General features: G+C 39.3%; 1 protein-coding gene across 2 annotated transcripts; it reads left to right on the top strand.

Moving 5' to 3' along the window:
* The first annotated feature begins 12918 nt into the window (after positions 1–12918).
* On the top strand, positions 12919–68784 carry LOC136867732 (selenoprotein S A). Of its 2 annotated transcripts, XM_067144725.2 has the most exons (6): positions 12924–13166; positions 13252–13395; positions 14065–14171; positions 30517–30655; positions 46548–46653; positions 68526–68784. In XM_067144725.2, exons 1-5 carry the CDS (start codon positions 13067–13069, stop codon positions 46628–46630), a joined length of 573 nt encoding a protein of 190 aa, XP_067000826.2. In that variant the 5' UTR covers positions 12924–13066; the 3' UTR covers positions 46631–46653; positions 68526–68784. The 2 variants fall into 2 exon arrangements, with proteins under 2 accessions (XP_067000827.1, XP_067000826.2); XM_067144726.2 differs by lacking the exon at positions 46548–46653 and having other exon boundaries at positions 12919–13166.
* The last annotated feature ends 3305 nt before the right edge of the window (positions 68785–72089 follow it).

Below are 72089 nucleotides of genomic sequence, written 5' to 3'. Positions count from 1 at the left end.
GGGACCTCTCATACCATAAAGATTGAAACTGGCGTGTTTGCATTATGTTAAGCTTCATAATATTTAATTTTGGAGCAAGCCGTTTCACCTTCAACTCACATCGTTCTTCTAAAGTGTAATTTGATAGAGGGTTCGACCGTAAGATGTTTAATAAGTCTAATGTTTCAGGTATGTCACTCATTGTTATGAAATATAAGTACTCGGTACGTAAGGCTATACACTAAAAAGCAAATATCCTCGCCCTATCGCTGCCAACTTGACTAGTTACATATTGAAATCACGAGGCATCATCAACAAACTAACCTCAATATGTATCAGTAATAGAGGTAAATAATCAATTAAGATATTCATAATTAAGTCGATTTTCGAGCTCAGTGAGAAATTAAAGAAATATGTCTGTCTGTTAGGTCATCAGCCCAGAGGCTGGTTGGATCCTCAAATAGCACCACCAAAAGTTATGCGGTTATAAGGAAACCGCAAAAACCAATGGCAGCATCAAAATGAGGCGTACCGGTACTAGGCAAGATCAGGAGTCAGGTAGTTTGCCATTGCTTTCCTCACTGGGTCAGAAAGTGCTATTGCAGCACGACTGACCCTATGAGCAACACCTTTCATAACACTCAGACATTAGTTGTGCCCCAAATGTCATTACTCAGCACCACCCATACCCCAGCAACTTCCATATTGTCACAGCCATGGATGAGACTGGGACTTCGGTGAAAGCTACACTTTACTCTGGCCTGTGCCAAGAATGGATACAAAAGTACTGTATTCATCAGGAAATGGCAGCAGGCAATAAAGAAATATAATGTTATATATTTCTTGCCTTTATTTTGACGTACGCATTGATATAACTGTATTTCTCTGGTGTTAGCCTTGTGTCCCTTCTTGAAATTTGCTATTACTTGTAGGACTGAAATGAAACCACCCTGTAATAATACAGGCAAGCAAATACTGTATATTGCATGTACATACGCCGTAAGTCAATAGGAATACACAAAGTCGTTACAAGGTTAGGTTAGCTTGATAACGAAATGTCCTTCCATTTCAACTGAACTGATCCTTATAAAGGTGGTATCGTTGCTCTCCTTTTCGGAGGAGTTCTTGCATATTTTTCTTGCTTCTTATACATCCTAGTTGAATTCTATACATACGAAATGGACGAAATCAGACCGTATTAATAAAACGCTGCGTTTGTCATTTAGGCCTAACACAAATTACGTTATTAAATACATTATTCGAACATGCCACAATTGTACTTACCTAATCTTACCCAAACAGATGTACAATCCCACAGAAAAAGAAAATGTGCTTTACTTACTCCCGCAAATATCACATTTGTGATTTTCACAATACGGCTGTGGCAGTACGTATCGGTAGGCCTACGTATAACCTCTCAAGTCACGAAAAAAATCATGACTACATAGTGCCTAACCGCAGGATTAACAGTAACTGTAAGACTTCATATCGTCAAGTAGGGGCCCCAAACTGTATGGTTAGCGACACTGAATCGAACCCAAAAATTAGAAAATAACTACACTGACTGACAGAGCAAATGCAACACCAAGAAGGAGTGGTCAGAACTTTGTGCCAATTGCAGGGTAGACTGACGTCACTGAGGTATGCTCATGATGTGAAATGCGCCGCTGTGCTGCGCACGTAGCGAACGATAAATGGGACACGGCGTTGGCGAATGGCCCACTTCGTACCGTGATTTCTCAGCCGACAGTCATTGTAGAACGTGTTGTCGTGTGCCACAGGACACGTGTATAGCTAAGAATGCCAGGCCGCCGTCAACGGACGCATTTCCAGCAGACAGACGACTTTACGAGGGGTATGGTGATCGGGCTGAGAAGGGCAGGTTGGTCGCTTCGTCAAATCGCAGCTGATACCCATAGGGATGTGTCCACGGTGCAGCGCCTGTGGCGAAGATGGTTGGCGCAGGGACATGTGGCACGTGCGAGGGGTCCAGGCGCAGCCCGAGTGACATCAGCACGCGAGGATCGGCGCATCCGCCGCCAAGCGGTGGCAGCCCCGCACGCCACGTCAACCGCCATTCTTCAGCATGTGCAAGACACCCTGGCTGTTCCAATATCGACCAGAACAATTTCCCGTCGATTGGTTGAAGTAGGCCTGCACTCCCGGCGTCTGCTCAGAAGACTACCATTGACTTCACAGCATAGACGTGCACGCCTGGCATGGTGCCGGGCTAGAGCGACTTGAATGAGGGAATGGCGGAACGTCGTGTTCTCCGATGAGTCACGCTTCTGTTCTGTCAGTGATAGTCACCGCAGACGAGTGTGGCGTCGGCGTGGAGAAAGGTCAAATCCGGCAGTAACTGTGGAGCGCCCTACCGCTAGACAACGCGGCATCATGGTTTGGGGCGCTATTGCGTATGATTCCTCGTCACCTCTAGTGCGTATTCAAGGCACGTTAAATGCCCACCGCTACGTGCAGCATGTGCTGCGGCCGGTGGCACTCCCGTACCTTCAGGGGCTGCCCAATGCTCTGTTTCAGCAGGATAATGCCCGCCCACACACTGCTCGCATCTCCCAACAGGCTCTACGAGGTGTACAGATGCTTCCGTGGCCAGCGTACTCTCCGGATCTCTCACCAATCGAACACGTGTGGGATCTCATTGGACGCCGTTTGCAAACTCTGCCCCAGCCTCGTACGGACGACCAACTGTGGCAAATGGTTGACAGAGAATGGAGAACCATCCCCCAGGACACCATCCGCACTCTTATTGACTCTGTACCTCGATGTGTTTCTGCGTGCATCGCCGCTCGCGGTGGTCCTACATCCTACTGAGTCGATGCCGTGCGCATTGTGTGACCTGCATATCGGTTTGAAATAAACATCTATTATTCGTCCGTGCCGTCTCTGTTTTTTCCCCAACTTTCATCCCTTTCGAACCACTCCTTCTTGGTGTTGCATTTGCTCTGTCAGTCAGTGTATAAATCACTACCTTCAGTATTAACAGGGAAAAAAAGAGTAAGGTTGTACCCTTAGTGTAGTGTATAAACTTACATGGCAGCTACTATAAAACAATTAAATACGCTAAAACAACGGGGATGTTCAGCGTACAAGCGTCTCCTGAATCGACGCCACTGGTAAGGACTTAGACGATATTGCTTCAGTAACATTTTAATCGTGTCTACAATTGAAGTATACAGGGGTAAAACAATGGATTTCAAAAACATTGGGAGCCGTGACCTATATGTTAGGGCCCTTCAAATAATAAGCACAAATAAAAACATTGGGAAAATAAGGCGATTATGCCATCTGTAATAATTTTATAATAATGCAATAGTAGGCAGCATTTTCTGTATTGGTTTGTTATTAAGGCTATCACTGAGACCCCATCAGGGCATATTTACGAATTTTCGAAAGCACGTACGAAACCACAACCATTGAGTGTTATTTCTTATGAAAGCCAAAACATATTTTGTCGTGGACTAGATTTCTGACACCACTGTACATATTGAAACAATATGAATCAATAAACATTCATGGTATTGAAAAAGGTGGACCTTTAACATTTTCATTTTACTGCAACCACTGTACATAATAAAACGTCCTTTCTCAACAAGATCAATAACACGTTTGTTCATAGAACATGAACGTCCACGCCTTGTGCAGTACCAACTGAGTTATAATGGTGCACCTCTGACTGCAGAAATTGCTCAAAAGAAAAGCCTAAAGCTCTGTGTCTTCATCCTCATTAATTCAGCCTACCGCTGCCGGATTCTCTGTATTATGAACTCTTACCCATTATTAATGCCAGGTAGGACCTTATGTTGTTGAAAACTTCAGTGGCAATAATGCTTAAGCTTTATTTTAATCATTACCTCATTGTGGACAAGTGCAAGACGAATGAAGATGCCGGCGGGTCTATGTTTGCCGTGTTAGCCGGGCTAACACAAACTAAAACGAAAGATAAACGACTATGAATACATAATATTACGACATATAAATTGTTTATTTAATACCGTATAATGGACTATATTATAACAAAAATAAAGCCTAATTCTCTTACCCATAAATATCACTTTAAGTGACGAAAGCTTCTCATCTGTCGAATGATTAAGATATGCCGACACAAGGTTCTTAAACTAGGGGCGGAAAACTATCGATAGTGCTATCGATAATTATCGATAGCGACCAATATCGCCTGACATCGATAGTTAGTTGTCTATTATCGATAGTCAACGACAGTCTCCCCCCGCCCTCCCTATCTGGCTTATTTTTCGCGCTAACAGAAATTGTACAGCTGTTTGCAGTTAACTGGTGAGGAGTTTGTTCCAATTCATAGGTGTGCATTTAAGAATCTCTGTGTACCTACGACTTCAGTGCCTAACCTTAGTTGAGTTGATGCCAATACGGAACAAAAAATGAGATTTATAAGTTGTCAAAGATTGTATGTAGGCGAGAGAAGATAAGGCATATTTTAGGTCAAAGACTACACGAAAGCAACTGAAAACTCTCCTGCCATTTATTGAGAATGCTGTAAAACATTTTCCCGAAGATATTACAATACCCGAGACTATGTCGGGCGATCGCAAAATGAACACTGCAGCAGTACGAGAATTTCTCGGGCGGTCACGTTATGGGCAATTACGTGCAGCCCGAGATTATCTCGGACGTGCCACTGAAGAGATTTATGCGTGATTCCGATATGATTTTCAGAAATTACACAGCACGAAATAGTTGTGCTTTCTACTGATTTTTTGTGGATGGTGTTCAATAACCGTTCTACTGTATTTTCAGGCATAATGATAAAATTCGTTCCACTTTTTGAAAACTATCGATAGTAGAGCTCAAAGTATTGGAAAATATCGATGGCGATTACTATCGATAGTTTGCCGCCTCTATCTTAAACACGGCCGACTTGATGCGTCGCTATAGCTAGCTCCAGTCGGCCGTGCTTAAACAGCGCGAGCTATTGGCACTGCCTGCTCGATCTGCATCCGATGGCTGCTTAAACTGCCTGCTCATTCCATACTCAAACGGGTAACACGCCTTACAAACAATCTGCCGCTAGATGGCAGCACCAAACGTACCCATTTACCGCGTGAATACGACTAGATAAGCATACCAGCAAAATTTAAAATCTGAAAGTAAGAGAAATATTAAATAATTTTACGTTTAAAGTGGTGCTCTAGAGAGTTATAGCTTCAGCACTTTTCGAGAAAGAGGTTTCGACGAACAAGGAAACCTGGAAACTTTGTCTGTATGGTACTTCCCTACGTTACTAAGTAGAGGTTTCACGACTTTGGCCAACCACAGTGTCTGACACAAGTTCTTGGTGCTTATTGTTACTAAAACACTCTAAAAACTTACATTGGCACAAAGAAGGTAGAACATGTTTTTTTTATAATCTGGAGCAGACTTGCAGATTTCTTGCAGTACGATAGAGCCGCCTCAACAAATTTCTGAAGCCTCATAATTAGGCCAATAAATCGTTGCTAGGGCTAGCGCAGCTATCAATGGGGATGAATTAAATGAGGTAGAAACGTTATTCAAGCACGTGCTGCATTCTGTTTTTTCTTCGATTACACGCACTAAATAACCACACACTAATCCCTGGTAAGCAGTTTCCGAAGTGACACACACTGACTCAGGGGGCTCACGAAAATCTTCCAGTAAATCAAGTACATACTCAGGGAATAATAATAATAGACGAACTATTAGGCGACTTGCATATCTGTGAAGATGAAAGCCCTACCTAGGATGATTTCTAATGCAGAAGATGTCACACACACCCCAGCCCCCGAGCCACTGGAATTAACCAATTAACTAAATAGGCCCTACTTCCGTAAATAATAATAGTAATAAAAAGAGCAGTATATTGACACGATTTTATACTGCTGGCAAAAGACTCGTAATGGAATCTTAATCTGCTTACCCTCCAAGGTTGGCTTTTCCCTCGGACTCAGCGAAGGATCCCACCTCTACCGCCTCAAGGGCAGTGTCCTGGAGCTTCAGACTCTGGGTCGGGGGGATGCCCCTGGGGAGGATGACCAGTACCTCGCCCAGGCGGCCTCACCTGCTATGCTGAACAGGGGCCTTGGAAGGGATAGACAAGGAAGGATGAAGGAAGCTCACGGCATTTGCCTGGAGGAGAAGTGGGAAACCACGGAAAACCACTTCCAGGATGGCTGAGGTGGGAATCGAACCCACCTCTACTCAGTTGACCTCCCGAGGCTGAGTGGACCCCGTTCCAGCCCTCGCACCACTTTTCAAATTTCGTACCAGACTCGGGAATCGAACCCGGGCCTCCGGCGTTAGCAGCTAATCACACTAACCACTACACCACAGAGGCGGACAATGGAATCTATGACAGCATATTATTCTGTTTTGTACCTTCACATTAACAGTACGGTGTCCCCAGATATTATATTACTTAATATGTAATACTTCAAACCTTACGCTTACCATTTTCTGCAATGGTGTTTGAAGAGCTCTTGTTAGACGTCTCTGTGCTTGAATCCCTTCTCTTAATCATCGCTGAAATTAGCGTTTGTTTTTAAGCTGGATAATCAGGGAAAGGGCTGGGTACAGATCCTGTTTTTAATTTTCGCGTTTTGCTGGTCACTTTGAAATCGTCATTTACGAAATGTAGACTGCAAACCACGGAATAATCAGAAGGATTCCATTTACTTCCCTTGGTGTTTCCTTCCCTGGATATAATACTTAACCACTTTCGACGCAAGTGTGTACTTGAAGATATATCATGGAATGAAATATCACGGCATTCTGGTTTACCTTTCTGTGATTTGCAGAAAGGCACGCAGCAGTACACCATTTTCACTGAAAACAAGTACAGTCTATCCTATTTCCCGCTATTTCATTCCGACAGGTCTGGAGCCGGTTGGTGCTGCCACCTGCTGTGGGTATTTGTAAACGGAGTGTTTCATTTAGTGCCATGTTAAAATGTTGTAATGAGCAGGCAGTATAAGCAGCCGCGAAGCCCATTAAATTATACGATCAAGACAAGACAAGACAAGTATAAGCAGCCATCGGATGCAGATCGAGCAGGCAGTGGCTATTGGTTAACGAAATTACGTCACAGTAGGAGCAAAGCAGCCGAGCCCTGAGCCCGCGACAGGCAAATAAGTAGGAAACTCATAACAACAGCAAACAGTACTAGGGATGGGCTTAGCAGTTATTTTTTATTAACGGTTATAACTGGAGCGGTTACACAAAAATACTCGTTAACGTTAACGGTTAAAAATAACCTCTAGTGCCGAAATGAGTGGCTGAGACGTTTGAGGCTCTGGTTCGATCCTGGCTCAGTCCGGTGGTATTTGAATACGTCAGCCTCGTGTCGGTAGATTTACTAGCACGTAAAAGAACTCCTGCGGGACTAAATTCCGACACCTCGTCTTCTCTGAAAACCGTAAAAGTAGTTAGTGGGACGTAAAGTCAATAAAAGTATTGTTGTTATTATTATTATAACCTATAGTACAAGAGGGGTACCTAATATTCGCTGCACAAAGGAAATACGGTGCCAGTAGCGATTTTCAACTGCATCTGAGAGCTGCTTCGAGAGGTCCACGTGTTTATACACTTGAGAAGCTATCTGACGGTGATGACGGCCTTGGTCAAAAATGCCGAGAATAACGACCGGGAGGATTCGTTACGCTGACCACGCGTCACCTCATAATATGCAGACATGCGGGGTGAGGAGCGGTCGCTTAGTAGGCCAAATGTCCTTCAAAGCAGGAAGCATTAGGGAGATATAGTACGTGCACCAACTGCAAGGTTGACGTAAGGAGCGTAAGCTAAGTCATAATTCCCTTCTATGTAATTGCTATCGTCGCCATAAGACCTATCTGTGTCGGTGCGACGTAAAGCCCCTAGCAAAAAAATAAAATAAAAATAAAATGTAATTGCTACATACATGAAGTCGATCAGTTTAAGAATGACGAAAAATTACCTCCAAATAACAGAAAGATACAGTAAATGAATGTAAAAATACATGCTTAAGTAACTTTATAGGAAAGCCAGAAGCATGAACAAGGAACACAACAAAAATTTAATCCACCATCATTTAAGAATATTGTTAATTACAAGCTGAAATAATTTGCATAAATTCTGATTACTGTGATGGAAACTGGTACTGAGTACGGCCGCACGGCTCTGCCCATTTCATAATTCCCGTAACTCTTAAAAACACGTCTACGAGTCAGTACTGATTACTTGAGGCGGCTACTGGTAGCGTGCAGGACCGCGCGGTGCCCTCGTTAACCGAGTACACACGAGTATTGGCGAGCCGCTGTTATTTCAGTAACTGGATATTATAACACTAGTTAGTAAAAATACTAGTTACGGGAGGCAGTTACTGGTAACGACTTCGTCCGCACACTGGCCTCGTTAACTGAGTACACACGAGTATTGCCGAGCCGCTGTTATTTCAGTAACTGGATATTATAATACTAGTTAGTAAAAATACTAGTTACGGGAGGCAGTTACTGGTAACGACTTCGTCCGCACACTGGCCTCGTTAACCGAGTACACACGAGTATTGCCGAGCCGCTGTTATTTCAGTAACTGGATATTATAATACTAGTTAGTAAAAATACTAGTTACGGGAGGCAGTTACTGGTAACGACTTCGTCCGCACACTGGCCTCGTTAACCGAGTACACACGAGTATTGCCGAGTCGCTGTTATTTCAGTACAGTGTATCTCCTGTAATCGTAACAAGCTCCAATCGCGTACTGGTAAAAGATCCTTGTTAAGTTATTTACCAGCCACAATTTTCATGGTAATATCATTTCCTGTCTGTAAAGTCTGCAAGGTAGATGCAAGTAGAGTAAGTTAAGCTTCGTAATTTCATATTACGTACTATTTTGTCCGTCTCCATTGTACAACCGTCATCCACAGACAAATATATTAAGTCGTCATTTAAAAAAAGAACTAAACTGCCCAAAAAAAAAAAAAAAAGGAATCCTACTTATTAACAGAGAACTGTACTGTAAAATGAATGTAAAAGGCACGCATAAACAACTATTTAGAGAAAAACTGAGGCAAGTGCTGAACAGGAATTATAATATGTTTAACAATACGGTAATTACAATAATTAAAAATACAACAGAATATTACCCTAAATAATATAAGAGGCAAATGAATGCAAAATACAAGCTTAAGTAAATATTCAAAGAAACAATACAATTTTGCTTTAGGTCGCACCGACACAGATAGGTTTTATGGCGCCGATGGGATAGGGAAGACCTAGGAGTGGGAAGGAAACGGCCGTGGCTTTAATTAAGGTACAGCCCCAGCATTTGTCTGGTGTGAAAATGTGAAACCACGGAAAATCATCTTCAAGGCTTCCGACGTGGGGTTCGAACCCACTATTTCCCGAGTACAAGCTGCGTGGAACCAAGCCACGTGGCCACTTGCTCCGTACATATTTAGAGAAAAACCAAGGCAACTGCTAAATAGGAACTTAAATTTTTAATAATATAGTAACACAAATACAACAAATTGAACTCCACATAATAGACCTATAAGAATAATATAAATGAATGCGAAATGTAAGCTTAAATAACTACTATTTGTCCAACCACTGGCCCGTTTCTTTGCGGAGCCGGGTATGTTCCTTTACAGTTTTGCTTTACGTCGCACTGACACAGATAGGTCTTACGGCGACGAGGTAGGAAAGGGCTAAGAGCGGCAAGGAAGCGTCCGTCGCCTTAGTTAATATGCAACTCCAGCATTTGCCTGGTGTGAAAATGGGAAACCACGGAAAACAATTTTCAGGGCTGCCGACAGTGGGATTCGAACCCACTATCTTCCGGATGTTGCAAACTCACAGCTGCGCGCCCCTAACCATATGGCCAGCTCACCCCGTAGGGTCAAGTATGAAGTGAGATGAAGCTTCGTAGGAAATTTTACGACGGGATGCCCTTCCCGACGACAAACTCATCAGAGGACTTAATGAAATGATATGGCGTGTATGGCTTTTAGTATCGGGGTGCCAGGATCAGGTCTTTTGATTTGATGCCCGTAGGCGACCTGCGCGTCGTGATGAGGATGAAATGATGATGAAGATGTGAGATGAAGCTTCGTAGCAATTTTTTACGATCGGATGCTCTTCCTGGCGTCAAACTCATCGGAGGACTTAATCAGAGTTTCGATATTTACAGGTAATATCAGCAGGTAATAATGATAATATACCGAGCGAGATGGTTCTTGGTTTAGGGCACGTATTAGGTAGACTGAGAGTTCGAACCCCACTGTCGGAATTTCTGAAAATGGTTTTTCGTGCTTTCCCATTTTCACACCAAACAAATTAAGGCCACGGTCACTTCCTTCCCAGTCCTAGCCCTGCCCTATTCTATTGTCGCCATAAGACCTGTCTGTGTCGGTGCGACGTAAAACAAGTCTACTACTACTACTACTGCTACTACTACTACTACTACTACTACTACTACTACTAATAATAATAATAATAATAATAATAATAATAATAATAATAATAATAATAATAATTAACAATAATAATATAATTCTGTTCAAATCTTTTTTCAACTGTTATAGGTTTTTGAGAGACATCGGGGTTGCGGCATTTCATCGTGAAAAAAGGTTCTTCTTTAATTAACTGGCACGAGTCTCTTAAATTGGATTCCGCAACACTGGGCAAAGAGAGGCAGAGAGATACAAAACCTATAGAACACTTATGCACTTGCCGCACTTTTACCTTGCCTGCTTACATTAAAGAGTATGAACACAAAATTGGTTTACTTAAAAAATACTTATCTCGACTGCTGGCATTGCTATTTTTAATTAATTGTTGGATGAATCCTTTCCACGCGTTGTTTTAAATTTGATATGGAAAACTTATGCCTTTGATGGCGAGATATAGTGTTTACAGTGCACTATGTCTTCTGGTATGGGCTATATCAAATTTGTTACTTTCATTGACCGGTTTCAGTCTCATCCTTGGCTTTGACAATATGAAAATGACTGAGGTATGAGTGATGCTAGTAATATCACTCCTTATGCAGCCAGTCCCTGTTATGAATGGCGTAAAAATATCACTCATAGGGTCGGTTGGTGCATGTATTTCAGTGGGCTTGGCAGACTGATATGTAATAGCAACTGCTGGCTCAGTGAGGAAAGCAACGGGAAACTACCTCACTCCTCATTTCCCTAGTACGCCTCTTCAGTGACACCTAGGCTATTTATGACAGCTGTTGGCGGAGCTGCAGAGGATCAAACCAGCCTTCGGGCTGAATACCCAACATACAAACATGGAAAGCTTGTAAGAGCATTTCTTCCCGCACATAGGACGGAAAAGTATGACCACATAAAGCTCGTCTTTACCCTCTTCAAAACGTTGAGGATATAAATGCATGGTTACAACTCAATACTGGTCAGTAAATTCCGCGTTAAGAGTAAAATACTAGTTAATAGAGGCGGTTACTGCTGGGGAATACGGCCACGCGCTTCCGGTGTTAACCGAGTTCATCCGAGTATTGCCGAGCTTCTGTGAGGATAAAAATCCGCGTTAAGAGTAAAATACTAGTTAATAGAGGCGGTTACTGCTGGGGAATACGGCCACGCGCTTCCGGTGTTAACCGAGTTCATCCGAGTATTGCCGAGCTTCTGTGAGGATAAAAATCCGCGTTAAGAGTAAAATACTAGTTACTAGAGGCGGTTACTGCTGGGGAGTACGGCCACGCGCTGCCGGTGTTAACCGAGTTTACCCGAGTATTGTCGATTCGCAGTTCAGTAACTGGATATCTCCTGTAACCGTTATATGCTATAACCGTTACAAGCGCGTACTTGTTAAAAATACTCGTTACGTTATTTACCAGCCATCACTAAACAGTACAGTTTCTTCGAACTCACAGCAGATCAGACATAAAGAATGCTGCTGTTATAAGATTATAAGATGAGGGTACAGCATAGTTAGTTTTCATTATTTCTATTACGAATAAAGCGTAAATGTAAATGTAATAAGTGAATACCTGACGGTACACTGACCAACGCTTGAAATTTCTTAACATTTCCTAGTTCCTCTAAGGAACTGTAAATATAAATATTTAGAGATATAAAATGTTTTTAAAATGTTGATAGCAAAAGCTTCGGAAATGAAAGTATCGTATGTTAACGTTCCTATCCTCCCCGCTGGATTCATCCATTCCATTCCTGACTCGGTCGAATGACTGGAAACAGGCTGTAGATTTTCATTTTCACTATTTTTTGCAGAAAAAAGTGGGAAAATGCTTACAAACACCACTGCTGTAAGTCGACAAAACGTGCCTCCTCGCGCTACTGGCGGCGGAGAACATTCACGCCCTACTTGTTACCCTGTGAGTCAGCGCGAGTCGTCACACTAGTCATTTTTATTCGTCTTGTTTCACGATTTTCGGAGACGTTGCGGTTCCGAAATTTTGTACCGTAGGACCTTTTATGTGCCAGTAAATCTACCGACTCGAGGCTGGCGTGTTTGAGTACCTTCAAATACCACCGGACTGTAATATTAAAGTTCAGGCCAGGTTCGAACCCACCAACTCGAGCCCGTAAGGCTGACACTCAACTGTTTGAGATACTGGAAGGGTTTTGCACCTGTGATTGACCTAAGTAGATCGTTGGTTTTAAAAAAAAAACCTCACACAATACAAATTCTTATCTTAAATTTATACCGTATTTATGCTCAGAAAGGCAACATTTGAATGCAAATAGCCGAAGAAAAGAATTAGTAAATGATGAACATGATCTTTATGTAACGATATACGTCCTCTTGGAACTGTTTCCAGCACTTAAAATTATAGGATTGTGCCTTGTACAGATCAATCGATATGTAGTCTGTTTAAAGGTCTAACAGATACGCACAGTTGCAAACTTGATGAATGGTACGCATGGCTCATTCATTTGTTTTAGTCTCGTTACTTTTGCCTTTTTACTTACGTTCTTCGGTGTTGTCATCCTTGAGTGTTGTAATTTGATGCAATAAGGTTGCAATAACCCTGCGTGCGCAGTAGCGCAGTGTTTTATTTTAGACTTAGAATATGAGCGAGTGATGGTATTGTGAATACGTGTCTTTGCAAATGGATGCATATATTGCTACTGCAACGATGGATGAGGATATTCACCCGCCAACTTTACAGGAAACTCCACCGGAGTTCTTATCCAGTATTTTTTTTCGGAGTAAGCTTCCATGCTACCTGTTCTGTGATGTGTAATCTTGTTTGATTTTGTTTTGTGTTTTTCACTGTTCATTTCCATCTTCCAGCTGTGTCGTTTATCGAACAGAATGGATGGTATCTGCTGGGCGGAGGAGTGATACTCTTGTACATTTGGAGTAAAGTAAATGCTGTTATTACGAAATGGTTGGATGACAGAGCCGAACGAGATTTTCAAGCGAAATTACACAAAGGTAAATCAACGAGGAATTTTACGCACAAGTTTTCCTTGTTTTTATTAGAATCGTATTGAATGTCTCTGCTAAGGGTGGGTAGCTGTAGAACGTTTCCTTGACGTCTTCTGTCACCTCTATCACTCCTCTCTGAAAAATATGATTAATTTTTTCTACACCTTTGACTTCTGTGCATACTGTCGAAAGTACGCATTCTGTTGTTTCATTGTTGTATCGTGATTCATAATCATTTTTTAATAATTTGTATTTGATATCACTTTTGTATAAAAGTACAGGCATTCTAACCTAACTTGCCATGTACCAGTGTGTGAATTTTTGTTGTTATGAGACCAATCTTTCACTACCAGTAAACATTGAGATGAATGTTAATTCAGTTGAAATAAGAATAGCCTTTTATTATTTTTATTATAGATAATCTGCTTTCAATAGTTGTAAAGTATTTGTCACTTTTATGCTATTGAGTGCCAGTGAAGCAGCAGGACAGCATGTATAGCCTGGTGTGCTGAACAAGCACCAGATTGTCAGTTACTGTGATGTTGAAAATGTAATAAATGAAGCCTTGTCCACTATTTAAATAGGTCTACTATAAGCAGACCAATAATCTGTTATTCACCAGAACTTGACTGATGTAAGAGAGTTCACTTCTTTAGGAAATCTTCATTTTCACAGATCCAGATCTATTTATACTACGGCAGCAAGCACAGGAAGTTGCTCGTCTTAGGTTACAACAACAGCATGATGCCCAGGCTCGGATTGCTGAAGAGAAAAGAAAGGAGGTGAGTCTAATTTCATTGTGTCTTTGCTGTTCATATTGAAAGTTTGATCCTGTCATCAGTTAAGTATGGGACATTTATGAGGTATGTGAAGTAGGCCTATATCCTAAAAAAATGTGTTGTAGACTACATCGTATAAAAGGATAGTATGTAGCATTCTCAAGATACTACATGGCTGAATGGTTAAAAAAAAAAAAAGATTTCCTACTAGATTGCAGTGTGTGCTGGTTAGAAATTCATTGTACACGATGAATAGTAGTGTTGTCCAATAATGTTACCATTTAATGTTCGATTAGCATTTTGGGGTACGTGATGAATAGTAAAAAAGACCACTAGTGGTGTAGTGGTAAATTTAGCTGTGGGTGAATTGTGTACCAAGGAGTATGGAATAGCCTCCCAGAATAGCGGGGGTTGTAACTTTTGACAGTTGAAAACAAAATGGCAAGTTTTGATGCCTTTTGCATGCTGTTAAGTTACATTGATGTATTTAATTACTATTGTTAATATAACAGGTACGATGCGCAAAGGTATCACCGAGATATCACTATAAAATTTGTCACAAATGGAACATAGCAATTGCTTTTACACATATCAAGTGAAAAATTCCTGGCACATTAAGAAATATTTCATTTTTGGAGTAGGGCCTATATTATGTATGCGTACTTTACCACTTTACAAGTACATTTGGTGTTACGCTCACAGTGACACACGTATGTCTTTTGTCTCAAACTTTGAACAATTTCGTATGTAATGTCTTTGTTCGCTGAAGTTCTTTGATCACGACGAGTTGTGGACTTGTGCCCTAACTGATTCATTAAGTTATTTATTGGTCCAGGGATCATGCTACTTCGGCAATAGCTTAAGGTCTTGTAATTTAACAATAACCTGTTCATTTGCCTCATCGAAAAATGAATACTGTTCACCTCCATTTTGCTTTTTGAACTAGCCGCTCTACTCATAATGGACAAAGATAATGAGAATCCACAGACATAGCACTCGCATTCCTCGGTGCTAGCCCTGGACCTCAAGAAAAAAACAAAAGACGGCATCAGCAGCGGAATACGACATAAACCAGTCCTGTCTACAAGCCTTAAGTATGTTTTCATATTTCTCAAATAACGACGGTATTTCTTAATGTGCCAGGAATTTTTCACTTGATATGTGTAAAAGCAATTGTTATGTTCCATTTGTGACAAATTTTATAGTGATATCTCGGTGATACCTTTGCGCATCATACCCAATATAACATTATTTTTATTTTTAAAAGTGGTAATGAACTGAAAATCTGTTTACATTTGAAGTGATTATTAGATGAAGGGTCCAAGTTGATATTTTATCATTTTACAGCAGAGAGAAAAGTAAATCATTACCAAACACGGACACAAAAAATAATTAATTACAATTAGATTATAATAATAATAATTATTATTATTAAGGAAAGAGCACACAAACTTGCATAAAACTAGTATACACTGATCAAATAGGTACAAAATGCATTATTCTTTGCTATATTCATTTAGAGTCTTGTGTCTCTTTGCACAAATTGTAAAGTGATATCGCTCACACACTTTGTTGCATAATTTGCAAATGCAGTCTTCACTTGGGTCATGGACGTATGTTTTCATGCACAATTTATGATGAAATCCATGTACAGGTAGTCTTGTGATGGCATCTCACAAAACCTGGTTGGTCCACTCCATCTTCGGTCTAGCATGGCCTCTCTTGTGAAAAATTCCGGCCATATTTCTTCTTGTTTTTGTCTTCTTTTCCTAAGAACCTCTTCTGCTTGTGGTGTAGAGGGTAGCTGTAGGATGTACCTCAAATCTTCTATCCTTTGCAAGCATATACACTAGTCTTGACGGCTCTGTTTTTGCTATCCCCAGTATTCTTTTCAGGAATCTGGCTTTTACTCTTTCTAGGGTTCTAAGTCGGTCATAGTAAGGGTTACGTGAACGCTAGTGATCCACGAAATATCACTGTAATATTTGTCACAATGTGAAAGGTTATCATTGATTTACTCAAATAAAGTCTCAAATCCCAGGTAGATTAAGAAATAATGGAAATATTTAATTTTACACAATACATACTTTACTGTGTTACAAGTACATACAATTTCTTCTTTGTCGCACGGCTTCCGTGTTTTGTTTGTGTGTAACACAACACTTTCGTGTGTCATGTCTTTGCTCACGGAAGTTCTTTGGTATCGTGTCGCTTCAATTGTCAATTGTCTAGTAGTGCTCGAAAGTCTCTTCACGGTAGTGCTGCAAAGGAAGAAACGAAATATGCCATCATTTCCTGAATTATATCATGATATGCAGGAATTAATTGGTGATAAAAAGCTATGGCCTATGTACATAAGGAGAATTCTGTGGACTAGCGAGCTCAAGTACAGAGATTACCTCTTAGTGTTTTTTTTTGGAAATGGTTGTCCTATGGACTTTTTTATTGAATTTTTGAAAGGTTGCAGACGGAAATCTAACGTTCTAACTCCAAAGAAAGTCGCAAAGGAATTTGGAAATGGTTGGAAAAGTGTGTGGACGAAAAAAGAATGGAGATTTTGAAGAAACGAACATACTATGACATCTCGTTAGGGCGAGTTGTGGATTTGTGCCCTGATTCATGAAATGATTTATTGGTCCAATAAAGTAATATATCTATTGGTCCAGGGAACATGCTATTTTTCTTTCAACAAAGATAATTTTTGTAGTACTTACGATATTTCTGTGTAATGTGCAGCAACAAGTTGTTGAATGCGTCCTTCGTAGACTTTCCGTACAGCTCCATCCACATAAACTGGTCGATATGCTCTGGGAGCAGTTTGGAGTTCATTACTCCCATGCTTCTGGCATATCGTTTAAGTCGTGACCAGTAGCCTTCAACTTGATTGGTGCAGGCACCAGTGATGGGGTCGATGAAATTTCTACTATGGTTGACTGTTTTATGAATAAATGGTGAACCCCCCCCCCCCCCCTCCCCCAAAGTAGATAATTTAGAATAACCCCGCCAACGGTCAGTCCATAATTCAGTTCCGGGTAGAACATGTTCTAAAATTATGTCCGTTAATGTTTGTGATTTCCTGTTGTCCACATAGATAATCATTCCCCTTTTCTTCTGAGTATCGTAAAGGCCGAAAATCCACTTTTGTTTAATAACTCTCCCAACGTTATATTTCCTTTTTGTAATTACACTTTCGTCGAGCTGAACGATAATACCTACCCCACCAAACTGAAATTTGTCTTTATCCTGAAGCAATTTCCACGAGCAAATGTCACGGAAATAACGATATTGCTGAACTACAGAATGCTTCGTTATATTCATAATATTCGCACTGGCTAACACGCGACATTTCGATGCCCACAACCACATCAACATAAATATTGAAGTAATTTCAAATTTGGAATCGCTAAAAAATGTACCTTTCCTCAGGCTTCTGAATGTTCGGCACTTCTTGCATCTGAAACTGTATCCCAGAAATCCACTTTCTCTCTTTACTAAAACGCAATTTCCTCTACAGTTACTTTTGATACACCTGGGTTGCTTCGGCACGAGATTTAGGTCTTGTAATTTCCTTATTACATGGTGATTTTCGTCCTCAAAAAAAGCGATAACATCCTTAATGTTGTTCACCTCCATTTTGCTTTTTGAACTGTCCGCGCTAGACAAATGCACAAAGATAATGAGAATCCACAGACATGGCACTTCCATTCATCGGTGCCAGCCCTGGACCTCAAGAAACAAACAAAAGACGGCGCGAGCAGCGATATGCAACATGATGGACTCCTGTTTACAGCTCGTAAGTACGTATTCATATTTCTTGCTAGTAACGACGGTATTTCTTAATCTACCTGGGATTTGAGACTTTATTTGAGTAAATCAATGATAACCTTTCACATTGTGACAAATATTACAGTGATATTTCGTGGATCACTAGCGTTCACGTAACCCATTGTAAGGTGGTCCCAAATGAGATGAAAACCATAGGTGAGAGTAGGGAGAATTTTGCTGCGGAAGAGAAGCATTGCTGTATCTAGCGAGATGATGGTGGGGTTTTCTATGTCGTAGATCGCTCGTGTAGCTGCTGCTGTTTTTTCTCTGATGTGTATTCTGTACGGGGTTCCATTAGATTGAAGAGTGATGCTGAGGTATCGGAAATTACTAACTCCTTTCAAGGTCTGTCCTGAAAATGTGATTGTGTCTTGTGCCGCTACTCTTTCTCCTTTCCGAAATGTCATGTAAACAGTTTTGTCTTTATTTAACTGTAGGTCATTTTCGTCAGCCCAGATCTGTAACTTGTCCATTGCTTCCTGGAGGACCTCCCTGTTTCTGGAGCCTTGTATCATGTCATCAGCATAGGCGTATAACATGGCTGGAGATTTCTGTATTATCTTTGTTACATCTGCTGTGGCGATATTGAATGAGATTGGGCTTATTGGATCACCCTGGAGAACCCCATTTGTCTGTGTGACAGGGGACGAGGTTGTTACACCGTCTTCGATTTCAGTGAAGTTGAATACTTGCAAATTATTTATTGCAGTGACCAGAGGGTTATTTTGTCCAGTCATATGTTCTAGCATCTTTATTAACTTGGCTCTGTTTAGGAAGTCAAAGGCTTTCGTATAATCAATGAAGACAACGTGGAATTTTCCTCCTTTGCGCCTTAATGCCTCGTGTATGTTGTTTAGTAGATTTGCGATTGCGTGCTTGCACTGTAATGGCGGATAGTGTATAGTCACAAAATATGAGGCTCGTGGTTTGTGCAGCATTAGGAGGTGAATTTTAGCAGTTTGGCAGTTGTAAGTGTGATACATTATTCTAACTTGTACAGTTATTCACGTCAGAGTGTTCGTGAAATGTTCAGTGAAACCTGAAGCGAAATATCTACAAAAACAACCATGCCCCCCAAAGTTAAAGAGGGGCCAATGGAAGCCATTGTGAAGCAAGCAGTGCAGGAAGCACTGAGCAGTATGGAAGTAAGGAAACTCTCAGCACGCTTGCCAACCTCATCCAAGATCAGGTGACGAAGACAGTTGTAGAGCAACTGAAAGAAACCATAAATTTCAGTACGAGTGTGATCGAGGAACTAAAGCGTACACTGGAAGAAAGAGACACGACCCTAAGGGAATTAAAAAGGGAGCTGCAAATTAAAACAGACAGTTTAGAGCAGTATCAAAGAAGACAGTGCTTGCGTGTGTTTGGTGTGGAAGAAAATGCAGGCGAAAACACGGACAATGTTGTCATTGATATTGCTCGTGAAATTGGGGTGGAACTTTCAATGGACGAAATAGACAGATCGCATAGGGTTGGGAAAATTAAAATGGCCGTCCAAGACCCATAATTGTGAAGTTTGCTTCATACCGGAAAAGAAATGCAATGTTTGTAAACAAAAAGAAACTCAAGGGTACAAACAAAACAATTAGGACCTAACCCCAGAGAGACTGCGACTTCTGCAGGACGCTATAAGTAAGTTCAGTGTGCGGAACGTGTGGTCGAAGTATGGCATAATTTATGTTAAGCAGGGAACTCGTAAAATACCTGTGTCAAACCGCGAAGATCTTGATCGTATTCGCTAGCCCTGAGCCGACATCCTGTAAACTAAATACTGCTGTATAGAACTTTAATCAGAATTTCAACTGTAGCTATAGCCTACATTTTAATCATTAATTTCAATTTTTTCTTAATTTTATCTAGTGTAGTTTTTCCTTTTCTATCTACAGTTAAGGCAGCAACAAGCAACCAGGAAACAAATGCCTCTAGTTTCAGCCTCTCCAACCCACAGTCCCAAGCAGGTCACTACCTGTCATTGGCGGCTCGTGCTGAATAATGTTGGTGGTTCTGCTCTGTGACGCCCAGTCCATTGCAGTAAGTGTAATAGACAAATCTAATTCGCATTGCATACGGGAAGTGTCAGCTGAGCTCGTGTGAATCCGTCCTCCAACTCCGCGGAAACGCTTTACTCCATGTCCTATCAGTGTGAAGTTCTCGAAAATGTACCAAAAAAGTACAGGTAGACGTTCATCTCAATTAGTAAGACCTCGATTTCGAGGGACATCGACAATATAAATAACTGACTTGTACAAAAAACAACAATTAAAAAGTTACAAAAATTAAAGCCCCTCTTCCGCTTATCGAAAAAATGTTGATCTATCGACACATTCATATTTACAAAGGTTCCGAGACCTGCATACATCTTTGGGAGCCGGCTTGCTTATTGGAGGGGGAACATCATCTGATGGTACTGTGTAGAGATGAGAAGAATGCAAGAATGAGGAATGTGGCCTGTAAGCACGAACTTCCTGTTCTGCCCAGACAGATCGGCTCTTATCTGCTCGTATCTGCTACACGAAAACGTTGACTCACACTTTGCAGTTTGCTGGATTACAACTGACAAAAGCGATGAGCTGCCAGTAGAAGATAATATAAAGTCGCCTGGATAGTAGCACAGTTGCTATGGTAACCATCGCGTCACTGGCTCTGCTGGTGAAAACCCCTTCGCCCCGTGCCTCACCGGGCATGTGCATTCTTCCGATCTCCCAACAGTACTAACGTTTCTGTTTTCATTTTCATGACTACCTAACTCAGAAGAATTCACTACCAACATTGTCATGATTACTTGTAGGCCTAAGAACTTGCTCATTCACTTCGTACGAGAGAGAATGTTTTCGGTCGTTGGATGGATTTATGCTGAAGTCCTGGTCATTTACACAGAATATAAATATACATACCTCCAATCTTAAGGTACGTTGTTTGAAGACTTAACATGAACAGTAAATTGATTTTGTGTTACTTAATCACAACCATCCTCTTTTATAGCGCATTTATCCTGTATTTAAGCTATTTGAGCTTTCTTTCCACTGAACAGAAACATCACAACTATACTGTAGTATCTGAGAATGTTGACATATAAGAATTTTAAACCATATCAATATCCATACAGTTTTAAAAATCTCTATTTACACTGATGAGTACAGTGGAGGGAGCTTTTCCCAAACAGCTGAGATTTCAACATGCTCATCGCTGCAGCAATTCTCTCACGGACGGTGGCGCTGTCTAGTGTATTATTTACTAACTCTATGGTCACGGGAATAGGTCAGACGTACTGCAAGGCGTGCAGTTCATACAGAGTCTTATGGGCGACTCTTAGCCACCTATCGGAAGAAAGCAGTAGTTAAGTGTGCTCTCCTAATGTTCTGTCGTTCACAGATCTAAACAGGGTTGCCAGATCACCAGCAGCTGTATTGGTATCGATCTTTGGCTCGATATAGACACTCATGAAAGATGGCATCGCTAATCGCTATATATTACTGTATATCTTTCATTGTGGTGGTTCTGCAGCTCTGCAGATCGTACTATGGAGCCGCGCCTGCTACCTGTATCTCCCAGCCCCACCCTAAGTACCGCTAATCACCTTCAAAACATTCTTTTGCCTTACCCTACCTCCTTACAAATAGCTCATTTAAACACTCAGAGCATTCTCCCACATTTCCCGGAATTCTCTGAAGTATTCTCTACCTGCAACCTGCATGCCATACTATTCTCCGAATCATGGTTGCGTCAATCTATCCCTTCATCTCTTGTTAGTATGAATGGTTATTCATTAGTTAGGAATGACAGGAGTGGTAAGCTCGGTAGGGGAATCGATATGTATATACGGGATGATGTGAAGTATCAGTTAATATTAAAAACCCCTAGTGAGTTCTCCAATAGCCCTGAATTCTTGTTTGTTGAGCTCATTGTTCGCGGTACAAAGTGCTTGCTTGGTGTGGTGTATCATCCACCGAAGACTGGTAACATCACAAATGTGGAGGAAGCCCTACATGATCTAACACCCAGGTATGAGCATCTGATTTTAACGGGAAACTTTAATACAGACTTGACAAACAAATCTACCGAAACAAAACGATTGACTGAGATGTTTTCATCCATTAATTTGACAATACTACCCCTAAACCCTACACATCATGTTACCAACTCACATACGCTCTTCGATCTAATAATTACTAATAATACCAACTGAATCCTAACTTACGGACAAATGCCCATTCCCGGTCTCTTCCGGCATGACATGGTTTACGCTGAGTATTCCTTGAATACATGTAGAGATTTTAAACACTTTAATGAAGACTCATTTTTTGAAGATGCTCTTAACACACCATGGCACAACATTCAGTAAGTTCATAAATGACATTGACGGAAAAGTAAATCATTTTAACGAACTACTTCTGACTTCGTATGACAGATGTGCACCATTACGCACTTTTAGGGTAACGAGACCTTCAAACCCATGGCTTTCCCAAGAAATACGTGACCAGATGAAATTAAGAGACGCAGCCTATAATCATAACGTGAAATATCCTACATCTGACAATTTCGTAAAGTATAAAAAACTCCGAAACAGAACAACACAGTTAATTAGAAATGCTAAAATATGTCACTCTTTTTTGAACACTCAAAATTCTAGTCAGATTTGGAAATCTCTTCGCAAAATGTGATAATGTAAAAACAAGACAAATGACTACTGTAATGTACCACTAGCTGACCTAAACTCATATTTTAGCTCACGATCCTCTCAAATTGATGAACAGACCAAAGCAGCAGTAATTAACAGAGTATCCTCAAAAGCAAGACATAAGGCGAGCAGTTCTACTTTTCTCATGTGACCCCAGTAACGTTAGGGGCGTCTTCAGTGAAATAAAGTCAGGGTCCACTGGCCATGATGGAATCAACTTGTCTCTTTTAAAAAGAATCATAGACATCATACTTCCAACGGTCACGCATATAATTAATAACTCACTCATGAGTGGAGTCTTTCCTTCGAATTGGAAACATGCAATCATCCGACCTTTCCCTAAAAACAACCACCCCATTAGTCCTGAAGATTATCGTCCTGTTAGTATCCTTCCTATATTAGGAAAAATGTTGGAGAAAATAGTACATAAGCAAATGACTGAATATCTTATACAGTACAACTTACTTGACAAATATGAATCTGGATTCAGACAAAACCACAGTACTACCACGGCATTAGTTAAAGCGACAAATGACATGCAACTAGCGATAGATAAAGGACAAATGACTATACTTGTTCTCTTGGACTTAAGCAAAGCCTTCGACTGTGTAGATAGAGACATATTACTTGCTAAACTTAAAGGCGCTGAAATTTTCTTACAGCACTTTAACCTGGGTACAATCCTATCTTGGTGATCGTCAGCAGCGTGTATCAGTGGGAAACGATACATCTTTGTGGCAAACCACTAAGGTGGGCGTGGCTCACGGTGGAGTATTGTCACCACTTCTGTTCTCATTGTACATGAACGACTTATCTGAGATGCTGACCAATTGTAAATATCACCTGTTTGCAGACGATATTCAATTATATATTCACACAAAGCCTAATGACTTAAACATTTCAATCACTAAGTTAAACGAAGACCTAGCAAATGTTAATGACTGGACTAGCAGACATGGCCTGAAAGTGAACCTATCAAAATCACATACCATCATAATTGGCACGTATAAATCTCATGCTAAAATATAAAACACATCTATACCCAGTGTTACACTCAGTGGAATACCAGTAACATTTAGCGATCATGTAAAGAACCTTGGAGTAGTATTCGATAAATATTTAAGTTGGTCTGAACATTGTCACAAAAATTTGTCAAAGTGTATTCTATTCATTACATTCTGCAAAAAGGATGAGGGACTTCCTTCCAAGAAACACAAAAAAATTATTAGTTCAGAGTCTGATATTTCCAATATTTGACTACAGAGATGTAGTTTATAATAGTATGAGCAAAACACTTTCATGTCGACTCTCAGCTGTCATGGCTAAGATTGACTGAACGACGTAAATACCATGCTGTTTCCCTTCTCCACAACATTCTGCAAGCAACCAAACCAGACTATCTTAGAACAGACTATAAATCTCTCTCCCCTTCCGATAGAGCTCCCTCAAGGTCATCCACATGTTCCCTCTTGTCCATTCCCATTCACCATAGTAACTCGTACAACAACTCATTCATACCTGCTACCATACATTCCTGGAACTCAATCCCAGCTGAAATTAGAGGCATAGGCAATCCGAGGCTAATTAAAAGGAAATGTTTAATGTGGTACTCAAATATGTAAAAAGTAGATCTCACTAACGTTAAAAAGTAGTAATTAGTTCTTAATTATCAATAAGGATACAAAATTATAGAGGTTAATTAAATTAATTTTAGTGATTTTTAGAAATATGTGTAAATGATTTTATGTACATTATTCTGTAAATTGTATAAAGCTGTTGTATAATATGGTTTGGCATAATAGCAGGCTTCATAGCCTGAGCCCTGCCATATAAGAAAGGCAATAAACTACCTTTCCTGAATCCAAATTGTTCCTCTGGAATGTGGATTATAATAATAATAATAATAATAATAATAATAATAATAATAATGTTATTTGATTTACGTCCCACTAACTACTTTTACAGTTTTCAGAGACGCCGAGGTGCCGGAATTTAGTCCCGCAGGAGTTCTTTTACGTGCCAGTAGATCTACTGACACGAGGCTGATGTATTTTAGGACCTTCAAATACCACCGGACTGAGCCAGGATCGAACCTGCCAAGTTGGGGTCAGAATGCCATCGCCTCAACCGTCTGAGCCACTCAGCCCGGCTGTTAGATTATATAACGCGCATGATGATCTAAGACCGTTTTCACATTTCTGACACTTTTCAGAGTGTAGTTACTGGGCCATTTTTCTAGTATATAACTTTCCAATAAGTGAAATCCTTAGCAAAAAATCTGTTCAGAATATATTTGGAATGAAACTGATGCTTCTGGAACATCATGTAAAGAAAACTTAAATTATGGTCTTATTTAATGATAAACGGTAATGACAGGGGAAAATGGCAAGTAGCTGACCAAAGAACAATCAGTTGTCCTAATTTTGTTACGGTACACTACCCATCCACTCAGTGGCACTATTGCAATTGAGTTATACTTGGTGCCTAGCTGAGTTACGTCAATTGATATCCATCTCTGTGGCAATCATAGTCTGTCTACAGTAATCTCGTTTGAGACCTGGACACGTCATAACATGACACGACTATGAGAGGATATCGTCTTTATTCCAAAGACTGAGTAACTGTGGATAGCGGTTGACTGGGTGCATTTGTACCCTAGTCTGTTTCGACATCTTCAGTGAAGAAGTGTCACCACTAACTCGGTTGGACGGGAGAATGGCAGTAGTTAGTATGTAGGAAGAGAAGGATATCTTCCGTCAGTGTTAACCAGCGAGGGCGAAGATGAGCCGTATCCGACCGGCCCATAATAATAATTGGAATATTATTTGACCAAATATGTGGATTTTATTTATAAAAAGTTACAGTCCAATATGTTAAAGTATCGTATCCCAAGATAGTTAATACCGGATGTTGAGCAAGACTGTAAGTCGCTGGATGTTGCTTCATATTTCCGTATGACCGTGAGAAAGTAAGCGTACCCACGCGCGGGCAAGGATCGACACGTGTATTACATGCTGATCAAGCAAGATATTTCAGCCAATGGGAACTTAAGGATTTGGCAAACCTGGAGGCTACACCGCGCCAAATATTAATTCCAGGATGACCAACGTGTTGTGGATAAAGTCAGTTTCTGTAGACAATCGGTTTTCCACAGTTTCTGAAGTTAGATATATTTGGAAATGTATTATAAACATTGGTGGAAGAGATTTGCTAATGTCTGAGCTGTGTTTTACAAATATATCACAATAAGTATTGTATCATCATACATGACGAACTCTCTGATTGGTGGTTGGTTCAGATACCCGGGAACCCCAACATTATTAGCGTCACCGAAGCCTCCTCAGTAACCCAAGCTCTGGAGAGCGTCACTCTGTAGTTGAAATTTGAGCAGTACGGATGTACTAACTCGGCACTCTGTAGCAAAAGTTTGAGCAGTACGGTTGTACTAACTCTGTGACTGGTGATTGTAATTAACGTGGCGTTATTCCAGAAATAGTAACTGGTTCTCGTTGATACTTCAAATTGTGCAGTCGTAATATTTACTGTGCTTTGACAGAGTTTACTTTTAATCGATAAAGACGGTGTAGTGACCGCTGAGTAACAAGTGTGGTGGAAACGTGCTAGTGTTTCACTATTTCGCGACGGGCGCGTATTCGCGTGGAACTTCCGTACCGAACCGTGGGCTGCTTTTAAAACTATTTTTTACCCTTTTAGTGAAGTGTGTTATATATATGTGAATCAGTGTGTTAGCTGATCTGGTAAAAGAAAGGGTATTTCGGCTCGCAGCATTAAGCAGCGAAGAGATTATCAACTATAGTCTTCTGTGTTCCAGTGAATTGTTTTCCAGCAAGATGATGGATACACCTGCAGAGGAAGGAAGTGCATTCCCACATGTTAAGGATGTGATTAACATGGTGTAGATCCCAAAATTAGTGGGGATGTAAGCTGCTATCCTGGTATCCCGAGAGTCATCATAAAGTAAGATGCACGTATTATATATGGCATGATATGTAAGTTATGTTAAGGTACTAGGGCAGTGTAGATAGAATTTTTATTTTCATTTAAAGTAAGCCTGACGGCATGTATTTGTTTAATTTTGTCACTATGGTAGATTCGGATACGAGATTAATGCATGTTTATGTTATTTTCATTTTGCTTTATGATTAGATGTTTGGGAAAATGAGGGATTGATAGGATCAGTTATTGTTGTAAATATAGTACTTAGCGTAGGATATTCCGAGTTTTCCTTAAATATAGGCTAGAAGGGCTAGATCGACAGGTTCATTTCTATATTACGTCAAACACGTATCAATTCATTTTATTTCGGTTATTCAGAGAGACAGGTATAGCTATTTTTGCATGATGCATGGTTTTACAGAAGCTGCCAGAAGGAGCTGCAGAACGTCGTTGTTAAATTAAGATCTTTGAAGTTAAGTTGGATTCTGTTTGCCTGATGGTCTGCCAAGGACTCGAACAGCGTCTCGTTATGTGGAAAGGCCAGTAGGATTCATGAGGAATGATGAGATAATAATTGCATGCTTAATTATAATGTATTGGTGCAGGCCGATTGTATGCTTGACAAGATAGAGAGAAATTATGCAGATGTGTGTGTCTGCTTAGCGTCTTCTGAGTATATTGTGATCAGAATGGACAGTGTTAATTCCAGACTATTGAGTCTGATGTTGTTAAATGGCCCAAGCATGCTAAGAAGCGATTAATATACGGGAGTTTCCGTGTAGTTGATGATGGGCGTTATCTCATGGCAAGCTGATTCCTGGCCTGTGTTATCGGCATGTGTGAAAGAGACAGTATTTCCTTGCGGCGGCCACGGGAGACAAAATCCAATCTTTAGCGTAGTGGAGGTCAATATTTCTTTACAGCTCGTAATCTACCCGGAAGTACATGACGGATGACCGTGCTGTTGAGCGCTCAAACGCAGCAGAAGGAGGAAATGTTGCCCATTGCTTTCTTCATGACATCAAGGATTATTTATATGTTTTTCTCTTACAGGATGGTTTTACCTTATTATTTTGTGATTGTATACCTTGTCTCGTTGTTTTTAAAGGGAACAGCCCGAGTGCTGATGTATCGTTGGTTTATCTAGTTCTGTCTAGATCTTTTGTAGTGAACCGGGATTCACATTAGAAGCAGTGTAGCATTTAAGACTTTACTCGATATCCGATGTATATATGTTTAGTTTGATGATTTGAATTATTGTAAATATAGTGTAGGATTTGCCCCTAGTATTTTGCATACCTTACATAGCGTCCGGTGCGTCTTAATTATTTTTCTTTCCGTCGTAAATTTTCTTTTAATGTAACTTTGATTTTACGGAAATAGTTGACTCTCGGGAGTAACTTAATTTTGAAACCGTATCGTTGGGATGCGATAGTGTGAAACTCCATACCGAAACACCACATGGCAGTGTTTGCATACACTTGTTGCCATACAACATAAACATTGGACTATGAGAAGAAACTCAGTCTTGATTTTTATATATGTTCTTTATTGAACTTGTTTTTCTTTTAATGTCAAATTTGTATTATCACTCATTTAACGTTTCTGATTTCGATTTATTTTATTACTTTGAGTTCATTTTTTTACAAGTTATTATTTTTTTTATTCAATTATTTTCGTGTGATTTGATCGGGGATATTTGTTAATAAATCCATCTTACCCCCTATGATTGTTTCTCATTCGTGTTATACCTCCATTTCCTGTCATTGATGGCTATTATAGTGTAGAACTTCGACTTTTATCCTGACCCAATCGACAACCAACCCACACTCTGCCCAACCCTGAGTTAGTCGGATGTTCATACAGGAATGGAGGCATCGTCCTAGAGGGTATTTACCCCCTGGGTACGGTACAAAGGGAGCGAGAAGTCCATGGATGGAGTGTTATGCAAGACCTTTCTAGAAGCATGTAAAAAGTCTGGTGGTTTATTAAGGAGATGAAATTTGTCATGATACTTCATTTGAAGCAACTTGCAGGCATATGGCATGTAAATTGTGAACATTATTTGCAATAAAGTGTAGTTTTGGAGAACCAGGAAACGTTCCCATACTTGGGGACCAGAGTAGAGATGTAGCATATGCAAATTTTACACAGATAATCTGAAGAATGTGGTGAAATCCATTTACTTTGTGAATCTTATAGGTTACATATGAAGAAATTTTATCTGGTGTAAAGCTGCAGATGCACAATCGAGGAGCACACCCATTTGCTGTTGTACAATAGACAGAAAATTCATGAAGAAAAATGAATGGCTGTTGATGCAATTTATGAAAACCAAACATATACATTAAAACAAAAGAGTGTCTTTTTAGATGGATCAGCGGGAACAGGTAAAACTATTCTTTACTCCACATTGCTACGTACAGTCAGGCCGAAAGGGGATCAAGCCACTCTATGTGAGTGTACTGAAATAACAGCTACGCACCTGGAGAAAGGACCGCTTTGTCCATTTTCAAAATACCATTGAGTCTGAATGGTAATTCTGTCTGCAACATCAAGCCACACACATCTGAAGTAAAAGCCCTTTCATGTGGAAAATAAGTAGTGTGGAATGAAGGTCCAATGGTGGGTCTACGTACAATCTTGGTAGTAGTAGTAGTAGTACACAGACTTCAAAAGGATCTAACCAAATGTGTCAAACCTTTTGGTGGTAAAGTAATTGCACTCTGCAGGGTTTCTATTGTAACCTGCGTGTAATAACGAGAGGTTAAATTCCCTGACTGTTGCCATCTGTTCAGAGAAGCATAAGCTTAGAAATTAATTCAGTATACTGACACTCTTTTGGGGCATACATATCATGAATTCTAAGGGGGGAATTTTGAAGTAGAAGGCAAGAAAAATGACTATTAAAAAACCTTTAAAATGCTACTACATTTAACATGTGTGTTCTACAGAGTGGAAAGCTTTTAAGTTAAATCTTCAAAGGGAATAAGAAGACAAAAGTAAGTCTCTTCTAGGAAAATATATTGCCTACATAGGGACATATTTGTTATTTCTTAACCATACAATACCCATTGTGTAGATATTCTGTGTGGGATATGCTAATTATTATTCCCATGTTTATTCTTTCTCAGAACTATTTTTTATTGCAACAAATACAACTTTACATCAGACATCAGAAAATGTTCAGCTAATGTACATGTTATCAAGAATTCTGGAATTAGAAAAGATCAACATTTACAATATATGTCACCATTTGTACACATCGCATACAGAATCTATTTTCTTACCAACTTAGTTTGGATCATCTTTTCTTTTCTCCCTACTTCTAATTCTGAAGGAGAGAATGTAATATGTCGTCGCTGCTGGGATAAAACCTCCTATGCGAAATACTTTAGATTACAACTTTGGCCGGTAACGTTCTGTCTTCTAAGGTGCAAAATTGTGTGCATATTTTCAAGGCATTCTCGCTCCTCATAATGTATGTGCTGCGGGTCAGTATATCTCCAAAACTATTATCACATAGGAGGTTTTGTTCTGGCAACGATGATGTATTTAGTAACATAAAACATTACTGTGTTCCTGTTCAGATGACTTTATTTCCGTGTTACTGTATTTAAACTCTTTTGAAGACTTACCATATAATAAGACTGCCAAGTTGTATTGTGTGTATTTGTGTGTAAGGGAACATTTAAGCTAATTCAGATATCTTTCAGTTTTAATTATTGATATTCATTAGACATTTTTTTCAAGGAATGTCTCTTCCAGTGGTATATGAGGTTTATTGGATATTTAGAATACAGTAATACAAAATATTGAACCTGTAATATGAATTATGTATATTTTGATGTTTAGCCTAATGTGCTCATTGATCTTATGCTGCAGAGAGAAAGGAAAAAGCAAGAAGAATGGTTAGCTCGACATGGGGGTAATGCAGCCGGAGCTGGCCATCGACTTTCAGATAGCAGTACATCAACTCAGAATAATGAAACTACTAATGCTAAGAAGGCTGGGTGGCGACCAGGTTGGTTAATTATAATTGCTCTTTATGCAGTTTATCTGATGTTATTTTAAAAGTTGATTAGTTTATTTCTCTTTATCGATCTCCTCCTAGTCCTATATAATGGTTACCTTGATTTTCATCATGCAAGTTTGGTATGTGAAGAAATATCTTCCAAAATTTTATTTTGTGTTAATTTTGCAGTTTGAAGAGTTTAACATATTTAAAGATTTACCACTCACTTGGCCCGAGACTTGTTGACATGATTGAAACTTCAAAGTTTAGACTAATAGGTTCCAGCCTGTCAGTTACTCCTTCCATATTGTGCTTTCGATAAAGTGTCTCTCTGCAGATATTGGCGATGAAAAGTGACAAATTTTACCCCTTTGATGCTTTGATAAACTTAACCATCGTTTATATTTCAATTGGGTTATAGATAGATAGGAGGAACAAGAAACGGAACAGAAAAGAAGACAAACATAAAGAGGAAACACCAGAAAGAGGAGACAAGGACAAACATGAAAACACAAAAGGACAAGGACAGTCTCCTTACACTGCCCTCCTAATGAAGCTGAAGCTGGGAAGCAGAAAAAGCTCATCGGGGCTGAGAAGAGCTGAGATTGATGAGGGGAGACCCTATTTATTTGCTCATATGGAGTGTAGGCATGTCTGTCAGAAGACTTTATCAGATTCGTTGGTGTTATTAGACAGGATTAGGCTATGTGCCAACACTAGATTTCATCCCCCATTCATTATTACTTAACCTGAAACCTTGAAACATAGGATAAAACTACTCCAAGAAAGATAGACAAATAGGGAGCATTAATGGCAGCTGGTATAATCACTAACATACTGGCCAGTACATGTGGGATTTTTAAAGTGAAAATTTACGTCCCTGTGGTTCGAATTCCTTGTAAAACTGGAGGTCCTTACACTGTGTTTCACAAACCGGCAGCCACATGAAATTTCAAGCATGCTTAACCCTTACCCTGCCAAGCTTAAATGCTGTAGTATTGCTAAAATTTTCAACCTAAATTAAGGTAAAACGTAAGGTCTTACTGAAAATCTTGTACTTGCCTTGGTTTTGAAGCTACATAGATGAATATTTTTTTAATGATTCATGATATATCCATGTATATTGTACCTTACTGGGTCAGTAACAAATAAATAAATGATACAAAAGATGGTTCAACACATGAGAAGATACAATTTACCAGTCTTTCCTGTCCTGGCTAGTTCAGAGGCAAAGCCCGCGGAACGTTCGTAATCTTGATCTCCAAAATACCACAAAATAAAATCTTAAGGATGTAAGTAGGACAGGAATTGCATTTGTGTGAGTGAATGAGGATAAAAGGTGTACTTAAAACAAAAATTTTAATGAGCAAAAACATAAATTGGATTTTAAAAAATTGGAACTTCCATAATACGATACAAAAAATTTACAATTTATCGTAGGTGGCCATCCAATGGCAATCAAGTCAAAATCAATATAGTGGAAACCGTGGGGGCATTACATAAACACTACATTGTATATTTAGATAAGTTTGAACAGATTCGACTATTCATCGTAATTAAACATCCTGGTACACGAGATAAGCAACAGAACACTTCGCATATAAAAGAAATTTAAGATTAACATTATTCCCATAAATCTGGGATACAAAATCCACACGAATGCTTATATAGGACTTTCTGATACCACCAAAAGACATTGAAGCTAATATGGGGCAAAGCTCATGGTCAAGGACGAGAATAGAACTCTCAGCCCCTATAAAGTGTACGTGCTTCCCCTCTAACGATATACAATCAGTGGCAAACAACAATAAAAGAGACAATAAAACACTGCTAACAAGTCAATAAACACACACAAAAGGAAATACGCTGGTCTTGCGGGCGAGGTGACCTAATCGCCTCCCTGAGTGGTCTTACTGGGCGACTTCAACAACTTCTCTATACTTGGGGGATCGGCAAGGTCGTCTCACTCTCGCTGTTTCAAACAAAAACATTACGTCTGCAGATACACATAGCTACATGGCCAAGCCTCCCTCACATCTGGATTTCATCATGTGGCAAACGGGCCTCTCGCCAGACTCTTGGTATATTGGATTTAGCCCAACATCTCGCTAGCATCATCCTGGGTAGCTGGTCCTTGGCTCAGTTCCTTGGTGTGGTCCATCGTGATGCCGTCTGCTTGAATGATGAATTGTTGGAAGGTCTCGCTTAACAGCTCTTGTCATAGATTCTTGTGCCGCCAATAACTGCAATTTTATGCACACAATTAAGATGCATGTTTGCGCCCTCCGGTCACTCCTAGTTCAGTGTATCATGAGTTAGGATTTAAGATACTACCTAACAAATAGAAAGTATATGATAAACTTTACAGCATGCTACCTCACACGAACCTCTAGATCAAAGTTTAATTTATAACTTCCTAAACTTGTGTACTGGCTACTTCTCCAGGCTGCAACTAATGATTGACCGACACTACATATTCTGATATAGATTCATTGTGTGATTTGTACAAGTTCACGATGCAGCCTCCCTCACGTGCGACTTCCACAGCGAGAAAGAATGCAAGAATGCTATCTCCACTCAGCGCTCCCTTTTTATCAATTCTGACAGAGATGCTACAAAAGGGAAAATCCCCAGATACAAATGCTATTTCTTTGTGCGGATGAGAGCTCTGTTCCCACGCTCACCCCGCTTAAATCAGATAAAGAAAGGCAATGAATATTAGCACTTCAAACCAGTCCAGAGCACACAGTAAATTATAACAAAATTTTTGGTTGTATTAGTTTCTTCAAATTCCGTCCACAGGAGTAGTTGTCGTCCTTTATCACGGTGGCACATGTGAATCCCCGAACAGTATTCGAGTCGTTCTATCCTTTACTCTGGGTTCCTTGCTCTCTCACTCATCTTGCCACGTCCGTTCTGGCTTGCTTTGCCCCCCTTCGTGCTCCAAGCTACTCTTTGCGCCTTTCCAATTTCGACTCCCGGTACAGTGTTCCTGATGCGTTAAATATTATTTCGGTCACCATGAAGCGATATGGTTCAATATGTCCTGCGATTTACTTTGTTGGCACTTGTGTCTTTATGGGGAAAAAATAAATGAATGATTAATTTCCACTTTCTGTAATTAAGTTTGCAAATTTGAATTAGTATTTGGCATAGTAACAATTATTTCACATACATGTTAATATCACTGTTAGAATCACTAAACTTTGTTGTCTCTTAATGTTAAAAGTTTTAAATCTCTAAGTTGAAATGAAATGGCATATGGCGTTCAGAAGTGTCCGAGGACTTCGGATCGCCAGATGCAGGTCTTTTGATTTGACGCCCATAGGCGTCCTGCGCATCGTGATGATGAAATGATGATGACTACACATACACCCAGTCCCCGTGCCAGGGGAATTAACCAATTACGGTTAAAATTCCCGACCCTGCTGGGAATCGAACTTGGGACCCCTGTGACCAAAGGCCAGCATGCTAACCATTTAGCCATGGAGCTGGACAATCTCTAAGTTAAAAAATGTCCAAATGATTTTAGTTTTTAAATTGAAAATTGAGGTTACGTTCGTCTCAGGGTGACTTGAATTTCGCTAGTTAACATTAACGTCATTGTCAAATTCACTTTCGACAGTAGTAGTAGTAATTTGAGGAGGGATAACACCATTAGGCCTAATATCTGTCACATGAACAGTTACTGTCTCTCTCACTGTTTTCATCACTAGAAGATATATCACTGTCACTTCCTAACAACATAGCCTGAGTGTATTTTTAACACAAGTGTTCTGAATAATATTTTACCCTACATAAATTCACAATATAATACGCAAAAATACGATAAAAGCAATACCTCGCGTCAAACAAACTTAAGTAAGATTCTATTAGAATAAAATTTATTGTAGCCACCTATTCAATACAATTCACCGTTTGTGGTGATTAAATTCTAAGTGATTTGTATACACTCCCTTTCCCCCTCTACGCTCCACCCATCTGCTACTGCATCATTATTTCACTAGAAGTGGAGAGGTTAGTCGTTCAGATGCAACAGGAACAAGTGGATCCAGCTAACATCAGACTGAAAGTACAATATACATTAACAATCCCATGGCAGAACAATGAAACACCGATAACATTAGTCTAAAAAGCATCCAAGTAACACTTCATAGGGAACAGCTAACTACTGAACGACATTGGATAACGTACTCCAACATACATGAAGTTTAATCCACAAAAATTGCTTAATTCCTTATAATAGTAACAACCTGCTATGCTTCTTTCTTCATGGGATATTTCAAGCTTTGCAAGAACGACAACAAACTATGGTTCCTATTTTGTTCCTGCCAAACGAATGGCATAATTGAACAAAAAGAACCTTGGACGAACATACTTTCTACAAACTACCAATCTAACGATTCATCCAAAGATGAAAAGATCCAAGTGTTGCTTTGTACAGTTTGTCAATTGTTAGAAAAATCTTTAATGTATTCATGTAACAAATTTTGTTTTTAATTGAAGTTGCACATTTTTATAATTTTTGTACCTATCACCTAAAGTTTTATTTATAAAAATAGGAAGATTCTTAGTATAAGGTCGTATTTGTATATATTGGTTCTAAATGTTTAACTCAGACAAGACCTGGGTCTTGACCTTAAGATTGACCATAGGCTAAAGATGGCCAAAAACAGGGCGAAACATGTATCTATGTAGTGTATACAAATCACTTAGAATTTAATCACCTCAAACAGTGAATTGTATTGAATAGGGCTGTAATAAATTTTATTCTAATAGAATCTTACCTATTGTTATCCTACAATACGGAACAAAAATGAGATTAGTTACTTGTAAATCAAACAAACTTGCCGCACAAAGTTCGTGGCGCACATGACATGGCCAGCATGTGCCAACCTCTCAAAGAAATAAAAAATAAGAATGTTATATTCTCTTTTTCAGAGAGAAAATGGAATTTACTTGTAGTTAGAGATACCATGGATCAGCCAATGCATACGCGAGTCATCTGTTGCATTAAACCTGAACAAACAGTATTTGAAAATCTGCTTTTACAGCATCGGATCGCGGCACTTTTACGATTCAAACAAACTTACATTGGATTGCGGCAGCTGTTGGGTTAAAGAAAGAAAGGGAAGAAAAGAAGTAGTTTGAAAGTGATACTAAATTCAAACCAGTATCACGTGTGGAGGTCCCTGTGGTTGGGGGTGGTAGAATAACACCCACGGTATCCCCTGCCTGTCATAAGGCGACTAAAAGAGGCTCCAGGGGCTGAACTTGGGTGCGTGGGTTGGCGATCACGGGACTCTCAGTTGAGTCCCGGCATTGCTTTCACTTACTTGTGTTAGGCTCCTCACTTTCATCTCTCCTATCCAATATCCCTTGGTCAACTCTTGTTCTTTTCGACCCCAATGATATTAGGTTTTTTAGGCCTAGGGAGTCTTTCATTTTCACGCTCTTCGTGGCCCTCGTCTTACTTTGACCGGTACCTTCATTTTTCGAAGTGTCGGATCTCTTCCATTTTTTCTCTCTGATTAGTGTTATATAGAGGATGGTTGCCTACTTGTACTTCCTCGTAAAACAATAATCATCACCACCACTCACATATGTGGAATCTGAAACATAAGGTCATGATCTTTCTTTTCAAAAGACCCTCGTACATTGGCTGGGATTCAGACTGCAGCTGTCTTGGTTGTATACAAATGCATGTATTTGCTTGGTTTGTAATTTGATTTATTCTATAGCTGACAATGTTTCAGACTTTGACCATGAAAGCTGTTCCGCCTGTTCTAAAGAGGTGAACTCACTGAGAAGTATTTTAACGGAGGAACAAGTATTTGATATATTCGAGAACTTTGAAAACTTTGTTTTGTTTTCTAATCAAGCCATTGTTAGAATACTGTTGCAGGGTGTGGCTGCCTTCTCAGTGGTATTTAGTACAGAACCTGGAAAGAGTCCAAATAAGGTTCATGAAATGGATCAGCTATAAAGGTGTGGGTGTTTGTTTTTTTACCTGATTACAAGTCTTTTCTGTAAGAAACTTCAAGCATACTTCAAGAAAGAAAGAAAGGAAAAAAGGGAAGAAAAGAATGCCAATGTCCTCTTTCCTTATAAGTGTCTGACGAATAGACACTGTTGGGGTTGATTTCCATTTTCCTTTCTGCAGTACTAGGCAAAGGTATACTCTCCATCTATCTAAAGTGAGAACAGTGGCTTGGGCAGCTCATGGCTGCTGAGGGCTTTAAATTCACTGAATGAGGTGTAAAATTAGATGTGCCCTAATGACTTCATAACATAAGGTCATCTCTACATAAAAATGTAATTATGTATATATAAAAATCTCCAGAAAATAGAATCAGTAGAAAAATAATGGAAAAATTATGTAAGAGTAAGAAAAATATTACATGGATCACAGAACTTAAAGAAGACATGCGAGAATTGCATATTACAGTAGAAGATTTAAAGTACAAAACAAATACACTCAACATATTGAAAGATAAACACACTAGACTACAGACAAAAATCAACAAGCGTCGAGCTCGATAGCTGCAGTCGCTTAAGTGCGGCCAGTATCCAGTATTCGGGAGATAGTGGGTTCGAACCCCACTGTCGGCAGCCCTGAAGACGGTTTTCCGTGGTTTCCCATTTTCACACCAGGCAAATGCTGGGGCTGTACCTTAATTAAGGCCATGTCCGCTTCCTTCCCATTCCTAGCCCTTTCCTGTCCCATTGTCATAATAAGACCTATCTGTGTCGGTGCGACGTAAAGCCAATGGCTACCTACCAAAATCAACAAGCAGAGAATAGGAAGAGTGATTCCAGAAGCAGAAAGAAAATTACATTCAGAAAGGGTGAAACAGTATTGGGCTGACAAAAAGAAGACAAACCTTCATATATCTAATTAAGTAGTCGTATGTTGGCAAAAAAATTAATAAATAAATAATGTCTCTTGTTTCATTTTATACATGGTAGTTATTTTAGGAGATTTGTTTGTATTTATTTAAGGTGTATTTGTTGTATTGAACAACCCCCATTAAGAAGAGAGAAAAGAATGAAAGTATGGAATTTGAAGGAGAAAAGCGTACAAGAAGAATTTCAGAGGGAAATAATACCCTTGGTACCCAGGACAGAAATGGGGAATGTTGAAGATGAATGGAAAAGATTTAAGGAAGCACTAGTTGTATGTTTAGAAAAGGTATGTGGTAGAACGCCAGGAAATGTGAAAGATAAAGAGACACACTGGTGAAATGATAGGGTAAAGATTAAAGTGAACGAAGGGAAAATGGCATGGAAAACATCTAAGACTGAAGAAAGTAGAAGAAAATATGTGGAGGCAAAGAATTTGACCAAGAAAGTGGTGGAGGAAGAAAAGAGGAAAAGCTGGGCCTTATTCACACAGAAATTGAGAGATGATATGCAGGGCAGAAAGAAATGATTGTATGGAATCTTAAGAAACAAAGAGAGATCAAGTAAACACCAGATTTGTGAAGTATGAAGGCGGCATAATATTAACAAAGCCAGAAGACATAAGAAATAGATGGAGAGAGTATTTTCAGAAGTTGCTGAACATGAGAACTGATGACAGTCATTCAGTGGACGACCAGGAAAGGCAATTAGTTGATGAAATGGGTAAAGAAGTTACAGTGAATGAAATTGAAGTGGCAGTAAGAAAGATGAAGAATGAAAAAACTGCTGGAATAGATGAAATTTCAGTGGAGATGATAAAGGCAGCTGGAGCTGTAGGCCTGCAGTGGACATAGAGTTCTCAGGAGTTTCTGGGAGAATAAGGAGGCTCCTGTGGATTGGCAAAACGGAATAATCATCCCGATTTTCAAGAAAAGCGATAAGAAAGTATTGGAAGAACTACAGGGGTATTACTCTGATATCCAATATTGCTAAGATAATGAAGAGGATACTGGAAAATAGAATAAGGTTGAGGGTTGAAAATCAGATACAGGAAAATGAGTTTGGTTTCAGAAGTGGAAAGTCAACAATAGAGCCCTTTTTCATTATGAGACAACTAATGGAAAAGCATTGGGAGTATGGGAATGTTATGGTGATGACATTCATTGTCATTGAAAGGGCATATGGCAGTGTTCCCAGGACTAATGTTTGGGACAGTCTGATGCAAAAAGGAATTGGACAGGGATTAATAAAAATGATCATGGCAGTGTACAAGGAATGTTGTAGTTGTGTGCAAACACAAGTTGGCAGGACAAGTTTGTTCAAAATCACTAGTGGGCTGAGACAGGGAAGTGTTCTGTCACCAATCCTGTGTACAATAGTAATGGATGACATCATGAGAACAGCAAAAGCAACATATGGAGGAAGAGAAATGAACATCATGTTATTTGCAGATGATATTGTGATTTGGGGAGAAGAGAACATTAAGGTTCAAGAACAAGTTGGATATGGTGAATAGGAAGATCAAAGAAGAATCAAAGAGTGTAGAAAAGAGTAAAACTCATATTTTTTATTTTGCTAGGGGCTTTACGTCTCACCGACACAGATAGGTCTTATGGCGAGGATGGGATAGGAAAGGCCTAGGAGTTGGAAGGAAGCGGCCGTGGCCTTAATTAAGGTACAGCCCCAGCATTTGCCTGGTGTGAAAATGGGAAACCACGGAAAACCATTTTCAGGGCTGCCGATAGTGGGATTCGAACCTACTGTCTCCCGGATGCAAGCTCACAGCCGCGCGCCTCTACGCGCACGAAACTCATATTATGACTAGAGGGAAGAAAGAAGGGAAAGGTCAGATTAGACTTGCAGGCAAGCCCCTGGAAGTAGTGGAGACGTTCAAATACCTGGGGAGTGAATTAATGGAGAATGCTCAACCAGATGCTGAGATTAGTAAGAGGATTCAAACTGGAAGTTGTTTCTATCATAGTGTAAGAAACATGTTATGGGACAAAGATGTGCCAATGGAAGCAAAGGACACTATGTACAAGATGTATTACGTACCCATAACAACTTACGGAGCAGAAACTTGGACAATGACGAAGAAGGATGAGAGTCAAATACAGACAGGCAAAATGGAGTTCTTGAGGAGTATGATAAAGAAGAGTAGAAGAGACAAAATAAGGATTGAGAAAATCTGGGAAGAAATTGGAGTGGAAAAAATGAAAGATGAATAGAGAAGAGCAGACTAAAGGCCTCTACACACGACCCAATCTGCTGGGCCCGATCTGCAGGCTAGTTGGCGCGGTAAATCGGGTGCTGCTCTACACACGACCCAATCTGCTGGGCCCGATCTGCAGGCAGTTGGCGTGGTAAAAATCGGGTGCTGCTCTCCACACGGCATAATCTGCAATAGGCTGGCTCGCTCTGGCCTGAAAACGCGTGATCATGGCTCCTTCATTTTCTAAATTTCAAAAAATAGGAATTGCATTGACTTTGTTAATCAGTCAATCAATCAATAATGATCTGCATTTAGGGCAGTCGCCCAGGTGGCAGATGCCCTATCTGTTGTTTTCCTAGCCTTTTCCTAAATGATTTCAAAGAAATTGGAAATTTATTTAACGTCTCCCTTGGTAAGTTATTCCAATCCCTAACTCCCCTTCCTATAAATGAATATTTGCCCCAATTTGTCCTGTTGAATTCCAACTTTATCTTCATGTTGTGATCTTTCCTACTTTTATAAACGCCATTCAAACTTATTCGTCTACTAATGTCATTCCACGCCATCTCTCCGCTGACAGCTCGGAACATACCACTTAGTCGAGCAGGTCTTCTTCTTTCTCTCAATTCTTCCCAACCCAAACTTTGCAACATTTTTGTAACGCTACTCTTTTGTCGGAAATCACCCAGAACAAATCGAGCTGCTTTTCTTTGTTTTTTGTTTTTTTCAGTTCTTGAATCAGTTAATCCTGGTGAGGGTTCCGAGGGTCCCATACACTGGAACCATACTCTAATTGGGGGTCTTACCAGAGACTTATGTGCCCTCTCCTTTACATTCTTACTACAACCCCTAAACACCCTCATAACCATGTGCAGAGATCTGTACCCTTTATTTACAATCCCATTTATGTGATTACCCCAATGAAGATATTTCCTTATATTAACACCAAGATACTTACAATGATCCCCAAAAGGAACTTTCACCCCATCAACACAGTAATTAAAACTGAGAGGACTTTTCCTATTTGTGAAACTCACAACCTGACTTTTAACCCCGTTTATCAACATACCATTGCCTGCTGTCCATCTCACAACATTTTCGAGGTCACGCTGCAGTTGCTCACAATCTTGTAACTTATTTATTACTCTATAGAGAATAACATCATCCGCAAAAGCCTTACCTCCGATTCCACTCCTTTACTCATATCATTTATATATATAAGAAAACATAAAGGTCCGATAATACTGCCTTGAGGAATTCCCCTCTTAATTATTACAGGGTCAGATAAAGCTTCACCTACTCTAATTCTCTGAGATCTATTTTCTAGAAATATAGCAACCCATTCAGTCACTGTTTTGTCTAGTCCAGTTGCACTCATTTTTGCCAGTAGTCTCCCATGATCCACCCTATCAAATGCTTTAGACAGGTCAATCGCGATACAGTCCATTTGACCTCCAGAATCCAAGATATCTGCTATATCTTGCTGGAATCCTACAAGTTGAGCTTCAGTGGAATAACCTTTACTAAAACCGAACTGCCTTCTATCATACCAGTTATTAATTTCACAACTTGTCTAATATAATCAGAAAGAATGCCTTCCCAAAGCTTACATACAATGCACATCAAACTTACTGGCCTGTAATTTTCAGCTTTATGTCTATCACCCTTTCCTTTATACACAGGGCTTACTATAGCAACTCTCCATTTACCTGGTATAGCTCCTCTGACCAAACAATAATCAAATAAGTACTTCAGATATGGTACTATATTCCAACCCATTGTCTTCACTATATCCCCAGAAATCTGATCAATTCCAGCCGCTTTTCTAGTTTTCAACTTTTGTATCTTATTGTAAATGTCAATTGTTCTCATATGTAAATTTTAATACTTCTTTGGCCTTAGTCTCCTCCTCTATCTGGACATTATCCTTGAAACCAACAATCTTTACATACTGCTGACTGAATACTTCTGCCTTTTGAAGATCCTCACATACACACTATCCTTGTTCATTAATTATTCCTGGAATGTCCTTCTTGGAACCTGTTTCTGCCTTAAAATACCTATACATACCCTTCAGTTTTTCACTAAAATTTGTATGACTGCTAATTATCCTTGCCATCATGTTATCCTTAGCTGCCTTCTTTGCTAGATTCAATTTTCTAGTAAGTTCCTTCAATTTCTCCTTACTTCCACAGCCATTTTGAACTCTATTTCTTTCCAGTCTGCACCTCCTTCTTAGTCTCTTTATTTCTCTATTATAATAAGGTGGGTCCTTACCATTCCTTACCACCCTTAAAGGTACAAACCTGTTTTCGCATTCCTCAACAATTTCTTTAAACCCATCCCAGAGTCTGTTTACATTTTTATTTACCGTTTTCCACCGATCATAGTTACTTTTTAGAAACTGCCTCATGCCTGCTTTATCGGCCATATGATACAGCCTAATAGTTCTACTTTTAAGACCTTCCTTTCTATCACAATTATTTTTAACTACGACAAAAACAGCTTCATGATCACTAATACCATCTATTACTTCAAATTTTCCTATAGAGCTCATCTGGTCGGCGCGACGTAAAGCCCCTAGCAAAAAAAAAAGAGCTCATCTGGTTTTATCAGCACCACATCCAGGATATTTTTCCCTCTTGTTGGTTCCATCACTTTCTGAATCAGCTGTCCTTCCCATGTTAACTTATTTGCCATTTGTTGGTCATGCTTCCTGTCGTTCGCATTTCCTTCCCAATTGACATCTGGCAAATTCAGATCTCCTGCTACAATCACATTTCTTTCCATGTCGTTTCCCCACATAGCCAGCTATCCTATCAAATAATTCCGAATCCGCGTCAGTGCTACGCTTTCCCGGCCTGTACACTCCAAATATATCAAGTTGCCTATTATCTTTAGAAATGAGCCTTACATCTAGAATTTCATGAGTCTCAGCTTTAACTTTTTCGTAGCTTACAAATTCTTCTTTCACCAGAATGAATACTCCCCCTCCCACCATTCCTATCCTATCTCTACAATACACACTCCAGTGCCGTGAGAAAATTTCAGCATCCATTATATCATTTCTCAGCCATGATTCAACTCATATTACAATATTTGGTAAATATATATCTATTAAATTACTTAATTCTATTCCTTTCTTTACAATACTTCTACAGTTCAACACTATCAATTTTATGTCATCCCTACTTGATTTCCAGTTTCCTGTTCCCTTATCATTGAAGTCGATATGAAAGAGAAAATATTGGGCTAAAAGGTGGTTATTACAGAGAAAGAAATTGTCATACAAATATTATGAAAGAACTGGAATCATTCGATTGTAGAAATTTTCTGCGAATGGATATCGACACACTCAATGATCTGCTCTACCTAGTGGCGTCTTTAATATAGAAACAAGACACTATAATGGGGGAATGTATGAGTGTTCAAGAGCGATTAATCGTGACTAAGATTTTTAGCTACTTGAGCGAGTTAGAGATTTGCAATTTAGTGCAGCCGTGTCACCACAGCTTTTGCCCGGCTCCATGGCTAAATGGTTAGCGTGCTGGTCTTTCGTCACAGGGGTTCGATTCGCGGCAGGGACTGGAATTTTAACCATCATTCGTTAATTTTCCTGGCTCGGGGGCTGGGTGTATGTGTTGTGTTCATCATCATTTCATCCTTATCACGACGCGCAGGTCGTCCACGGGTGTCAAATCAAAAGACCTGCACCTGGCGAGCCGAACCCTTCCTGGGATCTCCCGGCACTAAAAGCCATACGCCATTTCATTTCATTTTACCACAGCTTTTGTCTAAAATCATTCCATAAACATTTTGCGCTATTTTCAGTAGTCTGAAGGGATACATAAAAGTAAGTGATTAAAATATATATTTCTTTAATGTAAGAGTATTTATTTCTGAAATTACGTACGAGTAGAAAATACGAGAAGAAACTGACCTAAAATTATAAACTAAATTAATCTAAACTATATTATTGTATATAGTGAACTACTAATCTAACTGAATCTGCTCACTGCCATCTGACACACGTCACACGTGCTAGGTGGCGACGAGGCAACTGATAGCTTATCGGCCGACTTCCGGAGTGTAAGTTGGGAGATTGTGTGGTCGGCTCGACCGACCACCCAACATGAGCTTTGTCGGCCAGTCTGGTCCCAACAAACCTACACACCACCCAATCTGCAGGGACCCTGCAGATTGGGTCATGTGTAGCGGCCTTAAGATGGTTTGGGCACATAAAGCGAATGAGTAATGAAAGAATAATACCAATATAAGTGGTCTGTTATTGGACATTATAAATTTTCCAGCTAACTCATTCCTGGTTGCCAGCGTTTCACAGTGTTGTAAGTTGGGCTCATCAGTTGGTAAAAGCACACTCACCAAGATGCATGGCTAGTGCATACTGTGGAGGCCACTGGGTAGGCTATTTGGAGCCACTGGCAATGCCAGTGCACTATGTGAGACGTTGTCTCATTACCAAAAATTGATGCCTGCCTGGCCATCAGATGATATAGATGTTGATTCCCATAGGGAACTTGAAATATTTGGCCCGAATGAGTAAATTTATAATGAGTTAGCTGGAAAATTTATAATGTCCAATAACGGATCATTTATTTGAAAAAGGGAGGCTATGTCCAGTGGTAGTCAAAATATTACTGAAAGTTTACAGATGGAACTGAAAAACCAGAAAACCGTGCTAAAGAAAACTCTCATTCGAAAATAGCCATACATAAGATTGGGCCAATACCTCTGTTTCCAATATCCCTGATAAAATTTCAAAAGTATTAGTAGGTCAAATTGTAACACAAAAGAAGCAACCCCAAAGTGGACAAGATCACAATCTACATCTCATTTAGTGACTGACTGTTTTCCTACAATATTATTAAACATTATATCCTACAAATAATCATTCATAAGAAAATGCATCAAGAATTAAATTTGTTCTATTTCATGGTACATATTAACATAGTGTAATTCGACTGGACGATTTTACCATATTTATACAAGAATATAGCAGAGCAAAGAATGGGAAGGTAAGGGTTTTACTTTGCATGTTTTTATAACATTGTCATCAAGGACTCTTAGATTTTTAATGTACTTTGTTTCACTAGTGTGAGCCTCCATGGCTCAGACGGCAGCGCGTCGGCCTCTCACTGCTGGATACCGTGGTTCAAATCCCGGTCACTCCGTGTAAGATTTGTGCTGGACAAAGCTGAGGCGGGACAGGTTTTTCTCCGGGTACTCGGTTTTCCCTGTCATATTTCATTCCAGCAACACTCTCCATTCTCATTTCATAGCATCTATCAGTCATTCATAAATCACTTTGGGTGTGGCAACCCCATTGTACTAATAGCCTATATATGATTCATCCATTACATTCCTGACCCGGTCGATGACTGGAAAACAGGTTATAGGTTTTAATTTTTGTTTCACTACATATTTTGTGTTTCAGTGTTCATTATTCAATAACTTGCCAATTTATGGTTAATGTAATGGCTGGGGATGACCTGATAATGATAGTCCCTATGATGTTTGCGTGATAATATAGTTTACATCATTTTAACACTTGTATTAAATAGGTGGACCCTTTCCTACCTTATTTATGTAAAGTTTTTTTTTTTTTTCAAGACATTCATAATATCTATGATGCTCGAAATACGTGGCTTTATGAGTGAGCCATTTTACCTCCAAAATATAAACAGATCGCGGAAATAAATGAGATAACCAGTGCGAATTCTGAGTGAGGAAAGAAAATCCTGTATGGCCGTTAACTCAATTGTGAATGATTACTGTGCAGTTCATCGTCCCGTCTAGTTCCTTGATTCTGTTTTGACACCTGGCCTGCCAGGACATGAAATTACATTAATAACAGGACTGTCAGTAATGCTCTTAAGGAACCTAAAGACTTGCTTAAGAGTAAAGATGTTACTCAGGAATATAGGCCAATGTTTTAACAGGTACCGGAAGGGGTGAAACTGTATTTTTGTACGTTGCTTTCTCTCGAGTCAGATCCTTCAACTCTTTTCTTATAAATATGCCAGGTGGTGAGACAAAAAACATTGTATATACCAAGGCTGTCCAAGATATCCTTTACACTAACAGAATGAATATCTTTTAGCCACTCAGTAGTACCCAAAACGTATTTCACACCTACATTACGGTACTCTCACTTTCAGGTTATTGGTTTACTTACCAAGGAGCCTATCCTTTTACAGATAGACTGCCATATTCATACTTTCACTCCAGCTGTAAGTCATATTGCTTTTCTCCATTAACCTGCACCACTTACAAGTTGAAGACAGGTACGATGGCTAGTGGTGTAATAATTTAACAGAAGGCTAAGTGTTGAATTACTTATATTGAACCTTAAACCTATTAACATTCTAGGCAATCTTCTCAACTCTACTTTCATTAGGTACCAATTGAGTTGAATCTACTATCCAGGAAAAGTTGTAGCCAACTGAGTGGTACCTGCAGCTAAAAAGTGATAATGCTGTTAGTACTTCAAAACTTCCTGACAGGATTGTTAAGCCTATGCCCTCCAGTATCCTAGACACACTATATAGCAAATAAACACCTGTTTTAAGTTTTCACTTCTGTGCTCCTCATTCTTGAATCCATTGGCTGGCCTTATTAGACAATATTCTGCTTGTATTTTGTTGCTGATGGTAACTTTATTCTGGCATTAATGAGGGTTTATTACATTTTACATCATTTCTTGTTAATATTGCCCAATTGATTTCTTAGAGAAAAGATTATTGAGGAGTTACTTGGTGATTACAGAATATAATCCATTGATGGGTAATGGTGGTTCTGGTGGTTTTCGCCCTGCTCGTAGGAGTTGTCCTGGGGGAGGATGCGGCTGAAGTGATGCCCTTGCAATATTTGTGTAAGTAAAATGTCCCGCTTGGTTTCTTATTATGTTATTTCACAGACTACTACAAAGTCTGTGTTATAACTCAGTATCGTGAACCTATCCTGAAATCTACAGATCTCCAGTTATTACTTTATGTGGCTTGTTTTTTAGAACTTAGTAATTAATTTTTTGAACATTTTTGGAATCTGAGATACAGTAATGAATTTGTTCAATTTGCTCCTTTCATTTTATTATAACATCTGGAAAGGGTCTGCTTAGGTTAAAAGGAATACGAAAGTCTATATAATGATGATTTTTACAAGGGAAAGGACCTGCATATAAGATGATCACTTATATAACGTGACCTTGATATGTTAATAGTGGTGTACAAGAAAGATGCGCATGCCCTAGTACCAGTTCTGTTACTAGAGTTAAAGCTTAAGAACTGTTTTCCAGTAATATCAAAAGTTACGGTGTAAATGATAAAATTACTTTCATTTCGAGTATTTTTACTTCAGTTTCCTCTTCCAATTCTTCAGTAGTATTATTGGAAATAGATTCAGAGTATTTTTCTTCTCATGCTATCTTATCCTCACTCGCATCCATGGTATGAGAAAAGTTTTTTTTTTTTTTTTAAACCTCTTTTAATGGACTTCTCCATGCTATACGATCAGCCCTGAACCAACAATTGAATGCTTGGTGACATTTGTGATTGGTTGACATTTACTGTGCTTTCACTATACACTTCACGTGAGTAAACACCAAATGGTCTGTTAATAACTAAACTAATCACATTGGTCTGCATTTAGGGCTGTTGCCCAGGTGGCAGATTGCCTATCAGTTGTTTACCTCATCTTTCCTTAAATGGTTTCCAAGGATACTGAAATTTATCAAACATCTTCCTTGGGCCAATTCCAGGCGTCGCGTGTTTACATTTGTACATTTCTTTTTAATATATATATATATATATATATATATATATATATGAAACTTACCACCCAAACAAATTGAGATGTATGTATAATAACGTCTAGATGATACTTGATAACCCCCACAAATTTCATTGTTATAAACCCGATGTATGCAATTTTATAAACTTATAAACGTAGCGATCGGTGTTTACATGGGACAGACTTTTAACTTCGCATACATTTACGTTTTTTCTAAATTCTGCGAATTGTGGTAACTTTTATTAGTAATGTTAATATATTGTTTACACGAAGGACAAATGTACATTTTGTGAAAAAAACAAATGTGTAAATTGCATAATATTTAAAAGCGATCGTCACGTATCTACTTGACAGCGTCGCGGGATTACACACGCGAATCTGCGCTATGGCATTACTTTATCAATTTTATATATTTTTCATCTAAACACTGTTATGTGGCTGAAGATGTTGATAAGATACGAAACATGTACCACTTTTAACCATTAAATTGCCTTAAGCAATCATTGTATCGACTAGGTGGAAAATAATAAATACTTGCGAATCTATTGAAGTGCGATACGGACCATGAAACTGATTTTATGTAATGGCATGAGCAGCTAATAAATCTTTAACTCCGCATCAAATACGATCACTGAATGATAAAATGTATATTTAATATCGCAGCAAGTAATAATAAATAAGGGGCGTGTTGGCCCAGTGGTCAAACTGCTTGCAACCATAAAGACGGACTGGTTTCGAGTCCCGATTAATGCATCTGTGATTTTCATCGTGAAAGTCACGTCCGGTGGTTCGAATTTCACGTAAAATATGAGGTTCCATCGCTTATGATAGTGTGATTATCGGTTACGTAAAACTACAAGCTTTCTTCCTCCCAATAATAATAATAATAATAATAATAATAATAATAATAAGATATATAACCAGATACTGGTACGGACATGTGGCCTAAGTTGAGCGTTTTTATGAAGTGTCACACATTTATGTAACGCTAATAACAGTGAAAAACAGATCAGATGTGAATGTAAAATGAACTAAAATATTTAAAAATATCTGGACATTCAACGCTCACCGATAGTTTTAATGAAAGCTTGATCAGAAAAAAAAATATAAAATGAAAAAATCAACTTTTATGTTCATTCTGCTTCTGGTATAGACTCATCAAAATACCATTTCCCACGAGTAAAACGAGGCATCGGTAATTTTCTTTCGATTTCACTTTCATTTAAAAAGCACTCGTCTTTCGTCGGTGGTTCACGAAAACAGTTTAGCTTCATCGTTGCACTTGCGAAAATTGGTTACAAAATAAACATCACTATCACTTTCAGTTATGGTACAAACATAATACTTGGAATGTTTCTTTCCGCTGTATTTTCCAAGGACGAAGTCTCCCACTTCAGAAGTTGTATCACGGGGTGGATTGTTGTCATATGCTTCGATCTTGTAGACTGGATGTAGAGAGTGTATGGTAGTTGTTTCTGAATATTATTATTTTCTTGCTTGAACTATGTATTTTTTTAATGGCTCCACATAGTGAATATCATGTGTACCTGGTACTGCACAGACATCGGTGAAGCGGCTTTTCACAAGGGGTTTACTCCTTTCAACATCTTTAGAAGGAACAAATATAACATTTGTGTTTGCTGAATTTCTTTTCGCTACTTCCACGACATCGTGCACATTTATAAGGTCTCTTTTTGCACGTAGAGCAACAGTCAAATTAAGTTTTTGTGTTTTGCCCACACCGTCAACAACACCTTTCCCATGACCAGATGCAAACAAATTCCAAGTTACATTCATTCCAAAAGTTTCCTTAAAAAACCTTAGGTTTGCAAACATGAACCTTTGCTTGAACTGGCTTGCCACCCCGTCCGAGAAGATAAACACACTTGTGATTTCTGGTCGTTTTTCCTTGATGTCTGTTAATACTCAGCTTAAGAATAAGTGCGTGGCATATTTGTCATGCTCAATATGGTCAGACATAATCGCATATGAAGCATGATTTCCTACCGCAAACCACGCAACAGCAGTAAATATCGTAATTTACCGGTGATGCCAATAACAACTCTGAATTTCATCTTGTGGAAGAATAGTGAAATTCTCTGCGAAATTCACTTGCAAAACCATTGAATTTTCTGTCATTTGTTTTTTCTGCACTTCGAACATTTTGCTTTGCGTTCTTTTAATAAATGTGTGTTTCATGAACAAGGACACAATTTTACTAGTTTATCAAAACATACTTGAACTGTGCCAGATTCTTGAATTCGAGATACGTGATTTTCATCATCACTTTGCCACTGGTATAGGTCCCGCAAGAAGAGCTTGCCAAAGAAAGCTGCGCAGAACATCGGCAGTGTTCGGGAGGGCTCGGTACTAGCAGTGCACGCCCCCCTCACTTCGCAAAATCGCCTTACTGCCAGCAGTTGTTAATGAACCGTCTGCGCTGGCGGTCTGGCTAGCTGAACTGTGACTAGCGTTCGAGTGAAATCTCAGCGTGTGTATGTAATGCATTATTGTAGTTATAACCAGAGCCAAGACACATTACCCTATAGCAGAGTTGGCGAACCTATGACACGCGAACACGACTTCGAAAATCTAGCATCGTAGCACATTTTAACATTACGCTTTAATAAATTATATCCAGTAAATTCTATGGTCATATTTAAACAAAAAGCAAAAATATACCTTATTCTTAAAATTTGCCTGTGTTTAAAATGCAATTTTTAATACAAAATAAAGTAATAAAACATTCAGTCGAATGGATTTACAAGTTATGCAATCTAATACCTAATTGAAGTCAGATGAGGGGTTTCATGATGAGTTTAAAGGAAAATAACATGTGGCACACTAGGCAGTAAAACGTAATACACAAGACCTTAAATAAAACGCTACTTGGTAAAGGTTTGCCATCGCTGCCCTATAGCATATTGATATTGTTGGACATGCAGAATCAGAAACATTGAATGAAATAACAATATAAACAATAACAAACAAAGAGATTAAGAATTATGTGATCGTAAAATAGCGGTTAACTTACCCAATGGCTTGTTCTAGACCGCATCTTCTGAAAGAGGTTGAAAGCTGCTCATATCGCCTTCACTGTCATCCGCGCTATCACTAACGCTCTCTCCGTCACTGTCACTATCGTCCTCCAGATTAATGATTATGCTGTCTGATACTTCATCCATTATGAGATCTCTCGCAATGTACTTATTCTCAGTGTCGATTACGTGCCTACATCGACTCGACCATTTTTCTGCCCCAATTGACGCAATTCCTTCCATCAGCAATGTTCTTGTATTATCGAGTCTGAAAGTAACATTCCCTTGTGCTACATAATCTTTAACTAGAGCCCAAATCATTTCGATTGGGTTCAAGTCTGGATGGTATGGCGGTAGACGCAAAATCGTATGCCCATATGTAGCAAGTAGTCTGTCGATTTGATATGACTTATAGCGTGATTTATGGGATTTAATCAAAGCATACAGTTGGGGTTGTATCATCTCTGTAGAAAACGGAGTACCCTTATCAGTCAACCAATCCTGCATAACTCTTTTTCTGGATGATGATGTGGGTGCACGGTCACATTGGACATTATGGTACGAGGCATTATCAATCACGACTACAGAGTTGGGTGGCAAATTAGGAATTAATTTCTCTGACATATATTTCTCGTAGTTTCTATAGTTCATCTCATCGTGATAATCCCCTGTTGTTTGGTTGGATTTTAAACCAACAAAGGATTTGGAACGAAACCTGCATCTGAACCGGCATCTACCACTATTAATCGTTGTCCTTTCGAGATAGGTGATTTCAGTCCATGAAGAGTACTGTCGCTCCAAGCACTTGACTTGGTGTGCGAACTATGCAAATATGTCTCATCAGTGTAAACAATAGGCCTACCCTCTTGTCGGTGCCGCGTTATGCTTTGTATGTACTGCACACGTAAGAGCCTTATGTCAGGCTTCTCCATAAGTATTTCACGCATGTCTTCTGTCTTCCTCCGTCGAAAACCTAGGCTTCGAACTATCTTGCTTAGTGTTCTTACGCAACCTTTAAACTGTATATCCTCAACCAGTTTCTTACGGATCTTTTCAAGCGTTGGTCTCTCGCCTTCGGTATTGTGAAAATTGTGAATCGTGCGCCTGACCGCGCATTTCTCAAAATCGTTCACACTTCTTGACAGACTTTGGTCTTCTCTTTCCAGGCGTTGAAAATGAATCCACTTCACCCCTTTCGATCTTCTTTGCGTCTCGTATTACACTCCGCACGGACCTTTCCGACACACCCGTTGCTTCGGCCACTTTCTTTTGAATAGCACATAAGTTTCCAGCGGGATGGGTTTGTTTTTTCATGAATGTATACGCATTATAAATAATTTCTCTAGTTTGACTGTGTAAAGTTTTAGCGCTCCCGAATTTAGAACGAAACGGGGGCATCGCTACGTACACTGAATATTATACTACAACAAATTCACTTTCAGCTACGAAATATAAATAAAATATTAGTAATACAAGCACACGCTTCTTGTTTCTTTTCAATACACGCTTGATAGAGAGCTGTACACTGTGCTTCTCAGTGTGCGGTTGAGTAACAATGAGCCCGGAAATCAGCATTCGGACGACACACAGGAGCCCCGCAACGAGCTTAAACTTCGCCAACAGATATTGGTCTCTGCGCACGTTTGAGTTTCGGCAAGCTCTTGTTGCGGGACCTATACCACTCAATTTTGCCTCCAGCATTCTTGTACACAACGCTCCATGCGACGGGGAGCTCACCGGCCGCCCGCTCGTGAGAACGTCGTAAACACGCGATGTGTTTTACTATCAGCTTCGTATGAATCCATTTGAAATTTTAAACAAAATTATATAGCAGTTAAAGGGTGTACAGTATTGGCTTTGCATACCAAATTTTATTCAAATTTAGCCACGCACTTTTCGTCTTCAGAAACTTTTATACCTTTTTCGTCGCGTGTTTACATAGCCTGCAGCAATAAATTCGTCGCCTTATTATACCTTATATAAACTGTTAATAACCTAAATAAGTACTTTACCACTAGGGAAAGAGCATTAGAATTAACATTTATCATAATTATTTTGATACTTTTTAATCATAATAAACAGTAATTCCTAAAGCATTGAGAAATATCAAATGAATTTAGACTGCACATAAAGGTTCAATTAACCACACAATTAAAAATTGAAAGACATCAATAAATGAATACTAATCATAAAATTAATAAAATTTAATGTTTTATCTATCATAAAAACCAATTGTTCACTTTCATTTTTTTACTTTTTCCTTCTTGGGTTGACAATTCTTTGGAATCAGCCCTTGGTAAATTATTCCAGTCCCTAATTCCTCTTCCTATAAACAAATATTTGCCCCAATTTGTTGTACAACCCTTATCCCATTTCTCTCCAGGGTTGGTTATGAAGCAAGATGAATCTTCATAGTGAGTTTTTATGATCGGATGCCCTTCCTGATGTCAGCCTCATCAGAGGATTTAATGAAATGAAATTAATTATGTGATATATGACACTAGGAAGGGAGAGAGTGAAACCTGGTGCCAGCGCATAGCCTACTCCTGTCAAATAGCACCAAGAGGTCTGCTCAAGGTTTAATGTCGCCATTCCAATGGATGAATCACCATCAACAGCGTCATAAGCCCTCGCTGCATATGAACAATGTGGAGAGATTTGGAATTGAATCCAGGCTTTTGGCATGCAACCTAGTGATCAGAAATTATATACCATCACCTCTCCTACTGTGCCAGCCAACATCTGGTGGTGAATATTTATCTTTTTTGTTTTTCCGACCAACAGGACTCAAGCCAGACAACAATGGTTCAGACCAAATTGATGTGATGCCTTAATGATCATAGCCACCAGGCTGGCATTTGCCCCAATTTGTCCTCTTGAATTTCAGCTTTATCTTCTTATTATATTCCATTTTTAAAAGCTCCATCCAAGCTTATTGGTCGACTAATGTCATTCCACGCCACTTCCGACAGTTCAGAACATACATCGTGAAAAGTTATTCCTCCTGGAATTATAAGATCTGTGTTATTGTCTACAATTTGTATCCTTATTTTTTCAGTAATGTTCTCACAATGTGCATCAAGATAAGACACCAGATCAACATCTGCAAACAACTTTCCCTTTTAGAGAGCCCAGGACTTCATCATTTTGAGTGTTTGTATGTTCTTTGATCCCAAGGGTTGATCCAGCTCAGGGTCTCCCTTACTGGTTTAATGTTGTTGTACAGCTAGACCACCAAAATGATAGTGAAGTTACCTAGGAGGTCTGTGCGCTCTTTTGCCTTCATTCCTATGACTTCTTATCCCATCTTAATAACCATCAACATTCTCTTATTATCCAGTTAACATGTCTGCTTCTGGTAGTTTGTATTCGTATGAACATGGGTGCGCGTGGAGGTTTCATCCTTTCCCAGTCACTATCTTCCGGACCATTGTGGGATGATGCATAGCTACTGGGAGAGTAGTGTCGAGCAACCAACTTCTAAATTCCTAGTGACCTGTGGAGTACGTAGCCTTAATTCGGCCAGCAGGACTCTGATAATGGTGGGTCCTGTTGTTTCCTTACTACTCTTGGGACCAAAAGCGTGTTTTAATTAAAATTTTTTAATAGGATAGCATCCATAAAAATGTACCTGTAGAAAGTAAGGAGGAAAAAAGCATAGAAGTCTTAATGCCATTAAGTTATTGGAGCAAGAAGTGTGTGAAGAACATATGCTTTGATTCCTGGTTTCTTTCAAGGTTGATAGTCAGAGTTCTGTTGCGGCCAACTCTTCCGACAGAATGGGAGCAGATAAAGAAAGGTGAACAAAGTCTATGGGGAATATTAAAATATCTTATATTGAGCCTATCTAAAAATTAACTCATGTTCCAAAGATGTATTAACACATTGCGGACCGGGTGCCGTTCGCCCCATGCACAGCACTGTTCCCGGCCACTTTCTAACTACCTCTAAGCTGGAGTGCATGCATACAAATAAACTGTCAGAACTTCAATAGCTTTTGAAGGACTATTGTGTATTTTTCTATTGGCCTTCCTGAATAGTTGTTGAAATGCAGGGTATTTCTTGAAACCTATTTCAGCTCATAGTTTTCGGAAATATTGGTCTTTTTATTAGGGGATCGGTTGGCCAGTAATCTTTCAGACATGATTTCTTCACCTGCTGTATCAATATACACAGAGGATTAATTTTTTAATTTCCCTGCTAGTGACATTAGTCCACTTTAGTGTTTTAGGGGATAAGTTATGAGAATGTGATTTCTGCTCATAGTGTAAGTTTGTCTTTTCACCTACATACTGAAAAAATTCCTCACCAAACATAAGTCCTGCTACTTGTCCTATGTTTCCAGATTCATTAGGCCATAACTTTATACCAGGAGCACCTTCAAAATCCTCTAACCTAGATTCACTGTTGTCCATAACCCAGTCGTCAGAAAACACTGCATTATTTACAATATTTAGAATATTTACACCCGTAACACAAATATACGACTCGTTCTGCGCTACGTGCGTTCCACACCTTGCCTCGTCATCACTTGAAACATTTCCGTTAGAAGATATTTCATCGTCGAACTCGAAATACTCAGCATCACTTAATATTCGGAGCCTGTATCAGCACATAATTCGCGAATAATTTCATCTTTGTGTAAACACGTGCGATCGCTAGGCGCTGCCATCTTGCATGGCTCTTCGAACTTTGTAAACATGTTGTCAAGAAATGCAAAGAAAATCTACGATATGAAGAATACTCAAAAACAAATGCGACTATTGATTGTGTAGAACCATACGTAACAGAGTTCTATCACCCTTGACCTCCAAATAGTTCCCGTATATATCAAAAGATAGCACTAAAGTTCAGTCTGCTGGGTCTGCTGCTAACACGAGATAACTCGGGACCGGTCCGCAACGCTCGGCTAGGCAAACACGAGTTTTCTCGGGACCGGTCCGCAATGTGTTAAGATGTTCATGGCCGCTCGGATATCGGTAACTGTTACTGCGATACCATTGATACTTTTTGCGCAATAGTTTATTTCTGTGTCTTTATGCATTTTAATTATTGTTTGAATTATTTCAATAATATTTCTGTGCATAGGAGCCATGATGCACATGGTGCATCAGCAGCACTATCAATGTGCCTTTCATCTCCAGTGCCGTTTGATGCAGCGTGTGCATCATGACTAGGAATGACATTTCTCACAGAAATGCTGTGTGCTAATATCTTTATTTATTGCTGTGTGAACAGCCGCTATACTTCATATAGTAGCCGCTAATAGTGCGCTGCAACAAATGTGGACTTATTATTGCTGTGTGAACAATCACGGTACAGTGTATACCTAGTAAATATAGTAGCCCCTAATAGTGAGCTGCAACAAACCTGGGCATATTATGGCATTGTTTGGAGTGTCGTTTACTTCTATCTTTTGTGGAATTGCGCAAAGCATTGTTGAAAGCACAAGCCTGGCTGTCCAGGACTTCCCTGCAGTAGAACATGCTGTCTCTGCATTGCCCCTCTTCGTAACATTGCACCACTTCCGCAATCTATGCCTGTTCTCCTTAGTCACATATTTACTGGTAAAACATCTTCCTGAAGGCGGTTTGATAGATTTTGGGAGTTTACGAGACTGTGTTTCTTCCACTGTGGCGGCCCTGCAACCTCGCTATTCTCTGTTGACATCGGAGAAAGTATGCCAGATTGTAATGACTACAGAGATAACTAACAATTAATCTGATGCCCAGATTGAGCATATATTTAATAATAGCTTAACAATGCACCGACAAGAGGTCCGTTTGTTTAGGTATTAGCAGATGAGCTTTAATATTTGGCGCTGAGTGTGACGCACATATCATCGACACTAAGTGAAAAAGGAGTCATGGTGCATGTGTCATCATCGGCCATGAGCATTTTAAGCATATTATATAAAATACGGGGCACAGTTAGTGTAGTGACTCAGTTGCTGGCTTACCCGGGCCAGCAACTGAGGTTCGATTCTCCATCAATCCCGAGTTGGAATTTTCATCAGAAAAATCATGTATGGGGAAGGGGATCCGGCCTTAAACATCCAACCAGAACTCAAAATGAACTAGATAGCTTCAGCAACCCCAGAATTCTCTGGGATAACTGAAGAAAGTTTTTATTTATATACGCTGGCAGAAAAAAAACCAAACACTATGAAATAAGGACTGTGAATATGGAAATTTTGACAATATATTTGTCGAGGTAACATATTTAATTGATTAAAGGTGCAAGACTACAGATTAAAACCGTATTTACTTGCATATTAGACCCCTTTTCCCCCCATATTTACAGCCAAAAATGTAAAGGGGTGTCCAATATGCGATAACCTCAAATTTTGAGAAAGTGAACATATGACTTATAGGCTATAAAGAGCTATAAATTGTACATGTAAACGTTCTACACTGTTCTTTAACAAACCTATGAATGTATTTGAGTTATACTGGTTATTTTCGTTGGAAGGCAGTATTTCTAAGTGTGAAAAGTCGATAAAAAGTGAACACAACTTTTAGTCCTACATATAAAGTAAATATAGTCCGTTTTAGTTGCTCCTATCACGTCGTTCGTTTCCTTTCATTAATTCCTCTGATGAGGTCGACGTCAGGAAGGGCATACGGTCATAAAAACTCACTACGAAGATTCATCTCACTTCGTACTCAACCCCATAGAAAAAAAAGATAACTCAATGGCCAGTCATTTGTCTCTGTTAGTTGAGCAGTGGGGCCCCACCACGCAGTAAACCTGATAACTGCTTTCATTTTAATTGTCTTGGGCCGCTAACTTCCCTGCTACCGGCGCGTCGTCATTCCACGTGACGGTCATCTTCACGATATCTCGTCAGCCATGCAGTCATACACTGCAATCAAGACCAAGAGCATTTGAGGTCCTGTCTTTTTGAACCTTTTAAAATAGTTTCGTTCCTGACTATACAGTCCAGGCTGTGTGGAGCTATTCCCAAATGGTTTCTGGAGATGGTCTCTGATATTCCCAGCTGATGTACTGTATGTGTAACAGAAGCCCCTCCTTCTGAATAAAGCAGTGTTGTTGAAAGTGTGCCAAACCACCAGCTGATAACTAGCGTATATTACGGGTTGTATTTCCGAATGTAATACATAGTGACTGGAAGCATTCTTTTGATAACTGCAGCTGTTGAAAGCCAGACCCTTATTTTTAAGTATATTTTATGCTTATTCTTTACATTTATCACATCAGGATTTACCTAAACAGCTGTAAATGAGATAAGAGACACCGCATTGTTTAGGTTAGGTATAGTATCGTCCGGATAGTGCCAAAGTTCCACAACGGAAAGAACAAAAATAAATAACAGGAAAGTTTGCCGCATTTATAAATATCTTCAGGTGTGGCGGTAATGCGTTTTATTATCATAATGTTTAATTTCGTACATTCATTGTCTCCCTTTTTTATTAATGCATACCCTAGTATGTTTTGTTTGGCATCTCCGAAAATCATTGAAAGTAAGTTAGGACATAAAAAATCAATATTATTTTTATTATTATTTGTTAGGTGTGTTGGCGAGTAAAACAATTGTGATTGGATTGTTTTTATAACGTTTTAAACCTACTTCTCTCCCTAAAACTCTGTATCGGCCCGAGTTATGAGATATTAAACGATCACTTTGTTAATGATCTCACCTGCCTATATTAATAGGCCTAGCAACAACCGTGAATATTTCTTAACTAAAGTAAACTTGTTTCCTCATCCCGAGGTGGTGCAGCTCTATTTTAGACGCCCCCAGTGGGAGTTCCATGTACCATTTTTACTGCAAATCAACCTTCCTGCCATTCGTAAATCTCTGGCAATACGGTACCAAGGAATCTAACTCATGCTCCTGAGAACAGCAGTTAATTGTGCTGGCCATTACGTTGGCAGACATTCTTCACTACAAAACACAGACATATATACGTGACTGATGTGTGTTTGCAATGCATGGGTCGGACACGAAAATATTCACCTATTTGTGCAATGTCATCAGACCTGCAGTAGGCCTACACTGCGGAGGCGGACATTTCTCAACTACGAATACAGATGTACCGCATGATTTTGACGCTTGTTTTTATTGCGTGAGTCATACGGACGAAACTATTCACAAATTTGTGTGATGTCATCAGATCTGCATAAGGTTTGTAGCCACTTCGAAGCAGAATTGTTGTTCTTCTCTGATGAATTACATTGGGGGTCTTGTATTCGCGTTTTTTTTCATTTCCTTTGCCTCAGAAAGCCAAAAAGCATTTTATCATACAGGTGCCGGATGTCAGCTTGTGGAATGGAGTTCTATGCCTGTTGCATTTGGTCTGTCAATACAGGGACGGTTAATGCCAGTTGTGGATGACTCTGGAGTTGTCGTCCAGTGATGTCCCATACGTGCTCGTTTGGGGACAGATTGGGGAATCGAGCAGGCCAAGGCAACCTGTCGATATTCTGTAGAGCATGTTGGGTTATAACAGCGGCATAAGGGCGTGCATTATCCTGTTGGAAAACACCTCGGGAAAGCTGTTCATGACTGGCAGCACAACAGGTCAAATAACCAGATGGACGTACACATTTGCAGTCAGGATGCAACTTAAAGAGGTTGTTGAAATGTCATTAGACCATCTTCTTCCGTACAAATGATTATATAGCAAATAAGTTGTTCTCTAACAAATTGTTCAACATAGGTGCTCAAGTAGAACTACGACATAAATATAACGTCTTTCTGGGCTAGTTACAAACTATTTTTAAAAAATTAGAACTTATTCGCTACTTTTGAATAAGACTAAATCAAGTACACATGCTCAGGTCCAGTATTACGAAAAATGGCACAGTGTTGGAATGCATTTCCTTATTAGCTTGTATATAATCATTTGTATTGTTCTATGCTCACTTTCATCATTTTGTAACAATAATTTTTAAACTTTCATTCATATTCAACATTGACCCTTGCTCAAGGCCATCAATATTGTAATTTTCACTTGTACCTAAATCAACTTACTCATATAATGATGGCTTTTTTTTAGTGAAGTTTCTTAATGTATTCAGTTTTGTAGTAGATTTTAGATCAGTTTTAACCAGGTACCTGATATGGTTTGAGGTAATGATATGGCTGATGATGCCCCATGCAATGTACCAATTCTTTTAATGAGGATTTAATTCTAACTTTACCATATTGAGTTGTATTGAATAGTATCAAAAATTACTTTCAATACGGATTCGCAATGATTGTCATTACTTGTAATTGATAGCTTGTGTCGTTAGACGTGGCTATCGGCAGTAGTCTCGAGCAGGCCCATAGCAAAGTACCTCTGTGGCTAGATCCGCGGCCGAATATATAGCTAGATCTATTTTGTATATCCAAGGTGAACACGGACGCCTCTGTTTATCAGAGGCATTTCCAGGACTTCGCTCACCTGAATCCGGGCACGTGACATGTCTTGACGGATGGTTCTAAGATCAGAAAAAATGTACGATGCTATTTTGTCTCGGATGATGTTAGCACAAAGATCTTGCTTCCCAATGTCTGTAGCGTGTATACTGCAGAGCTTTTTGCCATCTTAGAAGCTCTGCAGTTTGTACTGGGTGGTGAAAGAAACCATTTTCTTGTATGTACCAACTCGTTAAGTTCTCCACAGTCTTTTGACATCTGTTTCCCACAACACTCACTCATGCGGTGGATTCATAACCTAGCCAGGTTGTGGGGTTCTCTCACCAGAATCACTTTTGCCTGGCTCCCAAGCCACGTTGGAATTGCGGGAAATGAACTTGCGGATGAAGCTGCAAAGGGAGCGGCACTTTTACCACATACAGCTATGAATGTACCTGCTAGATATTGTTCTCGGCTACGTCGAACCATCTTGGTGTCCTGGGAAGCGGAGTCTACCTATCTGAACTCCCAACAAGCTGAGAGCGATTAAGAAGACAACTGCCATATGGCACTCCTCTTTCCGGCCTTCATGGAGAGAGGCCGTAGTTTTATGTAGACTGAGGATAGGTCATGGAAGATCTCCGCACTCTTACCTGCTGAAGAAAAGACTCCCCTGTGTGTTCTTGTGGTGCCGATTTCACCGTGGCCCCCATCCTCACAGTGTGTGCTGATCTCTCTGGCCTAAGACGGAACCTTGGTCTGCAGGAGATACTTGAATTCATACTAGTTGGTGACTCGAATACTGCTGGTATCGTCATTTACTTTATGTCTGAGAGTGGATTAATCAAGGGGTTCTAAATATCAAGTTTTCATTGTCCTTTTTGGCTTAAATTTTTTTTAAAGGATTAATTTACAGATTTCTCAGTTTAATCAATGGTTTTAAATTTATTTTCATTTTTGTTTCCACTTTATTTGCTCAGAGAGGATGGTTACCTATTTGTACTTCCCCTTAAAACAACAATCACCACCGCTCTGCCATGACTATCTTCTTGCACGATGCAAGTAATTAGTCTGTTGTTCGAGACTATATTAAACCCAACGTTTTTATTTGGTTTGTTTTCACACTGGACTGGAAACTTCTTTTCTGCCAGTTCTGGTGGGAAAGACTCCATTAATGCAGAATATTTTGAGCACAGTTTTCTTAATGTAAAGCCACCAGACTTAAACAATTCTATTAAATTCCTCTGTGCTCAGAGAGCTGTTTTAAAGTTATCACTTCCTGAACACAAATCATCTACATAGAAATGTCTGTGTTGATAAACTTAATAGGTATTTTATTTGATCCTGTATTGACTTGTCTAACGCCCAGTTTCTGGAACGTGAGATATCAAACCTATAGCGGTATCGAATAGTTAAGTGTTTTGGCGTTGCACGAATGTAAGGTACATTGTCGGTTCGATAAATCGCCTGAGTAGGAGATGTTTATTTGTTAACTTGATAACTTGTTAACTTCTGACGAAGAAATTGTAGAAATGGCCAACATTCGTAGAACAATCACGATTATATCATCGTCGGCCTAATGTTCTAATGAAGTATAGTGAAAGTGAATTCAAAGACAGGTTCAGGCTAAACAAATATACTGTCATACGTTTGGTTGAGGTTATAGGCGTCAATTTCCGTCCTGTGACAAATAATTTTCTATTGTCCCCCTGTTGATCAAATATTAATTACGATACGCTTTAATACTACTGAGTCTTTTTATCGTAGTAGGCCTACTTGCATTGGCAATGAACATATACTTTTATCGTGGGATTGTTTTTAATTAACGATATTACATTACCTGATATTTATCATTATAATTGTGGTCAAACAATGTTCATATTTTGGAATAATAGGGAATAGATACGGTATATTTACGTATAAGGCTCAGTGCAAACTAGATCGCATGTGACATATGCTGCCGGTGTGCATATTTCATTTGTCCAGCTCCATGGCTAAATATTTAGCGTGCTGGCCTTTGGTCACAGGGTTCCCGGGTTCAGTTCCCAGCAGGATCGGGAATTTTAACCATCATTGGCATGGGGGCTGGGTGTGTCGTCTTCATCAACATTTCATCCTCATCACGACGCTCAGGTTGCATACGGGCGTCAAATCAAAAGACCTACACCTGGCAAGCCGAACATGTCCTTGGCCACTCCCGGCACTAAAAGCCATATGCCATTTCATTAGAAATCCTCGAACAATGTCAAATTCTTCTTACTGTCCTAAAAAACTACGAAACCGACACCCACGTCTGCAAGAACTAGTCGAATACCAATTTCTCACTACCGGGCAAGTTGGCCGTGCAGTTAGGGGTGTGCGGCTGTGAACTTGCATCCAGGAGATGGTGCGAGGGGTGGCATGTAGTGTGTATTTATGAAACTTGATCAATGAGCCAATAGTTAACAGTTCTATAAATTAGCTGCTATTACTCTGTGCAACGCATTGAAATTTTTTTGAGTCAGCGCAACAAATCGATAGCTATCGGACAGATATCTCACCATTCCAGAAACCGGGCATAAATTTATTAAAGAAACTATTTAAAAGAGTTTATGTTGGCTCCACCTTGTCAATACTTTTAATGATTGAAAATGATTTATTCTATCATGATAGAAAGTGGACCCAACAAAAACTATTTTAAATACTGTATAATTATTTCCAGGAGAGTTTAATCCTGATGTAAACATGGTATGTCTACGCCTCCGCCAGAGAAAGAGTTGTGATTTGCTGAGCGTGTAGTACCGACCTATACCCCGTCAACGTCTCTTGTTCGGATGTACAGTGCTACCGCATCGCATACGACAACAGTGCGAAGACAGGAATTTCTGAATAAACTACTAAACCTGGATTCTGTTCACTTAGTTTATTGAACACATTCACAATGGTAATGTGCAGAGCGGTGGTAATTTCTGAGTGGTTTTCCTCTTTTGTGCTTCACTACACATGATGGTCCTACCTCTTGCTCCATTTTTCTCACTATGAATACTGACTCACTGACTGCTGCAAGATGCTACACCTTCTCCACGCTGTACAGCTTGAGACTTTTCCTCACTACGAGAAGACTTCCCTTGTTACACCACGTCTTGTGCCTTCATTTCTCGTTTTTTAATCATTATTTTATAAACAAGCATGTATAAATATATATAGGCCTACACACACCGGTATGTATGATAACCATATTTTAATTAATTAATGTTATTTGTTTTACGTCCCACTAACTACTTTTTAAGGTCTTCGGAGACGCCGAGGTGCCGGAATTTAGTCCCGCAGGAGTTCTTTTACGTGCCAGTAAATCTACCGACACGGGGCTGTCGTATTTGAGCACCTTCAAATACCACCGGACTGAGCCAGGATCGAACCTGCCAAGTTGGGGTTAGAAGGCCAGCGCCCTAACCGTCTGAGCCACTCAGCCTGGCTAACCATATTTTAATTTGATTACATACTCTTACAAACCTCTAAATCTATATATATATAAGGGGTTTGTCTGTACATAGCTCAGAATTTGAAGAGAATGGTATTTCTGTATCAGGTATGTCCACAGTAACAAGGAAATGCACTTTTTTACTTTTCCGTAATTTCTGTGTCTGTATGTATGCACATGAATCACGAGAAAATGGCTGAAGAGAATTTAAATGAAAATCGGTATGTAAATTCGGGGGATGAGCCACTACAATCTAGACTATAAATCATTCATGCTGAGTGAAATGGTAGTGTAGGGAAAGGCCTAGAATTTAATTCTCAAATATTTATATTGTTAGTGGTCCTAAATACTACCTACATAACTAAAGTTACATAGAATTAAATGTCCAATGATATATGTCTTATACATATTTACTGTACCGGCTATGATAACACAGATATTCGTGAATTTGTATTTTTGTTGCCAAGTCCATATCAATGCCGAGCCACGAGAAAATGGCTTAACAGAATTTAATGAAAATCAATATATAGAGTCGGGGAATAAGAAACTACAGTCTAAGCTATAAACAGTTTTATTCACCCTGGATGAAATTGTAGTTTAGTGGAACGCACATAAAATTTAATTTTTAAATACCTGTGTTGTTGGTCCTATCAAAAAGTACTACATAACAAAAGTTATAGAGAATACGATTTCTGATCTTTTTTATTCAGTTTTAAACCATAGGGACTATGATAAGAGTGGTATTTCAGAGTCGAAAGAAAACGACAATATCGAAAGCGCATAACATTACATTGACCCTTGTTTTTAGTGATGTTCTTTGTCTCTTATGTTGCCACTCTAATCTGATAGATGGGATTACTGCTGCATACCGAGTATAACAGCCTAACTGAATATTGGCGGGAAATAGCTGGGGAGTTAGAAAACTTTCTTGCTTTAGCATGTCATTTCTCTGGTTCATACATTTTTTGATACTGCTGGTATGTAACACACTGGTTCATCATAGTATTCCAGCTATTCGATACCTATTCTGACATGTTGCAACTGAACAGATGACAGTCCAATATATTTTTGACTTTAACTGCTCTGGAATTTCACTTCATCCACACATTACTGACATGCTTGGCTGTTTCAGTACTGAGGGGCCCATCAACAGTGATGGCTTAGCAAAGATATTTTGAAAGTCTTTAGTTTGTGCAGGTCAATGCCGTCAATTTGGATGGTATCCATAACATTTGGATTTGCCGTCTTTTTAATGTTAAGACGTAGTCTGAACACCTCTAGGCTTGCGCTTGTTCCTGGAGCTCAGTCTTGCTCACGGAGGCCAACAACACATCATCAGCTTACAGGAGGGTCCAAGGTGCCGGTTTCTGGAGGTCTTTTATGATAATGTCCATCATTACGATAGAAAGCAGGGGCGAAAATGCTGAGGTAGGAAAATAACTTGACAGGCGAGCAGCTAGTTGTACCTGGCTATTAGGACCATGGTAGAGTTGTTTCACATATTCTACTAGGTTCTCAGGAACTCCATTCTCACAAGGGGCAAACTAGATCAGATCATGATGCACACGATTATATGCTTTCTCCAGGTCAGTGAAAGCTAGGTGTGCATGCTTACGACTTATCACATTGTTCCTCTTTGAGCAAGCAAGTAGAGTTTCTCAGCGGCACTTCTTGGGGGGCTGACCGTGCAGTGCTGCTACGTTTTTATATGGCAACGGTCGTCTCCCGAATTGACTATGGAAGTGCGGCTTATGACTCAGCATCAAAATTTATGCCGAGCCTTTTAGACAGTATTCACCATAGTGGAGTTAGGCTGGCAACAGGAGCTTCCGTGTTAGCCCCATTTCCAGCCTACTCGCTGAAGCAGGAGTTTCACTTTTACGGATAAGGAGGCAGCAGTTGCTCCTCAAGTACGCTGCCAAAATTCGTGAAGTGCTGCTACATCCAAGCTATCAATGCATCTTTAGTACCCAATACCACCAGAGGTACCAAGACCGGTCAAATACCACACGGCCGGTCAGGTTTCGAATTGAAAGCTTGTGTTGTGATTTATAGATAGATATCGGTGGTTGTCTTGAACAAACTTTTAGCGAGGTACCTCCATGGTTAGTTCCGCGACTGGAAATATATCTAGATCTACTCCGTGGACCTAAGGTGAACACAGATTCCTCCGTTTATCGGAGATATTTCCAGGACTTTGTTCACCAATATCCAGCCTCAAGGCATATCTTCATGGATGGTTCTAAAATCAGAGAAAATGTTGGTTGCTCTTTCGTCACCGGTGATGTGAGCAAGAAGATCTTTCTTCCTAGTGAATGTAGCATGTATATATATTTCAATCACAACACAAGCTTTCAATTCGAAACCTGACCGGCCGTGTGGTATTTGACCGGTCTTGGTACCTCTGGTGGTATTGGGTACTAGAGCTCTATTGGTGGAAAAATATCTAATTCCCTCCATGGGAACTTAGAATTTCCATTCGGAATTGCTAGGCAGGCATTAATTCCATTGTGGAGTTTTATCTCCCGTATGCAGTTATCAGACTGTGCCTCTTAAATAGGCTTCTGATAAGTTCACCTGCATACACCCCAGCGTCAGTGGGTAGGGTCTTGACACATCCCACTCTGAGGAGTCTAGTGTTAGACCTAAGACGAAACGCTGGTTAATAGACCAAACGCCTGAAAAGCCATACATCTAATTTTTGATTTGATTCGCACTGGATGTCGCAAGAAACCACTTTCTTATGTGTACCGACTTGTTAAGTTCTCTGCAGTCTGTTGAAACCTGTTTCTCGCAACAGCCACTGGTGCAGCAGATTCATGACTTTCTAGCCAGGTTAAGTGATGCTGGCACCAGAATCACTTTTGCATGGCTTCCAAGCCACGTTGGGATTGTGTGAAATGAACTTGCGGATGAAGCTGCAAAAGAAATGGTTCTTTTACCTCCAAGACCTATCATTGTACCTGCTAAAGATATTTTTTCTCAGCTACGTCGAACCATCTTGACGTCCTGGGAATCGGAGTGGCTAGCTATCTGAACTCCCAGCAAGCTGAGAGCAATTAAGAATTCAACTACGTTGTGGCAGTCCTCTTTCCAGCTTTCACAGAGAGGCCATTGTATTGTATAGGCTGAGGATAGGTTATGAACGATCTATGCACTCTTATCTCCTAAAGAGGGAGGACGCCCCCCCCCAGTGTTCTTGTGGTGCCGACGTCACCGTGGCCCACATCCTCACAGAATGCGCCGATCTCTCTGGCCTAAGATGGAGCCTCGGCCTGCAGGAAACACTCAGAACGCGTACTAGCCAATGACACGACTACTGCTGATCTCATCATCCGCTTTATGTGTGACAGTGGATTAATCAAGGTTATGTAAATTACTAGTGCACTGTTACTCAGGGAACGCACATTCCCTTTTGATTTGTTAGTAATTTTTTGGCCTGATTCAATAATTTTATGTTTTATTTCGTTCACTAAATAATTTTATTTTAAATTTATTTTCCATTAATTTGTTCAGAGAGGATGATTACCTAGTTGTAATTCCTCTTAAAACAAAAACCACCACCACCACCAGAGTGAATTGCGTCGGTTTCCCACAGCCTTTTATGAATGCGCACTGGTTGGTGGTAATGTGGATTATATTCCATGTTGTTTTATCGATGACACGTTTGAAAACGGTCATCGTGTGAGAAAGACGACTTATCTGGCAGTAGCCAGAACAATCTGCAAGGTTGCCTTTCTGCTTCCAAATTGGTTCTGTTGTACTGTAGGTCCACTCATATGGTATATTTCTCTCTTCAATGATCATGATGAAGAAACTCGTCAGCCACTCAGCTGGATCCCAGAATCTTTTTTCTCGCGAGGTCTGATGTGTAGTACAGGGTCTTAATTTTCCACGAATTCATAAAAACGTTAGGTAAATGGCGCACTAAACGAAACATGATTTAAGGATCTCATATGAGGCTTGTGTGTTTGAGATGGTTAATACTTTTTAAATTATTTTTTATATCTTGGAAGTTATTTCTTCTCATTTTCGACTTAGTTAATCTATATACAGTAATTATAGACTTATTATTTTTTCAGGAATTTACTTGAAATTAAACAACAAACATTTTAATTTCATAAAAATATACTTAAAACACGGAAAAAGTGTTATTTGTTGAATATTAACAAGAATTTACTGTTTTATAAAAGTTGTTTTATTTCACGATTTACAGTAATTCATATGTATTTTAGCTCTTACATGTGCACATTCGCTCTCTCTCTCTCTCTCTCTCTCTCTCTCTCTCTCACTCACACACACACACACACACACACACACACACACAGAGAGTTAATGGTGTGCATTCAGTACTGGGCGCTTAACTTTTATACGTGTCCCACTTGTCAATGATGCCTGTTGTTATATAGAGGTGTGGCCAAATTGTAGCATCTCAGTGGAGTTGAAATATGTGAATGAATGATCATGTGATACATAGGAAAATCAGTTTGTTTGGGCAGAGACTGAAATTTTAAAGCTTCTGCATTATAAAGCTTTGTACCAATGAGCTTCTTGAGTGAGGTCCTAAATCATAAATGCCTTGATAAGCAAGGCTCTAGATCAGACCTTTGAGGGTTTTATTAAATATTAAATCCCTGTGGAAGATTACTCCCGTACAAGAGTTCTGGATTTATGTTTGTCAACCTCGACATCCACTTGAACTTGCATTCTGCCTGTCTGCTTATCTTCCTCTTCCTCACTTCTGTACACTCCAGTTCAGTCTTTGATCAGTATTTATTCCTGGCTTCAGTTAATTAATTCATTCAGTCATTCATTTGTTCATTCACCAATTCATGAATATATTTTTTGTAACAAAATTATTCCCAGTATTATTTTATTTTATATCTCCAGTATCATTTGATGCTCTAATGTTAAAAAAAGCTTTTCATGCTATGGAATTTTTTTTTTTTTTTTTTTTTTTTTTTTTTTTTTGTTATGGGAATGTAGCCTACTCATTAATATTTCCTATATCTTCATTTTCTCTACAAGATAAATAAAGCAATATATGTTTTGCTTGTCTTTTGTAATGTTTGTATATTATTTTGTTTCAGACTGATTTCCTGGATCCACTTTCAGTATGTGATATTTCTTCAACCTTTAGTTCTGAACTGTTTCAACATATTATAATACAAGGAAGAGATGGTGAAGCATCATGTAACTTATTTTTATAACAATTTGAAGGCACTGTGAATCGTTATGTTAATATATTTTATCTTTCATGTTTTTTAAGTATATGAATTGTATTGTCAGCACCTTATAATTTTATTAAAAGTATTCTAATCATTTGTGCTAATAAACAAACAAAAATAATACAGTCTGTCTTACCTTTTACCTTCAGTTCCTTTGGAAGTATAAACATTTGCCAATATTCAAGTATATGAACTTATTCATGGATAGTCTTTAGATATATAAAACTCTATGTATGTATGTATGTTCCATTACTATGCGAGAACCACCTGAGAGATTTTTATGTGGTTTCACTGTTGCCTAGAGGATCTCCTGATGTAGGTTTCTGTGTAAATATTGAACTGCAATGAAAGCAAGCCAAGCACTAACTTAAGAAAATGACACCACTCAAATGCTTTGTCGGTGTACACTGCCTAAATCATTAAAATAAATTCACAAACTTATATGCGTGAAAACTGTGGATTATAGAAAGTTGTACAAAAGAAGTTTGAGACCATTTACCTATCTTTGAAAGGTCGCCCTCAATAACAGTTTCTATATTGCACTTAGCTTTTAATAAAAAGCATGATGTGTAGAGGTGTAATTTTATTTTTCTAGTCAGTTTTTGTATATCACTTAGAATTTTAAAAAGATGGGTTTCTCCTCTTATGTTTCCTTGTTATCAAAGTTCCTCTTTTAGGACTTGAAATTTTTTAAAATTTTTATCTTTTTATTGACATTTTGGCATTCACTCTCTAAGACCATGCTACCGGCTCTGGAAGTTCAAAGAGCAACATCTTTCCAACATGGGACCTTGCGTGGCATTGTGACTACTTGGTGATAGAAAGTCACAGTGCAGGAACTTGGGTTGGATGAGAATAGTTTAAATACAGCCTCGAGAACAAATATATCACAATGTTAAATGAGCTTCACTTAAAAATCTGGCTATTGCTTGATATATATCGATATCATAGCTACTTAATAATGACGGAACGGACGTGGGAAGTGGAACTTTCAGTTTTATAAGTGTTTGATATAAATTGGTTACTTTTGGTTTGTATCTAGTGCATCCTAAAATTGTATGGTTGAGGTCTGCTTCTTGATTGGGATCAGAGGGACAATTTGGAGGGTCTGTAACTTCGATTCTGAACAGATGACTGGGGTAAAATGCATGTCCAAGTCTCATTCTGATAATTGATGTGATATGTCGGCGAGTTAGAGATAGAAGATTGAACCATGGTTTCTGTGGGATGCGTCTCTTGATAGCGGCGTAATGCTTGCCTTTGATGAGTTGAGTAGTTGCCCGGTGATTTGACCATTCTTTGTAAGCCTGTTCCTTGATGTGGCTTTGGAAGTCAGAGTATGGTAGGGATAGTGCTTGGAACTGGCCTTCTGTAATGCTCTGCTTTGCCAGTTGGTGTACTGTCTCATTGTGTATAATTTATTCCAATGTGACCTTTGATCCACGTAAGATGCACTTCTTTTCCGTTTTCCTTAGCTTGATATATACTTCTTAGTATGTCCATGATGTATTTATTCAAACACTTGTTTCTGCATGGTTGTTCTAATTTTTGAAGTGCACTCTTGGAGTCAGTGAAAATTAATATTCTGCTAAAGTGCTGGACGCCGTACATGATGACTGATTTAATGGCAAGTATTTCAGCTGTGAATATACACGTAGAAGCTTCGTTCAGAAGAGAAAATATGTTGGAAGTGTTGAGAGCACGTTAGTAGTATGCATAACCAACTCCTTCTTCAGTCTTAGACCCGTTTGTGTATATTTAAGTATAACTGCCCCAATATTCATCAACGAAATTTGTGACTTTTTCGTTGATATTTGTATTTCAGATTATAAAATCTGATAGATGAAATGTGGATGGTTGAGATACTGAAAGTTCATACTTCTGTCGAAATACTTGAAGCAATGTATCTTGAAGAGTAATGGGTATAATGTACTGTAATTTCTTGATGTTTTTGACCAGTAGAGATGTCCGTAGTCTTCTATTTGTTCCTCATTCACACAGTGGAAAGAGTTGGCGCAGTTTAGAGGTTAGAGGGTGGCTATTTATGGACGAGCGTTGCAGAAGAAAGTTCTTAGCAAGCAGATCCCGCCTTATCTCGAGGGGCATTCCTTTAGCCTCTACCAGTAGTGCATTAGTAGGACTTAAATTCATGGCTTCGAGACATATTCTGAGTGCAAGGAACTGTAGGACATCTAGTTTTCAAGGAACATACTGCAGTGCGTTGCCCAAAAATATGGAAGCATAATCTAGTACAGATCGTATTAACGATCTATATAATAGTAGTAGAACAGATGGTTCAGCTCCCCACCATACTTGACATACTGCTCTGATGTTAAACGTTCGGCCCACTTTAGTTGCCAGGTACCCAACGTGGGTTCTCCATGTAAGTTTACTATTGAGGTATAAACCTAGTAGCTTGGGTAAAGTCTGTAAGGGGAAGGAACATGGCCCACGATGTACAGATGGTGATGTGTAGTTGAGTTTCTTTTGAGTGAAGACAATAATAGAGGATTTTGTTGGAGATAAATTAAGACCTGTTCAAAATGTCCAGGTTTGGAGTTTCCTTGCAACGTCATCTAGCCATAAACATGTTAACCAAACAGACTGAGATGATGAATAGATACATAAGTCGTCTGCATACTGTAGAACTTTAACTGTTTGATGAAACCTGTGATCGAGATCTGCAGTGTAGATTGGCATACAGAAAAAGACTTAGTATAGCCCCCTGAGAGAGTCCTTTTGCTACTAGTGTTATCTTGTGTTCGAATATAGATTATCCGCCGGAAAAATAAATTGCATATATCTTGCACGTATATTTTGGGAAGACCTAAGTCTTGTAGCTTTTCAGACAGTACTTTTATAATAAAGCTGTTGCATGCCCAGACATATAGAGGAATATTGCTGTAAGGTAACCACGGTTTAGAAATGTACGTTCGATGTCCGTACTCAGAATGCTAAGATGGTTGTAAGTAGATAGACTTTTCCGAAACCCATATTGAGAGTGAGGCAGTAAATTGTAAAACTCTAACCACCCCTCCAGTCTAAGTTTCAACAGCTGTTCAAAAGTTTTAGCTATGCATGACAATAGATCGATTGGTCTGTAAGAAGAAGCTTCATTCGGATCTTTACCTGGTTTTAGAATTGGGACAATAATCTGCATCATCCAGTTATGTGGAAAATTGTTTTCATTCCAAATATGTGAAAAATAAAGTTAGAAAGCATGCAATAATGTGGTCGTATCCAGGCACAGAGTTAGCAGCAGTTTTCAAAACTTGTTCTAAATCTTGTAACGTGAAGGGTGATCTTGAAGAGTAATGGGTATAATATACTGTAATGTACTAACTGACCCTGAGTTGCCTCTCACTTCCGCTTATATAGGCAGTGGGAGGATCGCGTGTATGAGAGGACAGCACAGGCATTAGCCGC

This window comes from Anabrus simplex, chromosome 1 (assembly GCF_040414725.1).
Source record: "Anabrus simplex isolate iqAnaSimp1 chromosome 1, ASM4041472v1, whole genome shotgun sequence".
Taxonomy (NCBI): domain Eukaryota; kingdom Metazoa; phylum Arthropoda; class Insecta; order Orthoptera; family Tettigoniidae; genus Anabrus; species Anabrus simplex.
This window is presented reverse-complemented; position numbering and strand designations above follow the sequence as displayed.

Bases quoted from the DNA above. Each gene is read 5' to 3' on its own strand.
- LOC136867732 (XM_067144725.2), top strand. From the start codon at position 13,067: ATGGATGCATATATTGCTACTGCAACGATGGATGAGGATATTCACCCG. The intron at 13,167-13,251 runs GTAAGCTTCCAT...TCCATCTTCCAG, and splicing joins ATCCAGTATTTTTTTTCGGA to CTGTGTCGTTTATCGAACAG. The intron at 14,172-30,516 runs GTGAGTCTAATT...CTTATGCTGCAG, and splicing joins CTGAAGAGAAAAGAAAGGAG to AGAGAAAGGAAAAAGCAAGA.